Source organism: Chenopodium quinoa, unplaced genomic scaffold, assembly GCF_001683475.1.
Source record: "Chenopodium quinoa cultivar QQ74 unplaced genomic scaffold, ASM168347v1, whole genome shotgun sequence".
Classification (NCBI taxonomy): Eukaryota; Viridiplantae; Streptophyta; class Magnoliopsida; order Caryophyllales; family Amaranthaceae; genus Chenopodium; species Chenopodium quinoa.
Window position 1 is genome coordinate 3167526 of NW_018744718.1, and position 53944 is coordinate 3221469.

At 32.9% G+C, this 53944-nt stretch overlaps 4 protein-coding genes across 4 annotated transcripts; 3 read left to right on the forward strand and 1 right to left on the reverse strand.

Annotated features, from left to right (window-relative positions):
- The first annotated feature begins 4988 nt into the window (after positions 1 to 4988).
- LOC110703423 (uncharacterized histidine-rich protein DDB_G0274557-like) lies at positions 4989 to 7149 on the forward strand. Its single transcript, XM_021881232.1, has 3 exons — positions 4989 to 5532; positions 6318 to 6439; positions 6787 to 7149. The coding sequence occupies exons 1-3, from the start codon at positions 5225 to 5227 to the stop codon at positions 6819 to 6821; spliced, it is 465 nt and encodes a 154-aa protein (XP_021736924.1). The 5' UTR covers positions 4989 to 5224; the 3' UTR covers positions 6822 to 7149.
- A 20-nt stretch (positions 7150 to 7169) lies between these two features.
- On the reverse strand, positions 7170 to 17955 carry LOC110703422 (cyclin-C1-1-like). Its single transcript, XM_021881231.1, has 9 exons — positions 17769 to 17955; positions 17540 to 17646; positions 11599 to 11638; positions 9983 to 10027; positions 8679 to 8797; positions 8472 to 8589; positions 8088 to 8132; positions 7724 to 7871; positions 7170 to 7540 (listed from the first exon to the last, which is right to left on the reverse strand). The coding sequence occupies exons 1-9, from the start codon at positions 17798 to 17800 to the stop codon at positions 7436 to 7438; spliced, it is 759 nt and encodes a 252-aa protein (XP_021736923.1). The 5' UTR covers positions 17801 to 17955; the 3' UTR covers positions 7170 to 7435.
- Positions 17956 to 23584: 5629 nt separating this feature from the next.
- Positions 23585 to 26944, forward strand: LOC110703424 (cytochrome P450 82G1-like). Its single transcript, XM_021881233.1, has 2 exons — positions 23585 to 25337; positions 26125 to 26944. The coding sequence occupies exons 1-2, from the start codon at positions 24267 to 24269 to the stop codon at positions 26752 to 26754; spliced, it is 1701 nt and encodes a 566-aa protein (XP_021736925.1). The 5' UTR covers positions 23585 to 24266; the 3' UTR covers positions 26755 to 26944.
- Positions 26945 to 29832: 2888 nt separating this feature from the next.
- LOC110703425 (anthocyanidin 3-O-glucosyltransferase-like) lies at positions 29833 to 34690 on the forward strand. The gene has a single exon (XM_021881234.1). It carries the CDS (start codon positions 30264 to 30266, stop codon positions 31659 to 31661), a length of 1398 nt encoding a protein of 465 aa, XP_021736926.1. The 5' UTR covers positions 29833 to 30263; the 3' UTR covers positions 31662 to 34690.
- Positions 34691 to 53944: the final 19254 nt, after the last annotated feature.

Here is a 53944-nt window from a genome sequence, read left to right on the forward strand (position 1 = left end):
GATGTATCATGGTGTGTAATACGATGGAGGTGTGGATAAAAATTGTACCATCACAACTACGAACTGGGTGTGAATTTTAGGATACAGCTGCTTATACCTGCCCCGCCTATATCCGCCCACTATGGGCTGATAAGCGAGGGGAATCTTATAGCGGGTAATAGGTGGTGTAGCTAACGTGAATATTAGATGGAGGTGGATTTTTCTAAGTTAAGGAAGCAATTGATCAACACCTCATATTATCATTTGTATCAAAATTTTGTAAGACATATGGAGTCTACTAATGCATAATTATATTATGTAACTATATTAGTTTGGAAAAAATTATTTTAATAATCTCAACTTTTGAGCAAATTTGTAAGACATCAAGCCCTAGCCCCACCTAGATCCCAAACCCAACCATGCGTAATTCCCTTGAAAACGAACCTAAGTTTAAATGTGGTGGTTTTGTGGGAAAGGGGTGGGGCTGCGGTGATTTTGGGAAAGGAATGAAATGATTCAGAAGTTTCAGGGAAGGGGTGGGCTGCGTGTTTTTGAGGGAAAGTATAGAGTGACGAAATGGTGGTTTCGAGGACGAAGATGGTTTAATGTTATAGGACTATCCATTGCAAGGTAAGAGACTTGAGTCCCACATCGGTTATATGGGGGGTTGATATGGGATTTATATAGGACAATGGACTCTCCTCAACTTGAGCTAGCTTTTGGGGTGGCTCTCATACTGTCCTATATCAATGGTATTAGAGCCGACCTCGAAATGGTGGCCCACGGAGTTGGTGTCCTGGAAGACACTAGCTGTGACCAAGAAGACATCGATCCTTTAAAGAGCCAACCTCGGAGTGGTGGCCCACGGAGTTGGTAGCCTCGATGAAGCCAGTCGTGACCAACGAGGGGACGTCAGTCCTTGAAGGAGGGGCGAATGTTATAGGACTATCCATTGCAAGGTATGGGACTCGAGTCCCACATCAGTCATGCGGGGGGTTGATGTGGAATTTATATAGGACAATGGTTTCTCCTCCCCTAAAGCTAGCTTTTGGGGTGGCTCTCCTATTGTCCTATATAATAAGTTGATTTGGGGGTAAGGGGGGTATGGTTTTCGATAGAGCTAAGGAGGAGGGGTAGTGGGATTGCGGTGGTAGGTGACCGGCTTTAGTTTCCTTTATGTATTTCTATTTAATTTTCTTGGACCAATTAGCATGATACATGTGGCAAAGTTTCTTTGTTTTGAATTTTTTTTTTTTTACCTTTCATCAGGTTGTGGATTACCTGGCCTATTGAAAAAAATGAACCCTAAAGCTATAATTATTTCAGAATAATCGAAAATTGAGATTGTTAAAGAAAATCACTCGAAGTTGAGATTATTGAAACTAATTTTTACAATAGTAAAATCATATTATGTAGCTATATGAGTATATAACATTATGGACTTTGATAATTCATTTTCCTTCACTAATCGAAATTTTCATTGATTTCCAAATCTTATAACTATAACTAAAGAAAAAAACCGTTTACATCACCTGTGTACACATGTCATTTTATCATTAAAAAATTTTCCTCCAATTTGCTTATGACATCATCATTTTTTTTTTCTTCCTATTTTTGTCTTTCAAAATTCAAGATTGGAAAAAATAATTCTTAAAAATAAAGAAAAGTGTGAACATCAATTAATCAAAAACATATTAATGATTTTTCTCTTTTCAAAAACCCTCATTTTGTGGTTAATTATTACACTCTCTTATTGATTTTTTTAATGCTAATTAAATCGTGCAATTCACGAGTACTAATCTACTTTCTTCACTAAAAAAATTCATATCAATAATTACGAATTCACAATTATCCTTATGAATACAAATTTATAAAAAGACAAAATTGCCGTTATGGGCGTCTCATTGCCAATGCTTCTTATCTCTCTTTTTGTTTCCCATTTTTATTTATTTTTAATTTATGAGGATACAAGTATTTTGTGGCATACTAGGAAAAAGACGGGTCCAGTAAAAACAAAATGTAAATAAGGGGAGGAGGGGAGCTATCCATCACACATGCATCAAATATAATCACATACATTACACATGATTACGTCATACGTTCTTGATTATTTTAAATTATCACATTAATAATTTGATTTATATATTTATAATTTGATTTATCGTCAACATTACTATTAATTTCGGGTAAGAAAATTATATATTTATCAATTAACTAAATATATAGTAAGTGATATGTATATAAAATGAAAAAAGTGGCCTAGGATAAAAGAACCTAATCTATTGCCCTCAAAAAAAAAGAACCTAATCTATTGGAATTTTAATTTTTAAGTCGTGGTCCATAATTGATGACAAAAATCGGAAAAGCAGCCCAATAAGACATACACTTAACGACCATTGACTATTGACAATTTGCCAAACGAAAATAAAAAGGAGAAAAAAAAAAAAAAAAAAAGTTGAATGAATGCTATAAAGAGGAGAAAGTAAGAAAGTTGATGGGAACTTTGGTTAGTTTGGTATGGACCATTGGTCCCTTGCAATTGATAGTAGTTATGTAGTAGAATACTAGAATGTTATGTGTTCAAGAAGAAAGGTAAATGTTTACCAACCCATTTAACAAGAAACTTAATAATCTTACTAAAATACTTTTTGTTGTATTTAATTTAGGATCTTGCTTTTTTACTGGAAAATCGTAAAAAATTAAGAAATCGTAAAAATATAAACACTAATTACACTGATTTATACGTGTTTTTATCATGAATTCCTAATTTTATATCATTTCCAAAAGTGTATTTAATCCTTATATATAGCCCTTAAGACTACATATAATATTATCCATAGTTTACGTTTTTGCAACAAATACAAATTGGCTTTGCCTTTTGATTTAACTTTATTACTTTATTAATAGTTGGGCCCGGAGCATGTTTATATCTAAATATCAAATATCTTTGCTCCACCAACCATTGCTTGTTATTATCAACTCTGAATTTGCACTTACTTTTGTCAACAATTTTACATGCTAAAGGGATACCCAACCAACTCTTTTTTAGTTCCTTTTTCATGTTAATGATATCATGGGTATGATATATTTGATATTGGCTTTGTTTTGTTAAGTTAAGATAAGTTCAAAATAGGTTAGAGTCTGTTCTATTCAAACTATTTTCAGTTCAGTTCAGTTTCAATAAGTTCAGTTCCAATAAGTTCAGTTCAATTTAGTTCTTTATTTCTTTCTCTCATAAAATATTCAATTCAGTTCAGTTCATTTCAGCTCTAATAAATTCATTTATGTTCTGTTCAGTCAATCAAAACAAGCCCTTAATGAGTTTAAATAAATCTGGATAAGTTTTTAAAAATAATTACAATGCAACTAAGAACAATTAGCTTTGATTAGTGATATTTTTTTTTTGAAGAAAGTCAGCGGGAATTTCATTTAATCATATCCATTTTCTCGAGAACTAAAATACTCTAGGATGATTAGTGTAAATTAACTGAAATAAGTTTAAGTAAAGTGAAATTCAGTAATTTTGAAGTTTAAAGCATACATTTAGTGCATTTTCATTTTAATACTTGGAAAAGTGAGAAGGATATTGAGTCTGAATTTAAACAAAACCACCCTTTCAATTAAAGCAAAGGATAAAGAAATGAGGAAAGTGGAGCAATGACATTTGAGAATTGAGATGAGTGGAAATGTCTATGGTCAAGGGAGTTATTATAAGAATAATGTGGATCTCAATTTGGTTCAAGTAGCCTATTTGATGACAATATTTATATCATGGACCTAGTTATGCATAGCTAAATATGCAATCTGAAAAGAATGAAATAATTAAGCTCAATATTGATGTGTAATACTTTGTGCATCACTTATATGTTAGAGACCAATTATTAGTTATACTCTTTCTAAGTTAAGACTATTTATAATGAATTAGCTCCTGTTCTCATTAATTGAACTCAGCTGAACTGAATTGAATTGAACTGAACTGAATATTTTATAAGAGAAGGAAATTAGAAGCTGAACTGAATTGAATATTTTATAAGAGAAGGAAATTAGAAGGTGAACTGAACTGAACTGAACTAAATATTTTATAAGCGAAGGAAATTAAAAGCTGAACTGAACTAAACTGAATTTCAACGTATGAGAACAGATCCTTAGGCCTTGTTTAATTCACCTTATTTTTACTTATTTTAAAAAAAAATAAGTTCATATCAAATTAGAAAAAATAAGTTCAGACCAGATCAAATCAGAAAAAATAAGTTCAGTATAGATCATCGTTTTATGTGCAGTTTTTTTTATCGCTAATCATCTTTCATTCCGTGATGAAAAAAAATATGAAAATTACATATTGATAAAATACACATTATTACGAATCTAACAAGACCACACTTGATATATTTTTTCTTTATAGATTATCGTACACATAAGGTCAAAGTTTGGTCAAATCAGACAATCAGATCAGACCAGACTAGACTAGATCAGATAAGTTCAGATAAGCAAAAATAAGATGAACCAAACAAGACCTTACTCCCTCTGTTTCTATTTGTTAGTCTTATACAAAATCTACCCATATTATAATATATTCAAAGCTTGTGAATTAATAACATGACTCTAAATTAGCAAATCACTTACTTGAATTATGTATAATGGCTGATGCTTTTCTTTAAAAAAAATAATAATTAAATAAGACAAAACTAATTATGAACTGATTTTAACTTTAATGTTAGATTTCAAATATTCATCTTTTCTTATTTTATCTGATTGATACTATCATTGGAAAACAAAGGGAGTAATTGATTTGTCTAAGGGCCTATTCACATTTAGGGCATTTTCACGTTTATTGAAATGAGTTGAACTGAACTGAACTGATTGGAGCTGAACTGAATTGAACTGAGCTGAAATGAATATTTTATGAGAGAGGGAAATTAAGAGCTGAAATGAACTGATTGGAGCTGAACTAAACTGAATTGAATTTAAGTAAATGTGAATAGGCCCTTACTGAACTGAGCTGAACTGAACTTTTTAGAAAAGAAAGAAATTATAAACTGAACTGAACTGAAATTAAACTGAAGTAAATAAACCCTAATTAGATTTTGATTGATTACTAACCAATTTCAAATCCGATTCCTACCTCCTAGATTTTTTGATTTTTTTTTTCTTTGAGGAAATTAACCTTGTGATTCTAGTGCAAGTGAGGATTTGCGAGATTCTTAGAAGTCAATAGACTCACCATCAACATTAAGCAAACACTAAAATGGAACAACATCAATGCTCTCTCCACCACCACAACAACAACCACCACCACCACAACAACAACCACCACCACCACCACCATCACTTCATAATAATCCAGCCCTGTTCTCTCACCTCCCCTCATCCCCACCACCACCATGTTCTTCCTCAATGCAACTTTATTCCACAAAACCCCAATTCTAAAATTTGCCCTAATTTTATCAACCCACCTCCCCAAATCCCTCAATCTGCAATCCCTCTTCCTTCCCAGACCAATCCCAATCTTGGGTTTTCTGGGTTTCAACCATCTCACACTTCCCAACATACCCTGTAAGATTTTTCACCTTTCTTTTCTCTAATCTTTTATTTTATTTATTATCAACATACCCTGTTTTTAATCATGTTTGTGTAAATTGTGTTTCATTTTCATTTGACTCTTTATGCTTTCCCTTAATTTCCTCTTTATTTAGGGTTCTAGCATTGATTTGGAATTATTAGTCTACAAATTTGTTTTAAAGACCAAGAATTTTTTTTAGTTTGTTTGGTGTATTGATGGACTTAATCGAGCAGCAATACTAAAATCATGAACTTCTATCTTTAAATTGTTAATACTTAGGCCATTATTCCCCAAAAGTTTACTCCAATTGTTGCAACTCTAAAGAGGTGTTTTTCTAACAATTGGCATTACAACTACTTCACTTCGAATGTAAGGCACACTCTTGTCAAAATACCCCAAAAAAATTCTAACTTCATGACTTGTATGATTGTATCAACTATCAAGAGTATGATCAAGTTATGTGGTTATGGTAATACTGGAAAGGAAGTTGATAAATGTTTGAGGCTCAACTCCATCTTTGCTTGTTAATATGATATGAAGGTTCGAGTTTTGTTTGTAAAAAATCAATTTACTCGTATTCGTTTCTCAGTTGAATTTAAGCTCACTAGCTAGTTCTTAAAGGACTGTAACTGAGAGTGCACTGTATTAGGAAAATTTCAATATTTTGGTTCTAATATATTAAGGAGAGGGGCTTCTACCAATTTGGATTTATTATTTTTGAGGTTTTTCTTGGTATTACTTTAAATTGATCATTTTGCATTTTTTAATAATCATGAAGGTACTTCCAAGATGATGGTCTTGATGAAGTTGAAGAGATTGAAGATGATGAGGATCCGATTTTTGTTATGACAGATGAATGGAGGGAGTTTTTTGCGAAATCTGAAGCCAAAAGGAGAGAAGGTAAATGTTTTCTTTGTAAAATTTGTCTAGAGTATTGGGGAAAAGAATCTACATAAATTGACATCGGTCTCAACTCTCGAGTCTCAACTCAAGATAGTAATAGACGCATTTGGCTTTAGTTTCTGGCAACGAAAGTTAGGGACCTGATGATCATATCTATCAAGTGGTGTGAAGTCAAAAACAAAATTAAAACCTTAAGCTTGCATTTGGAAATCCAAAACTTGTTAGTAGCTTTATAAGCTTGAATTAAAACGATTAAGTAGCTTTATAGATACATGTTTAATCTATGTCTTTACTAACTTGATTTACTTCCACATAATTTCTGATTGTTTGAATTGCATCTTCAGCTAAAAAGCTAGCCAAGAAACAGGGGAAGACCTAGAGGAACAACTTGAAGATTTGGAAGGCAATGGCGGTTATATACGTTGTCATGGCAGTGGATTTTTTGATCTTAAGAGGGTACAAATCGGTGATATTCTGCCCATTTGAAACTCTGCTCCAAGTTGCAAGACAATATGTTTAACTTTGCTGATTGACAATTGGTCCTGTTTTTGCCGTGGGAACAGTTCTTGTAAATCCTTTTAGTTGTCTGTAATTGTGGATCATATGCTAGAATGAATGTTCAATTACATATAGTTTTGGTGGATGAAATTTGTAAGTATGTTTGCATATTACAATAAATATGGAACTCGTAAGTCTTGATAGATTAATTTCAATGCAAATCAGCATATCTCACAACCTACAATTGACAATATATTAACAAAATCAGATGAGAGAACAGAGAAATTAATCAAATTATTGTGTGATGGTCAATTGATTGGCAACATGCCTCATGGTTGCAATTGAACATTATCCAGAAAAACGCAAGGGCTCTACGCATCTACATGCTCACTTTAGAGATAACAGGTGAATTTCTATCAATCTACACAAAACTACAGCTAAATCTTATCACGAGCATAAACAAAACTACTGAGAATCACTGGTCTGGCTGAATCGTTATGATCTTGAAGGCAGCTTGCCGAATATAACGTTGACCCTTTCTTCAATGTTATTCTTCATGCTGTCATAGAAGTCTAGTATCTCCATTGAGATGTTCTTCACCTAAAATTATATGTATTAAAAGTTAATGATCATGCTCTCTATATGGGCAAAAAGCATGTGCATAGATGAATTTTTTTTTTTTTGTTTTTTGTTGATGTGAAAAGAATTGTTTACATAAAAATGAGTTTGCTATTGCTTCCACCTGTGAATATTGAGAAGGGAAAATATGTTGTGAATACTAACCACATTCATGTCAACTCGAAGCTCTTCAAACCAAGCAACACTATCTTTATCTTTTGACACACTAGCTATGTATATGCATGCCAATGCGATCAAATGTGGAGGATGGATTAGAATAAGATCCATCTTATATGTGTCGTTGACAATTCCCCTGCATAATTGAAACATGGTATATGAGTCGCACAATCCTCGTGAAGGCTTTTATTTCTTAACAATGCCTGTTCTAAAAACCAACAATTTTGATAATTCAATAATGCTATGCAGATTCATAAATACTTATTTTGGTAAAGGGGGTTAATTGTGTGTGTGTGAGAGATAGACTGATAGTTATTCCTCTGTGACAGTAACTTCCAAGTTATAATCTTACCAAGTGAACTGCATTAGGTCCATCATACCAGCATCTTGGAGAAATCTGTAAAAGGATGAAAAGAAATATGCTGAGATATTCAATGCAGAAAAATTTATAGAAGATCATACGACTGAATGTTCCCATGAACAACAAATGCATGAATACAAGGTGCAGCAAATAAATTTTCAGATTGATGGGGTATATTTGTAATTAAATTCAAATATTTGTAAGACATCTAATTAATTGAGAATTTGAGATCAAGGGCTAGTATTAGAGATCTTAATTATACAGATTAATTCTCTCTCCTACATCATAGAGGCAACGAATAAAGTCATGTTAAAATAATGATACCAATAAAACATCAGAAGATGAGGAGCAATAACAACAGAACAAGATACTTACTGAGTAAGTGAACGATAAGGATGAAATACAACTAAATAGTAGTTTAGGGCTTCTAAAATCTTCATTTCCATTTCCAGGATATCTTTGATGTCAAATCGGTATCGTATATCTTCAGGATCTGCCAAAATTCATGACGCAGTTTGTCAGCCAAAGAATGGAGCATCAAGGAGCTTCACTAAACACAAATGGTGAGGTAGCAGGTATTACATATTTTTTTGATGTAAAATACCAGGAGTCTAGCCTGTACAGTACTCTCTTCAGCTTTTGCAGCCAAGTACAAGGAAGTTAATGCAACTAGACGTGGATCAAATTCTGTCAAACTCTTCCTGCAAAACAAATTACAAAACAAAAAGAATAGAAATCAACTTCCAATCTGAGACAATCTTATGCATTCTCTAACTTTTTAGGAAATGCAGTCCACCAGCTTTCAAATCAACTTTCAAGTTTCAAATTTTTTAGGACTTCATAGCTTTCAATATTTCTTTCCAAACCAGTTAGGTAAAAGGTTTTTTATTGTAAGAAACTAACCTTGTAAATTTGACATTTTGTGAAAAAACTACATTATTAAAAAAAATGTTGTAACTAACTACCTTATAAAACACACAATGTTTGTAATATGGTACCTTATGCTGGATTTCCTCCGTTAGCCCTAGCTTTGGAAAAAAAAAAAAAAGTGATAATAGGGGTCATTAAATGTCACGTGAGAGGCATGTGACATGGTCAACGCCAGAAAACTAGGTCAGCGAGGAAAATCTGGCATAAGGTAGCAATTTACAACGTTTTGTGTTTTATAAGATATTTTATTACCACATTTTTTTTTACAAGGCAGTTTTCCACAAAAATGTCAAATTTAAAAGGTAGTTTCTCAGAAAAAAGGGAAGGGAAAATGTCAAAGTCTACATTATGTCAAGTTGCGAAACCATGATTAGCAAACTACACTGCTAACCAAGTTTCAGGTGATAATCAAATTTACTTCCATGAATATGAGAGCAAACTTCAGATCTGTACCAAACAGTGATGTCAAAGTGTGCCTTGAGTACAAGCAAATTTGAGTTCGGACCAAATCTGAGATACATATGTAGCTCACACAATTCACCAAACAAATCAAGTTGATGCACACTTCAACCTTAGTTATGTTTTGCATCAGAATACTTTGCTTCCCAAACTTAAACCTATGCACTGTGATGTAGCTGCAAATGTTATGTGATGTCATTATGTCAATTTGTCCAACCAATACATAAGATCCTCACAGGATGGGAGGAAGAAAATGTGCCCCTCATGCTGAAAGCCAAAGGCCCAAAAGTCCAGCCTAGTACTATGAGTAAGAAAAAAAAAAATCATATTTTCTACACAAGTTTTTCTAGCATAGAAGTTGTCACTACATCTAAAGATATTTCTAAATCCAAAAGCAATTTACTAGCATAAACCATCATACAATTCTGAAGACCGCTACTCCTTGCCAGAAAAAACATACAATTACAACTCCAAAAAAAAAGTATTCCTGAAGATACCTGGTATAAACACGTCTCATATATGTGATGGCAGTAGCAACAACCCTGCAAGAGTGAGGAGTTATCAGAGATTAATAATGTCAAGAGACCCTAGACAGCCTAACGATGACAGAGTTCTTTCATCTTTCATAACATATCGGTACTTTCGGGGTTGAGTGAGTAAGATAAATATGCAATGACAGCTATGAATAAACAATTACCTTGGCCAGAATAATTGAAAAAAACATCTGAGGCATTCAGGCCACAAACTAAATATAATATTTACATCTGAATAATTATATAATATGCTGAAAACTAAATACAAACTGATGTAAATATGTATGTGCCTATAGTTTACATTCTCATTTATATAATACAGATAATACAATTTCAATCGGAGATTTTTCACTAAACCCAGGGTATTTTTTGCACCTTTTGATAATTATTGCTCATTTGGATCATCAAATGAGCCAAAAATACTCTTAGATGCACATTACATCCACACGTAAACAATAATTTTTAATTTTCTAACCTCTCACATAAAAGGTACATGTAATATTTATTAGGTGACTAATATAAGATTTTTTTTCTAAGTTGTGCCCCTAAGGTAGTCGAGTTTCTAAGGTGTACCCATGTTTTTTCAAATTTCTAAGTTGTACCCATCAACTCACTACCATTAATGAATGGTATCCTCTTTGGGACTTCCACGTCACCTAAAGTAAACTATAAATTTAATAAAAAGATGATAAAAGGTAAGGAAATGATACGAGAAAGAAATCTTAACCACAACCACCCTAATAATGAAAACTAAAGCCACGAAATCACACTCTCAATTAACTTTTAAATAACTAATAAGGGTACATTTTAGTATTGATAAGAAGTTGAAGGGCACGGCTTAGAAACTTGAAAAAGCATGGGTACACCTTAAAAACTCAGATACCTTAGGGGTATAGCTTAGAAAAACCCAAAAAATTCTTCCAAGTTTTTCTGTAAAATATCTGTTAGTATACTCAATGTGCAAATTAATAGCATATACGTAGTACCTCTTTGTTGTTCCTTAACATTTTCATGTTCTCGATTTATTGTAACTTTAGCATTCTTTGTTACTTTGAGTTTCAAGTGTGGTTGACTAATTAATTTGTATTATATTATCATATTTACATAATATTTACTCATGATGTTATACCAAAAAATTTGAGTCCTTTTCATTATTTAATCATAAAACTGAAGTTATAGAATAATATTTTAGTAGTATTAATATCAAAATTGTAAAGATTTGCTTCATCCTATAGAAATTGATGCAATTTTTTTTTTAGTATTGTTGAAAATAAATAGCCCTTCTAAATTAAATTTTGATCAAATTCACAAATTTATAATATCTGGCGCATTGCCTCGACTAATAACTAGTTATTTATACAATGAGAAAGAATTGATGTAATGACTTGTTGACACATTAAACAACAATTTAGAGTGCTTTAAGAAAAAGAAAGAGCTCTGAAATAAATTTATGAGGCATCTCTTACACATGCCAGAACTCTAAACTACAGAGGATGCGTAATAAATGAGTAAAAAAGCAACTCTCAGTTAAAGCTCAATTTTAAAAGGAATGTGGATAGCAGTAGAGATAGACTTCCAACCTTTGCCTTACTTTCACAAGCTGAGCCATCTTTGTAATATCTGCATTCCAAGAAAGGGCCATTGATCAATAAAAGAGTGGTCATGTTGAAGACAAATTTCTAAGCAGTCAAGACCCAAAGGCCAAACCAATGAACTGCCAATGTAAAGGGGTGAATAAGGCACTAAAGCAGACCATTGAATCCAGCCACTCTTTTTAGCATCTACCTCATATTTCCACAAAAGAAAGATGTGTAAATCCACAAAAGTTGCTTGTAGACACAATGATATATTTACAGCATGAACAAGGCAAGCCTACAACAAACATTCGCTTAAGCAGCTTTAACACGTTCCTTGTAGCAATGTGTTTCCCAAACAAAGTAACAAACTGAGAAAGTGAGAAGTGAAGGTGTCACCAAGATAAGGCATAGTTTCACTAACTGTATACCATTGTGGTGGCTTATACTATGCTAAGTTCCATCACAATTGATCTATTCAGTAGGGGTTCGGATCTCCCATCCAACCCAAATTCTAACTTAAACGATAGAAGATTTCATTTCAAAAAACCACATTGATCACTTTCATCATTTTCCATTTGTTCCAAATGTGATTTAAATGCTATTAACTAGCTGCTAAGGAACTCGAGTTCCTATATACTTCGCATTTACATTTCTATCTTTGCATATACGAAGTACGGTTTATCCTCAAGTAGAAAAACATTCTTTCATTATCGTCCTTCGACATTCAAGACAACTAAAGCAAGATAAATTCCCACTTATCCATCATTAATTCCTTGCCTTACAGCATAGAGAACATTCATAAGACATCATGCTATCAAATATACAACTCACTTGCTCCAAAACACACTACATTTTATAAATAATGAATTACAAAAAAAGTAACTTCCTTCTAAACCCTTTTAGTTATATTCAACATATATATACATTTTTAGTCATTCAACATGTTCCCGGAGTCGAGGGTATCGCACTTCCTGCCATCCCCTCCCCAGACTCGCCGTTACCCCTCTCCTCCAACGGAGATGGAGGGTGCCCTGAAATGGCTAGACTCTCTCCGTCGGAAGGAGGAGCATTTAATTCTGCCTCCACCAAGGCTACTGGTTCACGAGGGTCTTCCATTACCAAAAAGAATGGAGGTCGTGCCCTTGGAGTTCGTCACTCGAGGACACAACATCGAGGTTCCGTGTCGCCGTATAGCTATGTTCGTAACCAAGGAGGAGGTAGTCGGGGTTCAAATTCAGGTGAGCTATTATCCTCGGCCGAACGGTGTTCCAGAGATCCCTCTTTTAATGACCCCGATCAAGCTAGAGGATGTGGGTCCAATGCAGGCGAAGGAATACTGGAAGGATTGGGACAGCTTCTTCATCCCAATTCCAGTTCAAATATTTCCAAATAGTGGCTCGAAATCTACCCTCCATCGTTCCCTTAAACATGAAAATTATAGTTTGGAACGTTAGAGGTGCGAATAATGAGGAATTTGTTCCTCATGCAAAGGATATAGTTGATTCTCATCACCCTAATATCTTTGTTTTTCTGGAAACAAAGGCTGTCTCTACGCGTGCTGCTCACGTTTTAACAAAATTAGGGTTTGATGATTATAAGGCAATCGAACCAAATGCTAGTAGAGAAGGCGTCTGGATCTTTTGGAAAAGTGGAGTGGACCTCCTCTTCTTCTCGGATAAAGGAAATCTCTTCCATGGTCTCTTTCATTTTCGTAATGATATCCCAGAGGTTGTCATTACGGGAATGCATGCATCAAACATCCCTAAGGAGAGGCATATTAACTGGCAGAATATGAAGGAGTCTATTCCTCCGGAGGAGACACCTTGGCTGCTATTAGGTGATCTAAACGAAGTTACCAATCAGTCTGAGAAGTCTGGGGGAAAGGTTTTTAGGCAAAATCAATGCAAGGATTTCAAGGCTTTCACTGACAGTTGGTTGATCTAGGTTTCATTGGTGCCCCGTTTACTTAGACAAACACTAGGAAGGATGGTGCTCTTATTCGGCATAGACTTGATAGGGCGCTTTCCAGCATATCTTGGTTGGATTTCTTTCCACATACTAAGGTATATCATCTTACTCATACAAATTATTCTGATCATTGTCCTCTCTTAGTTGATATGACTAATCCGAGTGTTAAGGGTCCCTTCCCTTTGAGGTGCAAGGAGGTTTGGATAGAACACCCTGAATTTGCTAAGTTTTTTGTAAATAATTGGTATTCTGCTAGTAATAATTTTTTGGAAGGCCTAGGTAATTTTAATAAAAATATTAGGAATTGGAATTCTAATATTTTTGGTAATATTAAAAAGGAAAAAAAGAAACTTTTGGCTCGTTTAGATGGAATTCAGTATTATCTTGCCTATAATAAATCGATTTTTCTAAGTAATTTGGAAAAAGATTTATTAGCAGAATTAGAAAATATTCATAGAAGGGAAAGGATAATTTGGGCTCAAAAAGCCGACATTAATTGGCGAAAATATGCGGATCATAACACGAAATATTTTCATATTTTGGCCAAAATTAAAAAAAGTCAAGGGAAGATTTTAGCTTTATTGGATAATAATGGTATTTGGATAAAAGATTGTGGCAGATTAAAAACTTTGGCAACAGAATATTTTAAGGATATTTTTCAATCTCGATTACAATCTTTTGTTACTAATATCAATTTTGAGAATATTTGTAGTCTCACTAATTCTAATAGGATTGTTATGTCCCGTCATCCTTCTTTTGATGAGATTAAAGAATGCTTGTTTAACATGAATCCAATGAAATGCCCTGGACAAGATGGTGTGCAACCTAAATTTTTTCAACATTTCTGGGCTGACTTAGGTAACTCGATTTGTAGCTTTGTTAGGAATTGCTTTGAGTCCTGTGAGATCCCTGGGGAGGTTAATCACTCTTACATAGCCTTGATTCCGAAGATTGATAACTCTTCTAAAATCTCTGAATTTAGACCAATTGGTCTGTGTAACACAAGCTATAAATTGATTACCAAATTGATCTCTAATAGAATCAAACCTTTTCTCTCAAATATAATTAATCCTCTTCAATCAAGCTTTATTCCAGGTCGTGGTATAGAGGACAATGTTATAGTGGTTAAGGAGATTGCACATGTTTTTAAGAAGGCTAAGAAATGAAAGAATATTTGTGCTTTAAAGCTTGATCTCACCAAGGCTTATGATAGCCTAGAATGGCCTTTTATTGAGGATACTTTGAGATTTTTTGGCTTTCCAACTAGCCTTAGTAAGCTAATCATGAATTGTATTTGCACCCCTAGGATAGCTGTTTTGTGGAATGGTGAAATATGTGATTTTTTACCCCCACTCGTGGTATTAGGCAGGGAGACCCTTTATCCTCCTATATCTTTGTTTTGTGCCTTGAAAGGCTTTCAATAATGATTGAGAATCATGTTAAAAGTGGTCTTTGGAAGCCTATTAGGATCACCCCTTCAATCTTTATGTCTCACATGTTTTATGCGGATGATGTGTTTTTATTTGGGAATTCTTCAATTGATAATGTCACAGAAATGATGAATATTATCAATAATTTTGGAGACTTATCAGGCTTGATGATTAATCAGAGTAAATCTTCAATGATTTTTCCTACAAAAATGAACCATGCTGTGAGGACTTATACTGCCGGATATTTTGGTTTCAAATGCTCCACATCTTTTGATATTTGGGTATAGAGATCAGTCCGAATAAACTCAAGGCCTCTCATTATTTTGGTCTTTTAGACAAAACCATGGATAGAATTAGGGGATGGCAAGATGTACTTTGATTAAATCAGTTGTAAATTTCTATCCAGTGTATCATATGCAAACCAATCTAATCCCCTTCTCAGTTTTAGATAAACTTGAACAAAGATGTAGAAAATTCCTTTGGAATAAGGTGGATAATATTCACTATAGGCCAAGGTTAGGCAGGAAATTTGTTACTATGCCTCTAGATGCTGGTGGATTAGGAATTAGAAGACTTTGAGATTGGAATGTTTGTTTCATGGCTAAGCTAGGGTGGTCTTTACTGAATAATTCCTCTAAACTTTGGATAAGAATTTTTAATGAGAAATATTTAAAAAATTCAGCTTTCTTAGATTGCACTCCTAAGCCTTCTCATTCCCAAATTTGGAGAGACATTCTTAAGGGTAGGAAGCTCCTTGCCTCGGGTTTGAAAATTGGAATAGGGGATGGGACCACTACTTCATTATGGTTTCATCATTGGGTAGGTAAATCTCCCATTCACATTCTTTTAAATACAGAGGTTCCTCCAAGTAAAGCTCATTGGTTTGTGAAGGATATTATTCGGAATGGGGAATGGTTCCTTGATGAGATTAAGCATTTACTTCCTCTTCCTTTGATTTCAGAAATTATTGCTACTCCTATATCTAAGTTCTCAATGTGTGAAGATTTTATTCAGTGGCCAGCTTCCAAATCAGGTGTTTTTACTATTAAGTCTGCATACCAATCTCTAATTTCTCCTTCTTATGCTAATTTTTCCTATTTCAACTCCTGGAAAACAATTTGGAAAACTAATGTGCCTGCTAAATATAAAATGTTGCTCTGGAATATCATGCATACTATCCTCCCAGTAGCTGAAAAATTAGCTACCATCCTTCCTATTATATCCCCTATATGTGCTCGATGTAACCTATATAGTGAATCACACTTGCATTTATTTAGGGACTGTTTTTCATCTTCAATATTATGGAAGGATATATTTGCTAAACTCCCCTTGCCAACTAATTTTAATTTTCATAATTTTTTTGGTATGGATTGGTTGAAGTTTAATCTTGATTATGATAGTCATTGGAGGATGAATTTTACTATTGCTCTTTGGCACATTTGGAAGCATAGAAATATTGTTGTGTTTGACCTTAAAATGTTTCACTCGAGAGTGGTGTTTAGTAGTTTCATCATAGACTACCAGTGTACTCATCATATTATGCAGGGTAAAGCAATAGTTTCAGGTATGCCAAGCAGCTCAAGAACCTTGAAAACTTGGAGCACTCCCCCTCAAGGATGGGTAAAAATCAACACGAATGGTGCTTGGGTTTCAATCAATGTGGCTGCAGGTGGTGGGGTTGTAAGGAAAGATGATGGTACTTGGATTATGGGGTTTTCGAGCAAATACAATGCTGTTTCTGCTTTTGCTTCTGAATTGCTTGCAGTTAGGGAAGGATTAGCCATGGTAAAGAGGCTTCAAATGAAGGAAGTAGAGCTGGAGGTTGATGCTCTTTCATTAAGGGTTATGCTCAAGTCTGCTGGTAACAACATTCACCACGAACTTGCTGCTGTAATTAAGGATATTGAGGAAATCATCAAGTACTTTGATGTTTTTGACATTACTCATGTTCAGAGGGACTACAATGCAGTGGCACATGAACTTGCGGGCATTGGTCTTGAGATGAGTATAGGTCACACTCTTCATATGGTGTGCCCTGAGAATATTAGACCTATCTATGAGGAGGAGCAGGCTGCAATAGCTGCGGCAGCTGCTGCTGGACATGATGACTAGTTCCTCAAGTTTCAAACTCTTGCTTAACACCAATTTCTTTAGCTGTTTTTATGTTTATTTTGCTGCTTTTCGGAGGTGCACTATTAATACTCTAGGTAGAATGATCTCTAATTTTGTTAAGGTTTTTCTGAGATCATGTATTTTAGCTATTAGCCATGCTTCTAATTTTGTTTACGGAATGAAGCTGCTTGTATTTATATGTTGTAAACGTTTGAAGTAATTAATATTATCGTCTTTTATGTTTTTTTTTTTTAAAAAAAAAAAAAAAAAAAAAAACTTAAGCTTCAATACTCCATCAAATTCAAAACCCACCTTGTTTATGTAAATAAAAAATATACCCAGATAAGAAATTCCGCCCAAAATTAAAAATTTAATCACAATTTGTAAAATAATAATTTAAAAAAAAGGGAAAAAACTTGAGAGAAAGAGTATACAATTGGAGATATGCATCTTAACGAGCTTGAAATCATCAAGGGTAATCCCACGATCTCTGTCAAGTTGCTGGACAACATCTACATCTTCTGGGTGCATCAATTGTTGGCTGCAATAATATTGTTCAATTGAAAATTAAATTAGTAAAAGAAATTAAAAGAAAAGGGTACTCGAAAATATAAATATAACTTGATTGACAAAATAGGGGGAATAATTGTAATTGTAACTTACTAGTGAGTTGAAGTCCAGAAATTGGCAGCCATAGTCGCCGGTTTAGAAGCAGAATTGAATGGAAGAGAGAAAAAAGGAAGAAAGATGGGTGATTGCCAATTTATCGAGGCACAGCGTGTCCGAGCAGTTTGAGCGCACGGGACCAAACAATACAAACCTCTTGAGTCTTGACTTGCTTCGATTCGAGTCGACCAACTGAACCAAGATTGATCCCGACTCGATCTGATTAATGGTGACTTTAAAACTGAAAACAACTCGATCCAACCCAAAATCAATTTAATTGTCAAGTTGACTCGAAAAACATGAGAGTTGATATACATAGTAAAAACTTATTATAAACCTATCCAAAAATCAATCCCTAAATTCAAATTTAAGTTTGAATCCAAATTCATGTTTATTGTAGTTTTTAGGAAATTTTGACAATTATTATCACTAAAAACACCATGATTAACATTCACTATCGTTTTTTTTGTTTTTTTTTTTTTTAAATAATAATATTTTGCTACCACCTAAATTAGAGTTTGTTAGAAATTACTACTCAATGCCTTACACCGTAACAATTTTCGTTAGTGGGGCCGAACTACCGTCCAGCCACCCACTGCCACCCCCTCCCCTCAACTGGCACCCTTCCCCCCTGCCGGCGACCGTATCCCAAAGTTACGGCCGGCGCAGGCGATCCCACCCCTCCCTTTCCCCCACCCATGAAGACAACCCCCCTCCCTTCCCCCCCCTACACACACACAAAGGCCAACCCCACCTCCCACGAAGCCAACCCCCACTGAATTCAGCCCTTCTCCTCATTCCCTTCGTTAAGTGGTAGTAATTTTTTGCAAACTTTGTTTTAGGTGGTAAAAAAAAAAATGGTAGCAAATGTGAATCGAGGTGTTTTTCCTGGTAGCAAATGTCAAAATTTCCTAGTTTTTACGCCTCCAAACCCAAGTCCAACTCTATATATTCATATCTGCTTACCTATGTATACTAGCGTCAGGGGTGCTCATAAATCGGTCTAGACCGAAAAAATAGACCGGACCACCCCGGAATGAATCAATCGGTCTGATCTTCATATCTAGAAATTTAATTTTTCTGGTCCAGTAAAAAACCCCTATAAGCCTGGTCTTGGATCAGATCGATTTTTTGATTAAAAAAATACGTGAAACCTTAAATAATGGTTAAGATTATCCTTAATAAGACCCTGTTCACTTTACCTTAAAAAATAATATTAAGTAAAAATAATTTCAGTTCAATAAAAATAAGTTCAGTTCAATAAAATTAATTTGAGTTCAGTAAAAACAATTTCAGTTTAGTAAAAATAAGTTCATATCAGTAAAAAAGAAGAGTTATAATAGAAAATCAGTAAAAATAATTTCAGTTCAGAAAAAATAATTTCAATTCAGTAAAATTAATTTAAGTTCAGTAAAAATAATTTAAGTTCATCAAATATAATTTTGTTTCAGTAAAAATAATTTCAGTTCAGCAAAAAAAAAACTGAAGTGAACGGGGCTTAAGCTTAGAAAACTTTAATTTTATAAGCTTTTTTTGTACTAAACATACATAAAAAAGACGTCAAATTATAGTTTTTCCTTTACTTTCTTCGTATTTTCCATAACTTTATTAAAATTTAGAGGTCTTTTTAAAAAAAATCTTAAATTGCTCCAAAGCTGTCCGGTCTCAGCTTAATCGGTTCGGTTTTCGATTCTTAAAATTCTTATTTAATTTTAATACTTAATACCCTCTTTGTTTTTTTAAAGTGTCCAATTGGGGATTTTTGCACTATTCACTAAACATACTTTGCCAATGTTTTTAAATTGTACTTAGAAAAAATATAGTCTTGTGGGTACTTGTTGGAACACTCTCAATAACTAGATTATTAATATTCAATTGTTATAATTTATAGTTAATGATAATTAAAGATATTATTAGTCAAAATCATGCATGTCATGTCAATATGGGCACTTAAAAAAATAGAGGGAGTATGATTTTGTCACTAATTATAATGGGAAAATGTTGAATAGGAATGGTAACGGATCGAATTCGGGTTAGATGCGGCTAAGTTTGAATCCAATCTGTTTAGTAAACGAACTCTGGACTCGGAATTGGATCCGAAAAATCCGAGTCGGAATTTGATCCAACTCGTAATTTTTGGATCGGAATCCGATCTGCTTATTCGGACCTTCAAAGATCTGATTTTATTTTTTTTTAATATATATAAAATATGATGTACCTATATATAATTGCTTGATTATCCCTTTTAAACTTTATTTCTTATATCATATTGATGCGTTTAAAAAAAAAAAGGGTATAAAGTCAAAATATAACATGTTTATAATATGAATTAAGTTACATGAGAAAAATTTACTACAAATATGCAAGCAATTGTCCCAAGTTAGAAAGCATATCCTCATATATACTCCGACTCGAGTCACACTTGGTCAGACTTTGCGTATGATCCAAGTCCGCTCCGCCTCCTATTCAAACTCAGATCTATTTTATCGGATTTGGATTATTCGGACAATTTTTAAACCGTTTCGGATCATTTTTTTTTTTAGATCTGGCTAGATTCGAATCGAACTTAGATTGAATTGTCATCCCTGATGTTAAAGATAAAATATTATATGAAAATAAATATATTAATCATTTAATCGTGAACTTGAAAGGATGAAGGTAGACAGTTGGGCAAGGTAGGCAGGACCATGTTAATGCTCAACACTTGCGAAGATAGAGGTCAACATGTCTACCGAGAGGCAAATACAATGTGAATGGTATGATTTTGATTGGTAGTTATGAAAGGTGATTGTCTAAATTAATTGATTGATTGTATCACAAATTTATATGTTTTACGACTTAATTAATCCAAGTAATTGGTTTTTATTTTTATTTAAAATTTTAAAATATAGTTATAAATTTTATTTTTATAAATGGTCATTGAAGTGTTCCCTCAAATATAAAATAAATAAATAAATAGAGTCATTAACAAGTGTGATAGGGTGGTTCCAAACTTCCAATTCCCTTTTTCTTTTGCTTTGCATAAAAAAAAAAAAAAAAACTTTATACTTGACTTCAGGTGATACTAGCTAGGGTGGTTTCAATCAATCAATCATTAATTACATTATACTTCGTACTAAAGGCGAAACTTAGAGAACACTTGGCAAAATATTATAAAAAGTTTTCTCTTCAAAAGCACTTACTAAAAAAAACTTATTGTAATTAAATTATGACTTTTAATTTATATAAAATCTAAAATAAATGTCCTTAAATATCAAATTGCCCATTGTAACTATTACATGTTTAATTAATTTCTTTCACAATATTTCATACTTTTTACTACTAAGTCTATTTATAATATTTATATCCATTATTTTTGGTAAAATTTATTGTCATTAGATTATTTAACAACCGTGCATTGCACAGGGTTTAATCTAGTTTGTTTATAAAGTGAATAAAGGTACAACAACCGTACTTTAAACTATTGCCCTGTTTGAATTAATACAAGAATGGATTGCTAACTTGTAATAAGGCCTCGTTCACTTCATCTTATTTTTGCTGAAGTGAAATTATCTTTACTGAAATGAAATTATATTTACTGAACTGAAATTAATTTTACTGAACTGAAATTATTTTTACTGATTTTCTATTATATTTCTTCTTTAAGTTTACTACTTTTTACTGAATTGAAATTATTTTTATTGAACAGAAATAAATTTTAGTGAACTAAAATTATTTTTTATCGAATATTATTTTTTAAGGTGAAGTGAACAAGGCCTAGTATGCTAATTACTCAAGATAAGAGGCTACAATTGTATTGGCTAGTTTTATGATTTTCAGGCGTGAGATCAAGGTCAAATCACACTAAGCTTATTTTACAACCTAAAATCCCCCCTCCTAAGATGAGCCTTCTTACCATTATCAATCCATTATCAATTGATTTATCATGGTATATGTCAAGAATACATTTATTTCTAGTCCGTTATCTAAGGAAGAGGATGACACGCATTAAAAAGTCTCTTTGGTGACAAGAGCAGAGGGACTATTAGTCTATTACCCGCATGTTAACCATGTCGTGATTAGACTATACTACAGTGTGTTATTAATTTGGTCAAATTGTCTATCATATTTGACAAACAAACATAGAACTTGTATAGCTAACATCAATTATTGTGACCAGTTGAACCATTGAATAATCGAACCCAACCGTTAGAAAATTCAACAATATACAGTTGTTCATCAAAACATCAGGACACGATACCTATTCTTGATTGTTACTACTCCATACTTATTTAGAGGTCAATTCAAACTTTTCATAATATCTTGTAGAATGAATCGAATTTCTGGCTTAGAAATTCCAATCAATCTAAGCCACAATATTAAATGAGGAAGATACCTCAACTTACTTAGAAAATCAATCTAACTAAGGTCATATGTTTATTTTCAGTTCAATTCAGTTCAACTCAGTTCTGTTCAGCTCAGCTCAGCTTACTTTAGCTCCTAATTTCCTTCTCCTATAAAATATTCATTTCAGTTCAGTTCAGTTCATTTCAGCTCAGCTCAGCTCAGTTCAATTCAGTTCAACTAAATTCAGTCTATGAGAACATGCCTTAAGAGTAGCCTTTTATTTTTTGAAACAATTATATTCTAACTTGCTTAGTTATTGATCATGTTTCCTGCCACACTCTAATTTCTAAACACTTTTTAAGAACAATCAGTTCGAGATTTATTAAGGCCAACTTTTGTAAGAAAGTTTCTGAACAATCCAACAATATAATGAGAAATATACTATACAATAAAGCAAAAATTATAAAAACACATAGATTTACATTGAAATTGAGAAATGACCAATCAACCAATAATTTTCATATAATGACTTTACTTGAAATTTTCACCATTGAAATTTTCACCCGTACCTCACACACCCATTGTAGAAATAGCAAGTTTCACTATAAAATAGGTTGGGTTGATATGTTAATTTTTCGAAAATATTATAACAACTTTTGTCCGATTGATCTTCATATCCCTACCTTATCTATTCTATTAATTATTATTAAGTTAAATAATGCTGACATCACCATTGCCCATGTGTCGCTCTCTCAATAAAAAAATTTCCACCTAAATACAATAATATGTCATTTTTTTTTGGTAGAGGCGTAGAACAATCATATTTAATATTTTGAAATTTAAATATTAGAAACTTCTACATTATAAATAAAATCTATTAATTTAATTTATGGTAGGAAATTGAAACAATTTTAAATAGCACATTAATAAATGACCTCTTATATTGAACTATGTACTGTATTAGACAACGTTAAATAGGTACAATACTATATCATAATTTTGATGAAAATCTAAAATTTAAAAATTATAAATATTTTTTGCATGTAATATTTATTTACATTCATGTATAATAGCCATTTGTTTTAAATGTACAAATTATAAATAGGTATTATATAAACGATGCACGGGTCTAACCTAGTAAAAAGTACTCCGTATAAGATAACTCTTATGAATATTGTGTTGTTAATTATACCCTTCAAAATGTAGATTTACATATTTACCCTCATTAATATGTACAAGTTGTTATTTTGCTTTTAATGTTAATTGTTCCTAAAAAAAACTCCCGAACAAGGCTAGCTATGACGCGTAGCCACCTAGTTAGATAATAGATATTACTCTGGTACTCCACACATAAAAAATAAGTTTGTGCTAATTTAATGACCAACCCTTAAGTGTCCGATCATGAATTACGAAATCATCAAATTTAAATCAGGTGGTACTTTTGTGTCATTTTTACTAATTTCTCAATATTTATCATGCGTTTGTTAAAAAATTACAAAAATCATCAAATTTAAATTAGGTGGTAGTTTATGTGTCATTTTTATTAATTTCTCAATATTTACCATGTGTTTTTTAAAAAATTACAAAAATCAATAATGAAAATAATTTATAGTCGTTCATTTTGTTTTCTCAATCTCATCTATTTCATCTCCCTTTCCATTCCCCTTTCCTTTCTCAATTTCTTCATAATCCCCATGCTCTAATCATTTCTCGGGCCATAAACCTAGTAATTTTAATTTTGAGACATCACTTGGGGCCTGATCTCTTCGGCTTAATTTCAATTCAGTTCATTTTAGCAAATTAGAACAGAGCCTTAGAGTATAAATAACTTAACTTTGCTTCTTTCTTCCTTAATTTGGAATTTCTTTTTCTAAATTTGGTGATTTAGACTTCAAAGTGGATGAAAAAAAAATACTCGTACCACAATAGTACCAAAATCAATTAATTTCCAAACATATTTTCCTTACCCAAAAACATGTTAAATGTAAAAAATCACATAACGACATTGTACTAATGGCCCATCAATAATGTATGTATTCAAATCTTGACAACACAGAATTACTAGTTTTTTTTTTTTTTTTTTTTTTTTTTTTTGAAGGAACACAGAATTACTAGGTTCCTCAAACGATATGATGAATTTTCATACCTCCTATAAATCAACGCCATAAAATGCATTTTCCTCATCTTTCATACCTCAACAAACAACCTTACATCAACCTCAAGAGAAACACAAAAAAAGTTAGAAAAAAAATGGAGGATTACACTCCTAATTTGCAGTTAATTCTGCTAGTTATTTTAGCTATAACTCTGATTCCTACATTGGCTAAATACCATAATACTCGAAAATCGAGAAAAACTATAAACAAGCGTGGCAAGATCAACAAGCAACTTCCTCAACCATCAGGGGCATTGCCCTTCATAGGCCACTTACATCTTCTAGGTGGCAAAAGAACCATAGCCCGGACCCTCGGAGCCATGGCTGACGAATGCGGGCCGATCTTTTCCCTCCGCCTCGGCCAACAGCGGGCAGTAGTCCTGACTTCCTGGGAGATAGTAAAAGACTGTCTACTCAACAATGATGCTGTCACCGCAACACGGCCTACTATGGCTTTGAGTAAGTACTTAGCTTACAACTACGCGTCATTTGCTATCTCTCCTTACGGTAAATACTGGCGTGATATGAGAAAGATAGCAACTGTTGAGCTTTTCTCATTAAAGAGGCTTGAGAAGATGAAGCATGCTCGAGTTTCCGAGATAAACTCCTGCATCAAACATCTGTTTAAGGAATGCAGAGAGATTTCAGTTTCAGACAGTAAGTATCAGTCTGGCAGGATCTCGCTGTGTAAGTGGATCGAGTGCACAAGTTTTAACATTGCTATTCGTATGATAGTTGGAAAGACGTTTTCTCCTCAATCATACGAAGAAAGTAGCACCTTTGCTTCGCGATTTAAGAAGCTAATAGGCAAAGCTACGTACGTTGCTGGGGTGGCCGTGCCCTCGGATTTCATACCGTCTATCGAATGGATGGATGTAATGGGGTACATTGGCTTCATGAAAGATATTCACAAGGAAATAGACATGATTATTGGACATTGGCTTGATGAGCACATACAAAGAAGGAAAGATTACCAAGGTAGCTATGAAGATGTTGATTTCATGGATGTAATGCTATCGAACCTCGCCGAGGGCACTATTATCTCCGGCTACACTAGGGAGACTGTCATTAAAGCAACAGCACTGGTATTTTCTAATCCACATATAACATCATACCTATGATATATTTTGCATACGATAGTGAGGGATAACTCAACTGCTCAAATGGTTAAAGTTTCTCTCCCGATTCTAGGTGATCCTGGGATTGATTCTCATCACTCGCATTTATGACTCTCTAAACACACTTCCCAGTCAATTGACCCATAATAAGAAGGCTTGACTGCTAAGTTTAATCAACTTACCAGGGCCAATCACAAGTGTGAAAGTGCCACGAATGTCAATAATACATATAAGATTCAATCTAATCCCCTATATCTTTATCAATTAAGTTAGCTATCATCCATCTCTTGGTTTACCGTACTAACAAGGAAATTAATAAATATCTTGCATCCAATAGGACATTATACATTGAGTGCTTGACTTTCTTTTCTAAGTTTTAGAGTATACTCCTCCGTCCTATAATTTCGTTACTGTATTCCTTTTTCGGTATCCCAAAATGTTGTACTTGTTTCTAAAAATAACATATAATCATTACTTTTTATTTTTTTCCATAAAAAATACACATATATCCAAAAAAAATCATACTTAATTCTCTTTTTCATACAATATTCTCTACCTTTTATTAATCTCATACAAAATTCTCTACTTTTTATATTTTCAATAGAATATTCTTCTACTTCCACCATTCTTCTTAATTACCGTATTTTTTGAGAAATAGACACCAAATTATGGGACGGAGGAAGTATACCCGTTCTTTGACATATATTGAAACAAAATTCATGTGTTGACATTATTAAATTGTTTAATAATGCAGATACTACTATTAACGGGGTCTGAAAGCACCTCCATCACACTAATTTGGGCCATCTCACTACTATTGAATCACCCCAAGGCCCTAAAAGCAGCCCAAGAAGAAATAGACCAACAAGTTGGAAAACAAAGATGGGTAGAGGAATCAGACATCCCAAGCCTACCATACTTGCAAGTCATTATCAAAGAAACACTTCGTATGTACCCGCCAAGCCCGTTGGCTGGCCCACGAGAGGTGTTGGAAGATTGCCACATAGGCGGCCACCTCGTCTCAAAAGGGACCCGCGTAATCGTCGACATTTGGAAGGTGCACCGGGACCCAAGGGTATGGGCCGGGCCAGATGAGTTTCGGCCCGAAAGGTTCTTTGATGAGCATATTAATATTGATTTTAGGGGGCAGAGTTATGAGTACATCCCTTTTTCAGCAGGAAGGAGGGCCTGCCCTGGGATGAATTTTGGGTTGCTAGTGGTTCAACTATCGCTGGCTCGTTTGGTCCAAGGATTTGATTTACGGACCGAGGGCGGCGCCCCAGTCGATATGTCAGAAGGCTTGGGCCTGGCTATCCCCAAGGCAACCCCTTTGAATGCCATCCTTGCAACTCGTTTGCCCAAGGAGTTGTATGATGTCCTGTAATAGGTGCATTAACCAGCATTTTACACATAATATGCGGTAAAGCTTTCTATGGCTATACCTACCGTCATCCATAAGATATTTTCAAATATATATTGTTAGGACTTAGGTGTAAGTGTGCGTAGTGTTTGTTGTACATTGAAAAGAAAGTAATGGGCTTTTAGTTTATAATCTAAGCGAATTATTTCTTCTATAGCCAATTGGTTTTGGGATATAACCTTGCTATGGACTCTAGTTTGTGGACTTTTGGACTTCTCTCCCTTGTGTTCACTCCCATAGTCTCATATGTTATAACATAAATACTAAAAGTTTGGTTGAAAGAGCTACACATAGTGTACACAAGGGCTTCATGTGCATAGTTCCTTTCAATATACTTTGGTTCTAGACAAATTAAGAATACATTCAATTCACCTAAACTTTATTGAATTTAACTTGTCTTATCAACATTTGAACTTATCTAAGTTATAAGTTGAACTTAATCAACTAACATTAGAACTTATTAAAAATTTCGAATTAGGTTATATTTGATGTAATGAACATAGCATTACTACACACTTCCTCAATTCCATATTACTTATAATGTACAAGTAGCATTTTAGCACACTTTTAAGATACACATTTAAGAGTTGTCAAAAAAAACAAAAAAGATAAATATGTAAGGGCACGATCAAATTATTCAAAAATAACTTAAACACAGATAACATAAAAATTCTATCTCGCGTTTTAATTAGTTTGAATGATTTGCTCATTTACCTCCTCAAATCTCATCATTACATGATTACAATGCATTTCAAAACGCTAAGATGCAAATAAAATGAATAGAAAAAGTGTTTAATTTCATATATAAAAATTGCCCATTAATAGATATTTAATGTCGTCTCATTTACCCCCTCAAATCTCTTCTTTACAACTTATTTTCCTTGAAAATTAATGTTAAAATTAAATCAAATTTAAGAAACAAATCAGACTAGATCAAATTGAACTATGAATAACAAATCAAATGAGGTAATGTGAATTGAACAAGCGAAAATAGTTATTTTTTTTAATTTTTTTTTTATTGCTTTAAGGGTAACCAAAACCTTGACCAAACATCAACCTTCACTGCTTTTTTGATACAGTTTTGCAACTCAAATTATGTAGGGGGTACAATAAGGGAATCCCTACCTCCCTAAACCCAAAGGTCTTAGGATTCAAACCTTAGACTTCTGATCTAAGTTAAGTCTCTTAACAAGTGAGCCAACACATTTTTATTTTTTATTTTGTTATTATTATTTTTAACAAGTGAGCCAACACTTTGTAAAAATGCAACTTGATAGCAGTAAAAATACATTTTTTGTATATTATTATGCTTTCTCCGTTGTTTTATTATTGCAATATATGGATTTAGCACAAATTTTTTAGTAGCGGAAAAAAGGATGAGAGAGAAAGGTAAAAATAAAAACTTGCCCAAGTAATTATATACATAAACTAGAGGTGATCGGCTATGGTTTGGCCAATCCGACCCAAAAAATGGGCGAGTTAAGACAACTAGAAAAACACAATTTTAGAAAAAAAAAAAAAAAACAAACTCAAACATGGCTTGAAAAAAGCCCAATATTTTTTTGCGGGCTTGGGCATAAGATTTCATACTAAGGCCTAGTCCAACCCGAATTTTGATAATCTCTAACATAAATTAAAAAATTAAATGTTGAAAAAAAAAGAACATTAGTTATTTGCGGTGTGAACATAGATTTTTCTTTCTTTAAAATCAATAAATAGCGCAATATTTGTAAAACTTTCTTAAAGAAAAGTAATGCAAATGTGCAATTTTAAAAATATATATATATTTTTTGAATAGATATTAAAAATATACTTCATCTGTTATAGTTACAACACTTCTCCTTTCACGCTTGTTGATGCATGTTTTCAAATGTTTATATTTTTAATTATCATATGTAAAAATTATAAACATTTGATATTAACATTGTATAAATCGATACAAATCTAACAAGATTCCACATGACTATATTTTTACTTAATTGTAAATCGTCAAACAGTTGTAACTACTACCTCTGTTAAGTTTTATTTGCAACTTTTACTATATTTGGATGCTTAGTTTTATTTGCAACTTTCCCAAAATTTTCCTTTTTTAGTAAGTTTTTTTGCTAGAAATGTCAATATTGCCCTTATTTTAAAAATTAAACATTCACTTAAATGAATAACTACATTACACTAACAACTTAATTTGGATCTAAAATTTCCCAACTTGGCTCTTTCTCTCTCCTCTCAATCACAACCTCCATTGATTTTGACTCCGGCAAGCAATAGCAGCAACGTCGTCGTGGCTATGGTGGTTTTGCGGCAAGAAGGAAAGCAACACACATGTTTTCGTGGATTAGATAATTTTCGTGGGTTTGTGGGTATTCTGGGTTTAAGGGTTTAAGTGGATTTTTGGGTGTTTTCAATGATTTTTGGTGGGTTTGTGCCTTTGTGGATGGTTTCGATGATTTTCATTGGGTTTCTGGGTGATTTAAGTGATTTTCGTGGGTCTTGTGGGTGGTTTCAGTGAATTTCGTGGCCTTTGTGGGTGGTGTTGATGGTGTCGGTGTTGGTGGGTGGTCTAGATTTAGGTGGTGTAAGGGGTTTAAGTGGGGGTTTCACTAGTGTCGATCGGTGGTCTAGGCTAGGTTTAGGGTGTTTCGGCAATGTCGGTGGTTGTGGTGGTCCTGGTTTGGGAATTTTGGCAATGTCCGATGGTTGTGGTGGTTTGGGTTTGGAAGTTTCGTGGTCGGTACTCTGGGTTTTGGGGGGTGTCGATGGTGCCGGTGATGGTGGCTAGTTTGGTTTAGGTGGTGTCGGTGGTGGTGGCTGGTCTGGTTTAGGTGGTTCCGATGGTGGTGGCCTAGTCACCTGGTGAGTGGCTTGGGTAGTTTACTAATCATGTTTAACTTATCTCTCTCCTCTTTAATCACAAACCCTTTCATTTCATAATCACCATTATGAAATTTTAACTTGAGATCCGTATTGCACCTCAAAGTTGCAAATAAAACTTAACGGATGTAGTATAAAAAAAACAGAGGAAGTATATATATATATATATATATATACTCCATACTTTACTGACTAACAAATAATTCATGAACTCATGTTGTAAAAGCTTCGTGACAAAAATAATGCCACTGGGCTTGCGGCAGAATTGATGCATGAAATACAGCCATAGAATTCACTGTTGGTTATAATGAGGTGGGGTAAAGTACTAAAGTAGCATTAATATACAAAAGAACATTGATGATCTAATTTGGCAAATTTGAACCTATCATTTCCATATTCCACCTACCTACTACCAAATGCTCACAACATGAACATACACCCGAGTTTGACAGAATGACAGCTGATATAGTGATATGGTCCATTTTTTTAGGTCATTTTAAAGTAATTGCCGACATATATAGTGAATGTGCTAGGGAGCAAAAATAATTGCCATTTCTCTTTCAAGTCTCTCAAAGTACACACAAAACACCAGTTTGAGAAAGATGGAAAGCAAACTTCACATTGTAATGTTTCCATGGTTTGCGTATGGTCATATAAACCCATTCATCCAGCTCTCTAACAAGCTATCCTCCCATGGCATCCAAATATCCTTCTTTTCGTTACCCGGAAACGTCGCTCGCATCGAATCCTCCCTTAATAACACTCCTCTCAATCAAGTCATCCCCCTCACTATCCCACCAACTGAAGGACTGTCATCTAACTTTGACAGCAGCTCTGACATAACACCAGAAACTGGTGAACTCCTTAAAGTAGCACTTGATCAAATGCAACCACAAGTCAGAACCCTTTTATCTCAACTTCAACCCCACATTATCCTCTTTGATTTTGCACACTACTGGATTCCCTCAATTGCTTATGAATTAGGCATCAAGGCTGTAAATTACAGTGTATTCTCAGCCGTTGCGAATTCATATCTAACTATCCCAGCAAGAATCAATGATCCAAACAAACAACCCACTGTTGATGACTTAAAGGTCCCTCCTCCAGGGTTCCCTAAAACCTCAATCACATCAATGAAAACCTTCCAAGCTCGAGACTTCCTATACCTTTTCAAGAGCTTCAATGGCTTACCTTCCGGTTTCAATAAAATTATGAGCTTCATAAAATCATGTGATGCTATAATCTATAAAACCTGCACTGAAATAGAAAGTCCGTACATAGATTACTTGAAAACCCAGATAGGAAAACCAATGCTTTTAGCAGGATCAGCTGTTCCTCCACCACCTTCTGGTAAACTAGAAGAAAAATGGGAAACATGGTTGGGTAAATTCCCTGAGCAATCAGTTATATTTTGTAATTTCGGAAGCGAAACATATTTGGATAATGAGCAGATTCAGGAGCTTACACTTGGGTTGGAGCTCACTGGTCTGCCCTTTTTCCTGGTTCTGAATTTCGGAACCGGTAGCTTTGACGCTCAGAATAAGCTAGAAGCATCACTACCAGAAGGTTTCAGAGAAAGAATCAAAGACAGGGGAGTAGTGCATACAGGGTGGGTGCAACAGCAGCACATTTTAGCACACAAAAGCGTAGGATGCTATCTTAATCACTCAGGGTTTAGCTCTGTAATAGAGGGTATTGTGAATGATTGTCAGCTAGCATTTGTGGCTCAAAAGGGTGATCAGTTTCTAAATTCTAAGATGTTTAGTGGTGATCTTAAAGTTGGGGTGGAGGTAAATAGAAGAGATGAAGATGGGTTTTTCGGAAAAGAGGACATTTTGGAAGCAATTAAGACTGTCATGGTGGATACTGATACAGAACCAGGCAAATCCATCAGAAAGAATCACAGCAATTGGAAAAAGTTTTTCTTAGACAAGGACATTGAAACTAAATATATTGCTAATTTAGTCAAGGAATTAGAAGCATTGGTTCAAAAAGCTTGATCATGGCTTCTGAAGGTCAATAAGTAAAAGAGTGATGGGAAATAATACAGCATCTTGCATTTAGATTCATGTTTTTATTATGAGATGATATATTCTTGGCAATTTTTTTTTTTCTGAAATAAGCAATATTGTACTTTTGTTATGTACATTATATTGGTGGTTGTTTCATTAAGATGACATGTTCTCATTTTTTTTACTTAAGCAATATTGTTCTCTCTTATGCTCATAAACATTAAGCGTATCACCTCCTAAATGTTAGTACAAACTCGAATAATTTCATGACCTAGCACAAGTTAAAACTTTATGATCCAAGTTTCCAGCAAGATTTCCAATAGGCTTACATATCTTGTTCACTAAATCAAGGAAACTCCATTAGGAAAAATTGGAGTTCGTCATATTCATTGGTTGACAAAGGCAATCTAAACACTACTTACACTTTTTTTTTTTTTCAATATTTCAGAAAGAAAAAAGGCCATAATCAAGGGTGGACCTTTGTTAGGGCTGGCAAGGACCCGGCCCCCTTGAGTATTTTTGAGAGTTTTTCTTTATAAGTAATTTGATGTCTATTACTTGCATATAAAAAGTTATGACAAAGTAATTAAGTATTGTTATATTTGAACAAAAGGTTAGGGGACCAAACCTTAGTCCTCCTAACTTTTTGGCCTAAAAAGATAAGGGGATCACCACTATTAGCAAGATTCAAACTCCAAACCTCTCAAATCCGACCAAATGATGGTAAATACTGCACTTTTAGGTGTATGATATGAGCACATTGTAATTGTAATCAAACAAATACTCTACTAAATCTTACAAATACTTCCTTCGTCCCCTTAATTATACGCCTATTTCTTTCATTTATCTCACAATCTCACATAATAGAAAGAAATAGGCATATAATCAAGAGACGGAGGGTATACAATTTAACAAACCCCTGCCCCACTACACAATACAATAGCTGCTCCCCATGATGTAGTAAATGAAAAGGACGTATTCCCTAAAGCCATCAACAATTCAACATGGCAATTATTGGCAGGGAGAAATATTAGATGCATAGGCAAGCTCGGTATAAACAATTTTAGCAATTCAATCTAAATCATTTCCTATAATCCATTTAGAGAGGATGACATAAATCTTATTCCATACTTAGAATTACAAACCAGAAAGATAAAATCAAAACGAATGTAGATCTCTTTATTTTTATGAGTGATTTTTGGTTCGTATTATTTATTAATCTACCCTAAAGATTTATTATAAAAGTCAAAAAATTAAATTGAATATAGAATGCACATTTTTTACCATTAACATTCTTGATTCTGTATAAATTAAAATCATGAAAAGTTGATACCATGAAAATTAGAAATGAAATAAATCTTATAAGATCTAACAAAGACAATGAAAATCACCAAAGACGATTAGAAGTTTCAAACTCTTGAATAACAAGTTGGAAGAACTTCTACTAACATACTTCGTAGGGGATAACTCAAACTAGGGGTTAGCATAATAGGGTATCCTGTTAAAATTTAATAAACCTGAATCGAAACCTGTTGAACAGGTTCTTGGAAATTGAAACCGGAACTGAAACCTGTTGGTACAAGTTCTCCATTTCACTACCCAAAACCTCTTGTACAGGTTCAAATTCAAAAGCCTACAGTTCCTACAAGTTCCGATTTAGGGTACCTTGATTTTTTTGCTCACCCCTAACTCAAACAATATGCTTATTTGATTTTGACTTAATACTTATTTTCAAGTTTCTGAAAAAACGAAAATTTATGCATATATTTTTTTAATAATACAATATCCATTTGCAAGGTTTAGGAAGTAACATGTGGTTTAAAGTTAGAACCAAGGAGCAAGTATTAGAAAGATGTATCAAACTTTAATTAATTAATCACTTTTTAAAAAATCTTTATCTTAATTCTGGATGGATCAGATGTGAATGAAGGTAAATTAGCTAGATAGATTGATGGATATATTGGGTGACCAATAAATCGTTAGTGGATGGAGGCGGATGAAGCATCACCCGACCCACCTCCGACCATTGTCATCCCTACACTTACGTAATAATAGAACTAAAGCATTACATAATTCTAGTTGAATCACGTCAATCCCCAACCAACATAATAAAAACCATTTAATAGAACAATCCTACTTCAGTCCATTTCTGTTTTAGCTCCATGTTAGTCTAACAACCACTGTATCCTAAAAGTCGTCAGAAATAGTAGGGATGCTGACTAAAGGTCACACAAAATATCTATTGTAAGGTCCCCAAATCATTATGATGGTTGATACACTACTGACTAACCCTAATTTAAATTACTCACTCTGTTCTTATTTGTTTGCTCCATTAAAAAATAATTTAAAGGTAGTAGTATGGATACTATGGATCAAGGAATGTAAATCATGATCACACAACAACAATTTTTATAGAAGTTAAAAATATCGTCAATTATATGTGCAACAAAGGAATATTTTATGTCTCACAAATAATACCCTTTTGTTGCACACACTGTAATAATTAACGGAGGTAGTATATAGTACAAAAGTTCACTCGGTTCACAGCATAGGAAACCCGCAAAGGCATTTTCAAGGCATGCATATATAATTTATGTATCAATAAACTATTTCATTTGCATGAGGTGGGTATAAAGACTATAAACCTAACTCTTCTAGAATATCATAAGTCGTTACAAAAATATAATACATCTGAAATATAAAACTTTCATGAGTCATGTATCTCATGACATCCTGGCTTTACCATTAAGACCTTCATTTTACACCACAAAACCTAATTGTCAATAAGAAAAGGAGCCACATTGTCACAGAAATAAGTTAAAAGCTTCATTAATTCTTTTTTTTTTTTTTTTTTTTTGACAAGAAAGTTTCATTAATTCAGTTTAACTAGGAAGTTTGACATGTATCCTCATTTTTTTTCTATCAGAAACTATCCCACGTCTTTTTGCTAAGAGGCACCACCGATTGCTAATTTGATACATGTATCAAGATTCAAGAATTAGGTATCTAGTCTAAAGTTTTACATATATCCCAAATTCTGAATAACAAATCAATCATCCTAAAACAACATTCCTTGACTTTTAACCATGAGACGGAATTTGGTCGAACTTGATGTGGCTGACTCTGGTTAAAATAAGTTTATTGAATAAAGTTAAAGAACATATCTTTATACACAACATTTTAAACGTAGTTTTCTAGCACACTTTTGGTTATTTGGATTGATTGTTGGGGTTAACGAATTAGGCCCTGTTTTTTTGAACTGTTATGCTCGGCTGAAATCTTCTTTAAAAATAATAATTAATAATAATAACTACTACGAGTATAATAATAATACTTAATAACAATAACTGATAACTAAAAACTAATAACAATGCTGAAATCTTAGTGGGGGCAATACCCAGACATTACTCTATGTGGTAGGGCAACTATTACCTCCAAATGAGGGTAACAACCCCCCTGGTTATAATTTCCATAGTTCATCTACTATGGTACTTACCATCTCCACCCACATTCACTGTCTTAATTAATATCTTATTTCCCTTATATGCACTACCAAATGCACACATTTTTTTAAAGTTATATATGCTTGAAGAACTATTGTCTCACATTGAAGCTAAGATTGGTTAGAAACTCAAAAGCATAGGTAAGGTCAGTGGGATATACCTATCACCACATGGTTTAAGGATGGAACCTCACTTTACTTGTATACGGGTTGATTCTAGCCAAAGGGGAAGGGTAGTCTACGCAATGCATTAGTTCTTAGAATTAGGTTATTGGTAATTTGACAAGAAGTAGAGGAAAGTGAGTCAATATATAGGAGTTTAGGAGAAGGGAAAACATGATGTAAATTGATGAGAGTTTTCATCTTACTTAGCCTTGGATAGTGTCCAGTCACTCTGAAGCTAGGATTGTAAACACAATTGTAGGTGATTCCATTGCATCAAACATTATAACCATCTAACAAACTTTCCCAAATTCACTTCTTTTGCCTTAATTAATTTCCAATCTATAACAAGAACTTCACTTGACTAGTATACAGATCACTTCTCCACCTGGTATGGTTAAGCGTGACCATGAACCATCACAGAGAATGATGAAAATCACAAAGAGCAAAGCAATCTTCATATTGCTATGATATGGTTGCATATGGTCATATAAATCATTTACTTAGCTCTCTAACAAGCTATCCTCCCAATATCACATCAAATCCAGGAAATATGGATCATATCACATCCCCCTTTAATCTACCAGTTCATCTCTCTCACTATCTCTTCAATCAAAAGACTCCTCCCTAAGTGTGACACTCTGACATAACACCACGAGCTCTTTAAATCCTCAGAGTAGCACTTGATTAAATGCAACCCCAAATCAGAACCCTCTTACCTCAACCACAGCCCCATATTTTCCTCTTTCCTTTTGTACACTACTGGCTTCCCTCAATCGCTTCGGAATTAAGCATCAAGACTGTTTATCTCAGATATTTCCCAGTTGCCATTAATTTATATCTTTACCAATCCAAACAGACCTTCCACAGTTAGAGACTTAAAGAACCATCCACAAGGGTACCCAAAAACCTCACTGCCTTGGTGAAAACCTTTGAAGCTCGAGACTACCAAAACCTTTTCAAGAGCTTCCATGAAGGACCATGTGCTTAGCAAAGGATAATAATCTTCATAAAAACTGTGATTCTATAATTAATAAAAACTGCAATGAAATGGAAAGTTCATTCATAGACTACTTCAGCACCAAAACAAATAATTTAGAGCTTTTAGCAGGCCCATGTGTTCCTACACTGCACTCTGGTGAGCTAAAGAAAAATTAAAAAATATGGCTGGGTAACTTTTCTGAATTATTAGTCATGTGTCAAAACTGAGATCCTTAAATGATGAACAAACACAGGAGCTTGCACTTGCTTAAAAGGAGCTCACATGTCTGCCCTATATCTTGGTTTTGAAATTAAAAACAAGTAGCACTGATGCCAAGAATAAGTTAAAAGCATCATTACCAGAAGAGAGAAAATCAGAGGCAGGCAAGTTTTACATGCAGGATAAGTGCACAGCAGAAAATATTAGCACACAGATGCATAAGATGTTTTATTACTCACGCAGGTTTAGCTCTATAGCGGAGGGTATTGTTAACAATTGACAAAGAGATAGCAAAATAGAACTCTAAACACAAGCCCTCTTGAACCAAACAAAACCTGAAAGTATCTTCCTCTTTTGTTAACCATTAGCCTCTTACATAGTTACATTAACTCCCTACTCTAGAAAAAATCAACAACTTTCTTTTTTATCAGCACAAGTCCACACCTTATAATCTCTTCATCAAAGCCTTAGAATTTTTATTTTTTTTTTATAATTCTCTCATAAAACATCCATAATTGAAGATCACACACACCTCCTCTAAAGTTTTACAGCACAAAGTACACTACGAGAAGGAGAAAAAAAATAAGATAAGAGTGAATCTTCGTTACTACTCCGGATTATGGCTGCTATTATTCTCTTTTTCTTAACCCTTCCCTCTTTCCTTCTCCCTTGTCTACATCACTAATGTCAGAGTGTATCCCATGTCTCCAAAAACTTGTCACCTTCTACGAGACATTCCAAGCCAATGCTTTCACAAATTCTCAAGAGCTATGTAATGACTCAGGCTAACACACCACCTGTTCTTTAAACTTGCAGCAGGAGGCAGAAAAAAGAGGTAGGCTAACACACCGCCACAAAGGGAATCACTACCTTAAAGCTGCAGTAGTTGTTGTGCTGGCTTACTAGCTACCATGTTGCCTTTTTAGGATGAAGACAAAAATTAGTACAGGTAACAGTTAAAGTCGTACTTGCTTAGCTTAGCTAAGTAATATATGGCCTTGTTCACTTCATTTAAAAAATAATAATAATACTTTGTATTCAGTAAAAATAATTTCAGATTTCAGTTCAGTAAATATAAAGTTAGTTAAGTAAAATAAGTTCAATTTAGTAACAATAAGTAACTTGAGAAAAAATATAATAGTGATGAAGAATAAACAATTCCAGTTCAGCAAGACTAATTTCATTTCAGTAAAAATAACTTAAGTACAACGAAATTAATTTCAATTCAGGAAATATAACTTCAATTCAGCAAAAATAAGGTGAAGTGAACAAGGCCTAAATAGGTAGAGAGTAGTATTATAGAGAGTTACGGCCTAAAGCAATTGTTAGAGAGTTATAATCTCAAGCTAAGTAATAGCCTAAAGCTATTGAACCTATCATTTGTAACCCCTTTGTGCATTGTCAATCAAGATTCATGCTTCTATCTATATTATTACTTATTCAATCAATTTACACAAAATCAGATTATCTAGTCTATTACAAGCCACAACCAATTTACACAAAATCAGATTATCTAGTCTATTCATGTTAGCAAACTTCTCATGAGACATTCCTAATCAAGGAGATCTTAATCTATTAATGAATCATGTCCTAAATGAAGGCCAATTGACAGCAAAACCAGTTCTGATTACTTTCCTGGCCGTGTAGTCCCGAGTGTTTAACAGACATAAAATAGGACAATGGATAATTATGGTGTTGATTCTCAATTTCAGTTAAGCTGGTCACATACTCACAACTTACAGGCCATGCTGTCCCAAGTTCCTCGGAGTCAGGACTCATAGAGTCATAGAATAGGTCAATGGCTAACTAAGGCCTTGTTTAGTTTACCTTATTTTTACTAATTTCAGAAAAAATAAGTTCAGATCAGATTAGTTACACTTCAAAACATCGATAGGGTACATTTTTGGCTAATGATCATACCTAAGATCCCGATCTTGAATTCGATATCAAGATATTTATTATAAAAGTCCTGCACCCTTGAACTATTGAATGAAAATCTCATAGTATGGTACGGAGGTATTAAAGGGATAAGTATGGGCCTTTTTGGGTTGAGGGGAAAACTTATATGGGAATCCATGGAAGTAAAGGCATTCATGAACAAGAGCTGACATGTAATTTAGAAAATCAATTAGGCCCAACTCCAAGTAACTTCAAAGAGAGCTTCAAGCATACTTTGTCTCATTGGCTATCCTTTTTTTTTTTTTTTTTTTTTTTTTTTTTTTTTTTTTTTGTCCGCAAATAGAATAAATCTATATAAAAGACAATTCCGAAACATTAGATAGAGCATTTAAAATCAACCATTGACTAACTTGACTTCGATAGATTTAGTCTGATTACATATTCTGAAAAAAATTTATGCCTTATGTAAAATTTCAAAATTAACACTCATTTTAAGGATATAAGACAAACTAAACGGACAAATTATTTAAATTAAACACTGTTTGACTTTTATCCCAAGTCCTTCCCTCTTATCGATTAAACTACATTTATATTAATAGTGTTTGACAAGTTATAGTACTTCAAAAAAAGAGATACAAAAAATGAACTTACTAATACTTTTCTCGACAAAATACAAATTACAAAGTATATTATTAGGTGCATGTTATATTAATGCTAAGCTAAAGGAAAATATAAATGTTTTTATATGAATTTTTTCCAGGAGAAAGAACTATCATTATTATTTATTAATTATAGCAAATCTATTAAAAGAGAAGTTTATGTTTGTCAAAATGTATTTCCCTTTCATAAAATTTTCTGCTAAGTAATCATAATGTTACATCAGACAATTAATATTCAAATATTATTTCTATAAAGATGAGTTTTCATCATGATCACGACAGTAAGGCAGTGTTGACGATAAAAACAGAAAATAAAAGTGAGATACTTTACATACTAGTTACTGGAATAACAAAATTTATACTACTATTAAGTTTTAAGAAAATTAGTAACTCGACAATAATATAATATCGAATTAATTATCAATCTAAATAGAACTACCCCTCTCCACCAACCCTTGATCCCCTGACCTTGAGCATACCATTAGAATGATTTATGCTAAAAAAAGGCACAAGGAGGATCAGTAATCTAAACATAACTACCCACAATGTATTGCCCTATTTAATTCTAAACAGCAATGACTAATGAATCTTTGTTTACGAATCGTAAATTGTGGAAAATGTATCATCTTAATTCACCCATGATCCTTCTCAAGTTTAGATTACTAAAGGACCAACCCCACTGTTCTTCATAAAATACTTAAATACAGGAACCTTGTTTGGCTTGTTATTCACCTTTTCCTTATTAAGGTGGTAATCCCATGTGAGCTAGAAGAAACTTAGGGGAAATGATTTGGTAATTTCCTGAAATTTTAATCTCATATTTTAGAAGTGAGATCCTTGAATAATGCACAATTTAGGAGATAACACTTGGTTAGAGCTCACAGGTATGGATTTAAAATTTCCAAACAAGCAGCATTGATGCAAAGAATAATTACCGAAGGCTTTTAAGAGGAAATCAAAGACAGTAGAGTTGTACATACAGGATGGATGCAACAACAGTACAACACAACAAATCAGCACACAGAAGCATAAAATGTTTTCTTACTCACGCAGGGTTTAGCTCTGTAATAGAGGGTGTTGAGAACGGTTGTCAACTAGCATTTCTGCCTCCTAAGACTGACCAGTTTATGAACTTTAAGCTATACATTGGAAACCTGAAAGTAGGTGTGCAGGTAAATAGAAGAGACGAATATGAGTATTTTGAAAATGAAAATACTTTTAAAGCAATATAGACAATCATAGTGGATACTAATAAAGAACCAGGTAGATCCATCACAGAGAATCATAGTAATTGAAGAAACTTATTCATCAATAAGGAGAATGAACATAGTGATTGTGCAAATGAGGTAAAATAATATATTCACTCAATTCTGTTTTCCTACCGAAACATCTCCTTGATTTCTAACAATTTTATGTGAATTAAGGAAGGTTAATGTTTAACATATCAATACAACTTAAAGCAGCACCTAAATCTAGACGAAATTTAAGCTTGAAGTGAAGACTGTTGTAAATATAGCAAACTCAATCATAATGAGGAAAATTTGACAGAAAAATGTGTCTGCAGCACCCTTCACTTGATTGGGGATTTGTGGGGCTGGAAGCAGAGCTTAGGCGAGTACCGACTGGACCATAACAGGCCAAGCCCAAATTGCCCCGTATTTGACTTGGTCTGATAAGTAAGCAACTCCTCTGTTGAGACTGGTGTTAATTTGGCCAGATAGGTTGATCCTGAGTGTTCTCCACATATTATAGATCAGTTAGCTCAAAAGCTGAAGAACTTTTCTCCCATAGTTAAGGCCATTTTTTCAGGTATAGTTTGAATGTTTGATAGCACTGGTCAAATAATAACCTCAAAGCAATTGTACAAGTGGGTTTCATTTGGCAATATTCCTATACGATATTTTCTTTCAGTCATCCTAATGCTAATAGCCTTAACTGGTTCTCCAAGTCTTCAACAGGAGACAAGCTCTCTTAAATGAGTAAATGAGGATATCATACGCAATATTTCTTTTGTTTGAAACCTTAGTAATATTGAACATTAAATCCTTCGACAATCTCACATCTCTTCACTACCCTAATTTTTTTTTAAAGAAAAAAAAACTAAAATGTTGAAAAATAAACCATCACAATACAAAACCTCCCAGATGACATTAGGAATGAAAAAACAAAGCCTCAAGATACCAAATTGACTCTAAAACACAAGCCCTCTTGAACCAAAACAAAACCTTGTAGTATTATCTTCTTTGTGTCAACCATTACTCCATTAGCCTCTGATCAACATTAGCTCCCAAGTCCAACTCTAGGAAAATATCAGCTTTCTTTCCTATCAGCACAAGCCCACAAGACCGCACCTTATAAAGTTATAAACTTATGATTGGTTCATCAAAGCCTTAAATTATATATTTTTTTTTTAATCTTTTACAAAACATCCATAATTGAAGATCACACATGCCTCCTCTAAGCTCAAGCACACAAAGAAAATTTAGGAAGGGAAAAAGATCTTCTGCTTGAACGCCTTAATCCCATAAAGGAAAAAGATATTAAAAGATAACCCTTTACACATGGGATGATAAGAGTGAATTCTTGGTACTACTTAGGCTGTTATTACTCTTAGTTGGTTACGTCTTCCTCCTTTCCTTCTCCCTTTTCTGTACATTGTCTACATCACCCATGGGTGCGTCCAACTCATCACCTTCTACAAGACATTCCAATCCAATGCTTTAACAGAAAATCTCAATTAAGCAACTTCTCAAACATTCCCAATCAAGAACACATTAATCTATAGACAAATCATGCCATGAATGAAGGCTAATGGGAAGCAAGATCAATATGATCGCTTCTGGTCCCGTATGTCCTCCAAGACTCATAGAATAGGTCAATGGTTAACTATGGTGCTGATGTTAAGCAGATAACATTTTCTGGCCATTCTGTCCCAAGTATTCTCAAGACTTTTAGAACAGGTCAATGGCTAACTATGGTCTTTGATTCTTGACTTTAGTTATGCTTCAAACCTTGGTAGAAAACACTTTTGGCTAGTGAACATACTCAAGAGCCAGTTCTTGAATTAGAATACTAGATATCTAGATATACTAGTATATCATTAATGTCCTGCACTCTTAAGCTATTGAATGAGAATCTGAAATTTTGGCATGGAAGTATTGAAAAGATAAGTATGGGCCTTTTTGGGGTGAGGGGAAATCTTGCATAGGAATCTTGGGCAGTAAAGGCAGTCATGACTCATGACAAAGAATTGAAATGGGACCGAAATATCGATTAGGCCCAACTCTAAGTATATAGGCATACAGCTTCAAGCATTCTTTGGCTCATTGGCATATTTGGCAATACATATCTTTCCACTGTTCCACATATATAGTAATAAATCTACCCACAAGACTCAACTCCAAGACATTAGACAGAACTTCAAATCATCAACCAGCTTCCATACATTAAATCCGCAAGTAGATGGATTCGATAGTTACTGATTTCGAAAAAACTTGATTCTATGTCTAACAACCTTTGACTTCCATAGATTAAGTCTGCAAGTGGGTGCATTTGATTGCTACAAATTTCGAAAAAAAAAACTTGAATCTATGCCTTATTTAGAATCTCCTAAGGCTTTAAGCAACAAAACCAAATCATATTCTCAAATTATCAATGCTTGGATCAAATATTAAACTTTTACATATGCTAGATTGCTAGAAGCACGACTAAATCCCCCTTATTGGTAGAAAATAGTGACACTACTTTGTTATGCTACTTCCAACAAGACTACAAAGACCCTAACACATGGCCACATGGGCGCGAGTCATTCATGACCACATGTCAAGGAAAATGGCACGGCTCGACACAACATGATCTACAAACTCGCTTTAGTAGTTGATGTACTTGTACCTCACTCTCTCACACACTCATTTTAAAAGAGATGTGACAATTTATTCCGAACATCTTTAAATAGTTTATATATACGGAGTAATATTATTTCCAAACCGAGAAAATAACAACAAACAACTTTATTACCATCTAAAAAGAAAGCATTAGCGTATCAATCAAATATATACATCAATTAGCATAATAAATTCAATCAACTGAAATCAAAAGAAAATAGATTTGAAATACTAACCGGCAGAAGTATAATTAACCTAATCAATAGCACAATGACGAAAAACTTAACCTTAATTTGAGTTGAATTGCGACGACAATTTGGTGGTGAACCCAGAAAATCGATTATGAGATCTGGAAATTGGTGATTTTAACTAGAAATGGCAGATAATTGAAGTAGAATCTGGAAATTTGATTTAGAGAAGCTCCAAAAATTCGAGGTGGTTGTAAAGATCAGGCATTGCGCAACTTTGAACAAATTGGGAAATTTTGAGCAATGGAGACTCCAATGTGTATTGTGTTATTGTGTGTTAAAATAATTATTACTTGTGTTTAGGTTTTACTCTCTTCATCTTAATAAACCGATAAAAGTTACGGAGTACTTGTAATTTTTTTTTTATTTTGCTCTCTACACCTTAAATTAATGAATAAATTTTAACAAAATAACTTTACCGAATTGAAATTATTTTAATGAATTGAAATTATTTTTACGGGATATTACGGAGTATTTGTTTAAGGTAAATTAAATTGGACCTTAGTCTTTTTACTCACAATTTTTATTACATTTTTATTTTTTTATTTTATAGAGCTCTTACAACACTTTTTGATACTTAAAAAATTACAATTGAGGCAATTATAGATCTACAAGAGTATAGGACTAAAAGGGTGTGGAAATATAAAGGAGCTAAAGAAAGGACCATGGTATGTAAAATTTTTAATTTGGGTCAAAATACACTAACTTATGGTTTGAATCTTTTTAATGTAGTTAATTAAAATCTTTCTAATGTAGTCTGATTAAGACTAACATAGACATGGCTTGGAGTAGTTTGGTCGATGATCAACTAATTAGTTAAAGTTTTAAGGGTGATACTCAAGACATAGGATCAAATTATGTCTACATCATTTGTCATTGTAGCTCTCACTTACCTACACTAAAATAAATTGCACTAATTTGACTAACTTTGATCATATTTTACATTGATAATGTAGTTAAAAAAAAAAAAAAAAAAAAAAAAAAAAGAGAGAGAGAAAGTTGTTAAAATTTTTATTGGTGTGTACTCTCCAAATATGTAATATTTATTTAAGTAAAGAAATAAAATGCGAACAACATATCAAAACATATAAGGAGAATAAGATAAGTTGTGTAGGTTAGCAAAATTGTGACATGATGACAATTTAATTTCATCTTAATGATCTGATCCAGTATTGGTTATTAACTTATTATATCCTTCTAGCATAATAAACATGTTCCATACTTATAGTGCAACAATATGATATACCCTTTAAAAATGGAGTTTAATGAAAATTAATACTCCCCTCGTGTACAGAAATAAATGTTTCATACCTTATCATTGGTTAATTTTTAATTGTTGAACCATGCTATATGCCAACAAAAGATGATATTTTGGTGTTCCACTTTATGAGATATTAATATTCTAATCTAAACCTTTGGTGGAAATTGTTTGTAGTACATTGAAGCCTTTGGAGGTCAGAAATTTAAATTTATTTTTCAAAGTACAAGTATAACCATCCAGTAAAAAAAAAAAAAAAGAGAAACCTAGTGTAGTTTTTGGTAATTATTCAGTTTCATGCTCAATTTTAGCTAGTTAACTCAAACACATGCATCTCAAATTGTATATACGTAGTATTTGGTTCTATACCAACTAGTTATTTTTAGAAATCTTGTGACTGACAATCATGCGGATCAATTGATCGATAATTCGATATATATCTATAATAATTAGCTCAAGAGGTCTAGCTAGCTTTGATAGGAGATAGATTCATCATCAATTTGCATGAATATTACCCTTGAACAATCACTAGATATAATGTACAACATTTGCTATTTAACAATCACTAGATATAATGTACAACATTTGCTATTTATTTCTCCTTCTTTACCCGTGAAATTATATTTAACTCGCCATTTCCTTTTCTTTCAAGTCAAAATATTTGTTGTCTTGTTTACATCTTTACAAAACAATTAAAAGTAAATGAGATTATGAATTATGAAATTCTCTATTTAATTATGTAAGTAGGCAACTGCCAACTAATAATTTTTATGATTAACAATTAATGTTCATATCCTTATTTAATTTCTTCCTCTAAATACATATTATAACAAACAAATGAAGCAATTATCAATAACCAACTGTTTATAAGTTGTTTTGCGTTTCTATGCATCATTTTCAATTCACTCTCCTTCCAAAATTAATAGTAGATTTTCAATTTGATTCTTTCATAATTGTTTCCTTCACATATGTGCACCACAAAACTAGTCCATCCAAGGGTGCACATTCACTCAATTTTTACTTAATTAACTTAACCTGAACTTATTTCAGTTGCAAATTGAACTAGGATATCCTTCATATATAAACTCTTATTAGAATGTATCTTTTCTAAAGTTGTCCTTTATGAACTTATTAACCCTAATCTAAATACAGTACATGTATAACTATAAATTGTTATTCTTTTTTTTTATAAAATACCTGAAAATAAGATGAACAGAATATCGTCTTATTAAAATACATACGAAGTAGATCTTTCCTAGAAGGATCAAGCATGAAGTGATATGACACATGAGTTGAAACCCTTTCCTCCTGCCAACCAAGCAAAGTAGTGCAATCAAGGGAAGTGAGGAAGCATGGGGTATGGTTATGGGAGGTTAGAGAAACCGTTGAAAGTAGCTAAATTAGAGAGATAGATCATAGATGTATGCCAGCTTGGGTACAAATCTAATACTGCACCTCGCACGTGGTGAAGTCTCAGTTTAAAATTGTAGTCCATCAAATCATATTACTGGTATATATATAACTCATAAAATCATAAGCAAGTAAATAAAATAAAATCATTTTCATGCATGGCCCCAATTTAGTTAATGGTTGCATGCAACACCACACGTTCCGTACTTGTACTTCTTTACCTTATCATAAACAACGTAACTTCATCACTAGCTCCGTTTCTATGGACTTATTTGAGAATACGTAATGATTAATTAGTGGCGGATCTAAGAAACAAGAGTATAATTGATCCGACAATGACTCGTATTTGGTTTTGCCCTGACGCCCCTGGTTTTAGAAACCAAAACTTGGTTAAATGAATGAACCCATCCAACTACGTTAATGACTTTTTGTGTTATCTTTAACTATAATAAATATTTGTATTATTGTTACTTACATGTTACTAAAGATGATTTATGGAGAAAATCATGCATTAAAAACATGTATAAATTTAGTGCATCACACTTGCCATGAAATGGTAAGTTATTTAAGTATTAAAAGGGGCATAATTAATTAAGTTTTGTTTTTATTAGAAAAAATAAATGAATTTTAGGCCGGCTTGTTTTGAATTTTCAATTTATTGATTTTTTGCATTTCAACTAATTTATGTGCAATTGTGCACCAATAAAATCTGACAAATGACATTTCGTTTAATTGGCTAAAAGTTTAATTTGTATTTCATGTGTATGTTCATGAGTCATGTACAACAACTAATAACAAATTAAACGGTACAAAAAACTAAACAACTTATGGATAATATTATTGTTTAATCTAGGTTAACGACAAAAAACCAATACATACATGAAAACACATCTAGAGATTGTTATAAACACCCGCCTTCTCTGTACACTCACAAGTATTTTGTTCTCATTATGATGATTATTTTCATTTAATCATCAACCAAAGAGCAAACTAACCTTAAGTTTAATTAGGTGTACGGTACACGCAAAGTGTATACAACAATCTCTCAATTATAGTACTCCATAGTACAAGTGTACAACTAGCAAGATCAATTAAGCAAGTGAACCATTTGAAATTTAAAATCAACCTCCAACAACCTTTATAATTAATTAATAATATCACTAGCTTATCAAAATGTCCATGCTAAATCCAATTCAAAGAATGCAGATTATATGGTAGTATATAGGTCTTTTTCGCTCACAGATTTGTTATACTTGAGATATTGACATAAATATCACTAAAATGTGCACCATCTAATTAAAGGCTAAGGAGAGATTCTTGTCAAAATATAAATAGAAATGTTATTTTATTGGACATGCTTTCGATTTCTTGTTTTTCTCTGGCTAGAAAACTAGCAATTTATAGGATCTTTGTTGATTTCTTTAGCGTACACGAATTAATCATATCTCAATGGACAATGGCCTTTAATTTAGTGCTTTTGAGTGTAATATGACACAAACCCTTCCCCAGTCCTTTTAAGTTTTTCTTTTAAATCTCTTCATTAATTTAATCCTTCTATTCTCTCCCATTCAAGTTTATTCCTTCCTCATATATTATTCAAATGAAAGAATTCAATCCCTCCATTTTTCTACCCGTCCTTTTCATCTATTTCGTTCAATCCAAACATATTCTAAGAGTTTCAATTTATCTGAAATTATTGATCACATTATCTTTACTTTAAATTTTTAGTCACGTCACACAAAAAATTTATGAAATTTTTTGGAAAAGTTTTCAAATTTATTTAATCCCATACGCCCTTTGTTTCCATATAAGTGACACATTGAATTGACATAGTTTAAGAAAAGTTTTAGCAGAGTTTCTTTATTAAACTAATTATTCTAAAGTGAAATTAATGAAACACTACTAGAATCAGGTCGATTTCCGAAGGACACGGAAATCCGTTGGAAAATTTGAAAATTCTGACGGATGGGACAAAATCATTAATTCTGTCGGAAATTTCCAATGAAATTTTATTTTATTCAATAAAAATATTCCAATTGGTGAGCCATTGTGCAAGGAACTGAGGAACTTTTTTAATATTAACCCCAAAACTGATGGGGTATTGTGGATGATAGAAAAACAATTAGATATTAGTGGATCATTGTAATTTTTTAGTAATGTGTTAATTATCCAAGAACAAACGAAAATAAAAAGTGTGTCAATTATTCAAGAACGAAAGAAGTAGTATTCTTTTAATGATTGAAGAGTACGTTCATATTGTAGGCCATTTTTCGAATTTATATACGGAATACAATCAAAATGCAACAATTCAATTTTGACACCTACTCTGTGACCTATTATTTAAAATTTGATCTCAATGATCCTCCCCTTATAGTTGAATATTCAGCACTCTTTTGGTCTGGAATCACAAACACACTATTTTAAGATGTTTGGGGGTGAGGAAATCACTTTTTTTTGGTAGACAGAAAAAGCGAGAACAAGTGATGATGAAATTTAATTTTAAGTCTTGAATCCACCCCTCAAGACTTGCATTAGCTAACTAGTTGAACATCCATATGACATCACAATTCATGATATGTCGTCATTGTATTAAATCAATTGATGAAACTAGAATTTAAAAATAAATAAATAAATAAATTCTAGCTCTAAGTATTACAAAGAGGCAACCCTTAGTTTTAGGTCAACATGAACTAATTTTAAACATAGAAAATACAAAGTATATCTTTGTTAAAGCACATGTGTCATGTGGTAGGCCACATATTCAATCGGACAAAGGTAAAAAATACTTCACCAAGTTAAGCTTGGTCTAACGGTAAAATTGTCACCTTCCAACCTTGAGGTTGAGGGTTCAATTCCCAGCCCCGTATCTGGGGCAGGGCAGCCGGGGTGGCCGCTCGGGGCTCCAGAATAGGAAGCCCAAATTAGTTAAAAAAACCAGTTTCCTTTAATTGAAAAAAAAAGTCAAATCACATAATCATCAATTTTAAACTCTCCCAAAATAGTTACTCTACGTAATTAATTCTTGTATTAATCCCTTAATTTGACCAGGTTCAATTCTAAAAAAAAAAAAATTCTCAATTTAAACCTCATTCATATTAATTTATAAGGGGGAATAGAGAAAGACAGTGGCTAACAAGGCTAAAAAGATGGAGAATGTTGACAAGGATGACGAAAATGGACTGAGCATATCATTAGCAAATACTTGGTACTCCTCTTTAAGGTTCAATTTTTTATTCATCTTTTTTTTTTTAATTTGTTTCTAATTTGATTTTTAGGGGGGTTATGAGTAAATTCTTTTTTTTTTTTGATGTATTTATTTAATTTTTTTTTTTATTATTTATATGCTAGTATTTGCCAGAAATTTTTGATGGGTCTTGCTGTTACTCCGTATTAAATTAGTTGAATTTAGAATTTTTTAAGTATTGTCTTAACTTGTACTCCATTAAACAACTTTATCTTAATTTTTGTAAAAATAATTTTATCTTAATGTAAGTTATGTGTTTGATGTACACGTATATACTATGGTGGATGCTAATTGAGTTGGAAAAAAATGGCTTTTTTTTTTTTTTAATGAAAATCAGAATTTAAACTATTATGCATTATTTTTTGTTGTACCTTTCCAATAATCATTTATAACTTTTTTTTTTTAATGTTTTTGCATACCTTTAAAATTCAAAATGTTAATAACTTAATATCACTTTTTAGTTAGGGCCCCATATTACAAGTTTGCCCAACTGAAATCTGAGATACGGGGCTGTCAATTCCCACTAGTAATTCTTTGAGGGGGTTCCCTTACCCTTTTCCCTCACTCTCAAAAGTGACTAACTCGTAAATATTAGACCAAAAAAATTATGAGGGCTAAGGTACGGTCAGTACTACTTTGTAATACGGTTACAGAGTATTAGAATACTTGCTATTAAATTCGAAAGTAGCACCCTAACACCATATTTGGAAACAATACTAAGATATTTGTTCAACATATATAAATAAAAGCCATTTTTTTTTTTTTTTAATATTCCTAAAAAAATATTCTAAAAATTGCATGCAGGTGCAACAGTTATCCAAAAAAAAGGTAAGAATGAACCTTAAGAAGAGGTCATAATATCAATAAAGATATATACATTGAAAGCAACAGCTAAAATACAGCCAACTGCTTCTACTCTGTCAAAAATTCAGTAAATCCCCCCCTTCCATATTTTCAGCCCATTTCTTTGATACATACTTGTAGACAACTAGGAATCACAAATACCTGCACTTTCATTTTTCTGGCTCAAGATAATTTATGTGTATGTTTCTTACGATATATTATTATTGCTTTGTTGCTCAAAATTCCTACACCAGACAATGTTTACAGTTGATAACAATCTTAACCTTTCATAACCGTTTCTACTATTATTGTTTTTACCCATCATCTCAAACTTCTTGCCCATATATGTATGTATGTATCTCAGGTTTGTGTTACATTATGTCGATCGATCTTCGAATGAAATGGTCGTCTCATGTAATTTATTATGGTCAACGAAATATATTCATCTTACGTACACCGGGTATGGAGTACTGGTACAGAGAGTGTCAGGGAGACCGCTCCGTTAAATTACTTTTACACGGTATTAAGTTATTGTGAGATATTTAAAGTTACGTACTTCTAGTAAAAGAAAGTTACTCGCAAATGTTGCAATAAGTTAATAATTTTCTAATTATACTAGCTAGGAGATTTATGCATGACGAATATTTAAAAAAAATAAATCAAATATATAATAAAATTAAATATTGTACATCAGTTTAAAAGTTACCTTAAAAAGTTAAAATGATCAACATTTACTTGTAAGAAATAAAACTTATTTATGTTTTATTGATATAAGTTACCATAAAAAAGTCTAAAAATTACCTTAATTTCAATAAAGTTACCTATTTACATTAAATGTATACAAAATTTTTTAGAGATTTTTTCTACTCTCTCCGTCCCCAAAAGAACGACCCATTTGGTCTAATTTTGGTCCAAAAAAGAATGACTCATTAGCATTAAAATACCCATCAATTTACAACAATATTTGTGCAAAATTAGCTTTTCCATATAAAATTTTGTTTTTCCATATACTTTTATTACTATCTCTCTCTACTTTTTTTGTAAACCCCATGTAAATTTATCTTTCCAATATACTTCTACTTTTTTTATTTAACTTTATTAATACCCGCGAAGACGGAGGGAGTAGTAAACTTCATGTATTATGAGCTTAAATAATTTTAATATGTTCGCAAACTGATCTTCAATGCCCTAATTCACGACTCCATCGATCTAGGGTTGTTGGGCCCTTCGAAATTCTTGAGAATTAAAAAGGAAAAAACAAAATCAACCTCCATATACATGTACCTTAGCTTGCTTTGGGTTAGAAGAAGAAGAAGTACATCTGGAAGTTCCAGATGCATGCTTTAATATCTAATGATATGATGTTGACTAGACTATGTACATGTCCCTAGACGACTCAAGGACTTACAATTTTCAATAAAGAAAAACCTTTATACTCAGCTTCACAAGAGTAGAGGGGAGAGATAAGGCAATCCCCCTACTCCCAAGCATATTATAGCTAGTAGTTAGGACTTGAACTCGTGACCTCAAGGTCACAAGATAAGTTGCTCACCAACTTAAATTATTTACATGCTAGACAATTATAAAGAGGGGAAATCAACAAACAAATACAAGATTTGATATATAATCTTGACCTTCCAGAATTAAGGTGGATATGATATACACCATGTTAATAATTACTTTTATGTAAGATACGGAGTATGATTTAACTTTTACTAATGCTGTAGAATTTTGAAGTTAATTATTGATTTTCAAATGAGACGAAAAAATATTATTATTATTACAGTATTATTTTTTAATTTGAACTAGGATAACATAACACATTAACACCTCAAATCAATTATAGGATACCTAAGTAGAGCTTTTAAATTATCCTGCCGGTCGTCACCCGTGTGGGATGATGATATGATATGATCGATATAATCGATTTTTTCAAGAATAATAAAAGCAATCCCAATTGCATTACATAAATTAGAAACTCGTGGAAAATTATTTTATCCTCTGTGAAGGATTCCACCATAAATATTCTCCCTCTTTATCTTTGTTAGATCACCTTTCGCTTTATTAGAGGCCAAAGAAAAAATATGGTCAAGTCGTACGATTTAAAGACCATCTAAAGCTTAGAAAACACTACACTTCTCTTAATCATTGCTCTAAATTTTTATACAATGTTCATCGATAAATGAAAAAAGTGTACTTCGTCTGCTGGAATCCTGTTAAATTCTTCTCAATACGTATGTAATGTCAAAACGTTAACTATGTACTCATATAAATTCTAAGGTGCACAATAATACGAATCTAAATTATTTTCAAGCCGATTTATGTCTTAGCTATTTGATTAATTAATCATATTTGAACCTATTTTTCATGAAATAAGGTGAACTGAACATATAAACATAGTCAGATACTCTTGATCATATGTAATACCCAGTATATATAAATTATACACAACGTAGTTCAAATTATGCGTTGAAATCTGTTGAAAAAGAATCTAACGTGGCAAACCTTAAGGAACAGAGAGAGCGCTAAAAATAATGTGACGATAGATTAAAGCCAAATGGGACGGAAGGAGTAATAATAATAGAAATTCACAAGATCAAGAATTGAAGTAGCTGTAACGAAATGCATGGAGAACAATAAATGTGGAATGTTGCAACTTACAAATCAACATGGGCATCGCACTTACCCCAAGAAGATTAAAAACAAATCTACTCCCACCCCTCTCTTCATAATTCATACTCTATCATCTTATCTTTTTATCTTTTATTTTTTAATTTTAATTTTTATAATTTTCTTTCTTCAATTCATCTAGATTTTTGGTGGGGTATAATTTGTGAGAAACCCTAAAAAAATTTGTGCACCCATGCATGTACATCAGTTTCGTACACAGTTCGTATCAAATTGCGTACTCTTAAGTCAAATTTATGTGCATGGGTGAAACAGAATTATAGGACTTCTCCAATCCCTAGCAATATATACTTATATAGTATAGTCTACTAAATTATTATTATCAAAGTGCAGAAATAAAGAATTTTGTACCTTGAACAATTCACTAGGAGTACTATTAATTAGTTATTAACGTTGTTGGCCTTGACTAAAGATATTCTTAAATTATTTGTAGGTTGTGTATAAAAATTCAATGACAATGGTTGTCGTTGGAGGATATCGAATTTTCATTATTTTAGGCCGGAGATGAAGCTCTACTATCGATGAGTAGCTCACTTTGTAGCGTTGATTATTTTGATACAAGCAAGTGTTGCAGATGAGATTTGATCTCTGATCTATATACATGTCTAATATTCTCAAGACTTAATCAAAAAGGTTACTAACTTAATTAGAGTTATTAAGGATAAACTAGTTACTACGTACATACACACAAAGATACACGAATAACAAGCCAAATGGTCTTACTAGAATCCAAAGTTCAATAAATCAACCTTAACTAATTGTCTAGAAATAACTAGATTATTCACTAGAACTACGTTACAATTGGAAGAAGTCTCAAGCTAGCTAGTAATCTGTGTCAAATTGACACTTTCACAAGTGCAGATGAAGCCATCCTCGTATGCTCTATCTTGTCTTGTACTAATATTATATGCAACCTATTGCGAGTATGAATTTTTAGAAAATATGTATATGCTAACTTCAATAATTATACACACAATGACATAAACACTACAATGTGTTAAATGTATAAAAGGTGTTAATGATAAATAATTATACAATCTAGTACAAGTATTGATATATATTAGGTATGACGATATGTAAAAGGTGTTAAATATATAATTTAATAACATTATTGTTGTATAACACACTATAGGACAAGACATTATGGTTTCCAAATAAAACATTATTTCACAAAGGATGAGAGTGGGGGTTAATTCAGTTGATTAAAGCTTGATCTCGATCTCCCGATTTTAATTTTAGGGGATCGATAAAAAATTCAAAAAGAAAGAAAAAT

Coding starts and splice junctions, on each gene's coding strand:
- LOC110703423 (XM_021881232.1), top strand. CDS start 5,225: ATGGAACAACATCAATGCTCTCTCCACCACCACAACAACAACCACCAC. Junction 5,533..6,317: donor CACACTTCCCAACATACCCT/GTAAGATTTTTC, acceptor ATAATCATGAAG/GTACTTCCAAGATGATGGTC. Junction 6,440..6,786: donor TGAAGCCAAAAGGAGAGAAG/GTAAATGTTTTC, acceptor TTGCATCTTCAG/CTAAAAAGCTAGCCAAGAAA.
- LOC110703422 (XM_021881231.1), bottom strand. CDS start 17,800: ATGGCTGCCAATTTCTGGACTTCAACTCACTA. Junction 8,133..8,471: donor CCTTATCGTTCACTTACTCA/GTAAGTATCTTG, acceptor ATCCTTTTACAG/ATTTCTCCAAGATGCTGGTA. Junction 7,541..7,723: donor TTCGAGTTGACATGAATGTG/GTTAGTATTCAC, acceptor ATATAATTTTAG/GTGAAGAACATCTCAATGGA.
- LOC110703424 (XM_021881233.1), top strand. CDS start 24,267: ATGCATTTTCCTCATCTTTCATACCTCAACAAACAACCTTACATCAAC. Junction 25,338..26,124: donor TCATTAAAGCAACAGCACTG/GTATTTTCTAAT, acceptor TTAATAATGCAG/ATACTACTATTAACGGGGTC.
- LOC110703425 (XM_021881234.1), top strand. CDS start 30,264: ATGGAAAGCAAACTTCACATTGTAATGTTTCCATGGTTTGCGTATGGT.